General features: G+C 39.7%; 5 protein-coding genes across 6 annotated transcripts; all 5 read left to right on the forward strand.

Annotated features, from left to right (window-relative positions):
* Positions 1-8,682: 8,682 nt before the first annotated feature.
* On the forward strand, positions 8,683-9,611 carry LOC142103993 (gamma-crystallin-3-like). The gene is made up of 3 exons (XM_075188422.1): positions 8,683-8,691; positions 8,871-9,113; positions 9,336-9,611. The coding sequence occupies exons 1-3, from the start codon at positions 8,683-8,685 to the stop codon at positions 9,609-9,611; spliced, it is 528 nt and encodes a 175-aa protein (XP_075044523.1).
* An 8,286-nt stretch (positions 9,612-17,897) lies between these two features.
* Positions 17,898-18,835, forward strand: LOC142145416 (gamma-crystallin-3-like). Its single transcript, XM_075204608.1, has 3 exons — positions 17,898-17,906; positions 18,008-18,322; positions 18,560-18,835. Exons 1-3 carry the CDS (start codon positions 17,898-17,900, stop codon positions 18,833-18,835), a joined length of 600 nt encoding a protein of 199 aa, XP_075060709.1.
* A 9,930-nt stretch (positions 18,836-28,765) lies between these two features.
* On the forward strand, positions 28,766-29,564 carry LOC142146989 (gamma-crystallin-3-like). The gene is made up of 2 exons (XM_075204722.1): positions 28,766-29,065; positions 29,289-29,564. The coding sequence occupies exons 1-2, from the start codon at positions 28,766-28,768 to the stop codon at positions 29,562-29,564; spliced, it is 576 nt and encodes a 191-aa protein (XP_075060823.1).
* Positions 29,565-53,883: 24,319 nt separating this feature from the next.
* LOC142104003 (gamma-crystallin-3-like) lies at positions 53,884-54,811 on the forward strand. Of its 2 annotated transcripts, none has more exons than XM_075188428.1 (3): positions 53,884-53,902; positions 54,068-54,312; positions 54,536-54,811. In XM_075188428.1, the coding sequence occupies exons 1-3, from the start codon at positions 53,884-53,886 to the stop codon at positions 54,809-54,811; spliced, it is 540 nt and encodes a 179-aa protein (XP_075044529.1). The 2 variants fall into 2 exon arrangements, with proteins under 2 accessions (XP_075044529.1, XP_075044539.1); XM_075188438.1 differs by having other exon boundaries at positions 53,884-53,892; positions 54,070-54,312.
* An 11,992-nt stretch (positions 54,812-66,803) lies between these two features.
* On the forward strand, positions 66,804-67,746 carry LOC142104015 (gamma-crystallin-3-like). The gene is made up of 3 exons (XM_075188449.1): positions 66,804-66,812; positions 66,993-67,235; positions 67,457-67,746. Exons 1-3 carry the CDS (start codon positions 66,804-66,806, stop codon positions 67,730-67,732), a joined length of 528 nt encoding a protein of 175 aa, XP_075044550.1. The 3' UTR covers positions 67,733-67,746.
* Positions 67,747-72,089: the final 4,343 nt, after the last annotated feature.

Here is a 72,089-nt window from a genome sequence, read left to right on the forward strand (position 1 = left end):
TCCTGTATAACCTAGTTGGCTGACGCATTTTGTCTTGAGTCACTCAGAATTTTTCAAAGACATTAAAAACTTCTATATCTGTTTCCATATATAGGTTGTATATTCCACCCCAAATTAATTTAATGGCAATCAACATATGTGGAGTCAAATCTCAACATATAGGGCTAGATTTACTAAGCTGCGGGTTTGAAAAAGTGGGGATGTTGCCTATAGCAACCAATCAGATTCTAGCTTTCATTTAGTTAGTACTTTCTACAAAATGACAGCTAGAATCTGATTGGTTGCTATAGGCAACATCCCCACTTTTTCAAACCCGCAGCTTAGTAAATCTAGGCCATAGAGTCTGTTTATCCACAATTATACATATCTAAACATGTAGCCATAATATAAATTTATATCATCCCTAAATGGCATCAGGTTACTCATTTGATAGAGGAATCAATGAGACAGAAGTTCCCAACCCAAATAAAAGGTATGACATTACTAGTAGAATGCAATGTCTCTGTACGGTACTGCAGACCTTTTGTGGCATCTTTTAAATAGAAGATAAATAAATAATAATAAAACAGGTAATATGCAAATTATTTGTCTCTTCTGTTATTAAGATTTCAGACAACCACTTAATGATCAGGGGTTTAAAATACCAAGAATGAATTTCATGAAATTTCTGAACTTCCTGTGTATAAAGAAAGAAGAAGTTAATTTTACTATGCTGACATATTCCCATGTCATTTGCCCTACTATAGCATCCTGCTATGGTCATTGTCCTCTCCACCAGCGGAGTTTAAGATAAAGCTTTTTGTTACAAACCTTGTCATCAGTGACCCTGTCTGGGACTCGGAAAGCCAGAATTATTTTTTTTATTTAGGAAAAATTGTATAAGAAATTTCCAAGATGTTAACTTTCACAGACGTTTAGTAGGCTGGCAGTTGGACAGGTGTAAGGGAAGCATGAGGTCAAATACTAGACATTGAGAGCTATGGGTATAATATAATATGGAGATATTTTAGTGATATGCAAGTGGTCAGTGGAGAGCTGATGTGCTCGATGATTGAGTCTAATCCTGAGCAGTGTTCAGCATACATGTTGCCTCACATTTGTGCACCTATCCTGGCATCTGTTCTAGCCATCACTTGTCTACCAGCAGTCATACTGACCCAGCTTCTGGTGGCTAAGTGGTTAGCACTTCTGCCTTACAGCACTGGGGTCATGAGTTCAATTCCCAGCCATGGCCTTATCTGTGAGGAGTTTGTATGTTCTCCCCATGTTTGCATGGGTTTCCTCCGGGTGCTCCGGTTTCCTCCCACACTCCAAAAACATACTGGTAGATTAATTGGCTGCTAACAAATTGACCCTAGTCTGTGTGTCTGTCTCTGTCTGTATGTCTGTGTGTGTGTGTTAGGGAATTTAGACTGTAAGCCCCAATGGGGCAGGGACTGATGTGAATGAGTTCTCTGTACAGTGCTGCGGAATTAGTGGCGCTATATAAATAATAATAATAACACCATTACCGCTTTCTGCCTGTATCTTTAACCTGCACTGAGAATTGACCTGACTGAGACTATTTACTTTTTGATTGCTATGTACTACTGACTTATTATCTTGAAGCAGTTTCTGTTTCCATCACTGTGACTGTGTTGCTCCAGATTGCGCATTTGTTTGAATAGACGCTTGGAACAATTATTGCTGCTTCAGTATCATTAACTTCCTAAAGCTTTGACTCTCAGATCTTTGATGTCATATAGACATTTCTGAAGTTTGTATCACTCCAAGTGCTGTGCTTGCAAGTTGTTGTGCTGCTTCCTATCTGAATGTTCCATTATTTCTAGAAGATTACAGACTATGTACATACAAGGCTGCCAGTGTTTCAGACCAACTTCATCAATCAGGCATTCCTTTTATACTTGTTGTATATACTGTTAAATATATTATTTTAATATGCAGAAACTGAGTATTGGGCATTAGGGTTTTCCAGCCATTGGGGCTTTATCTTAGATGTGCAAATTAATGGTCCAAACACTTTTATGGCAGAACAGATGCTGTAAATTTGGCATAGTGTGGTCCATTTTATCTCTTGTGTTTTCTGTAGCGAATGTAGACATCAAGAAATATTGTTCAAGAGCAACAAGTTTAAGGTGGTGAAAAGGGATGGCCTGGTGGGGCTATAGTGCAGTGACGGAGACAATGGAAGGAGGTGATGAGATCTGTAAACAAAAAAAGAAATTTAAGACAGTATGTTAACACTTGCAGTACATGTGCTGGTACATATTTCATATCTGAAAATGGTTATTTGCTGCTATATTTTGCTCAATTAAATTGTGGGTTAAATTTGTTTGGGAGTATCAAGGATAATAATTATCCAGTTTGCAATGGGGCGTAGTCATCAGTCATATTCACTTAACAGGTGGGGATACATACTTATTTCAAAGGGATGGAGTACACCTTAAAGAGATAGATACTTGGGGTTCATATTTTCAGGATGGAGTGGAAAAAGTGGTTGGTATGTGGCGGTGGTTCAAATCAATTTACTGTGTGTGGCTCAAGAGGGCCTTTTTTTATTTGGTTTACCCAATTTTTGTTAAGAGATCCTGGTGATATGGAAAATGTACATCCTAGGCAAGGTCCTGAGATGATGATGATGTTTGGCATGGCTGACTCCTCTAGCAAACTTATAGTGGCTGTTGGGCAGTTCATGGTAGTACTTAAAGAGTTCCAGGGTCTCCACATACATGAGACAGTTAGGCTGGGTACACGCTACAAATATTTTCAACCGACTTTACCAATGACTGAAGTTTCGATCAACATGCCTATTCATGCGTAGCCACTATATATGTTTTAAATGATTTTTACAGGATTTAGTGTCCCAGCTGTGATTTTTCACTGTGGTAATATTGTCTCAAAAGATTGTTACTCCGTACACACTGTGCAGATATATGACCTCCCAGCAGCAATATGCTAAACAAATTTAAATAAAAGCATGAACAGTGCAAACAACACCCACAAACAAATATTCTGGAAAATAAAATATGTCATCAACATTCATTCTATTGGACATCTTTGTGCATACTGTACATTCTTTAACTCCATTCGTAACTGCACAATTCCAACTATTTATTTTAATATATTGGTCACAATAAATCATCAGAAAACTTGTGGTTTGTTGCTTCTCGCGATGACAAGAACACTGCAAGCACAGACCCAGAGAGAAAGAAGAAGAAAGAATAGAACTTATTGTACCAACGAGTGGTTCCAGAGGAGAGACACTTTTTCACATATGCCTCTGCTACAAGAGATACGGGACAACAATCCAGATGACGTCAGGAATTTTCTGCGAATGTCTGTTCCCACAATCCAAGAATTGGTCCAGCTTGTCACCCCACTCATCCAGAAGAAGGACACCCATTTAAGCATTTAAGGAGAGCCATATCTGCAGAACAGAGACTGGTTGCTACTCTAAGATTTTTGACATAGGAAGGACACTGACTGATCTCAAATACAGCACAAAAATTTCACCGCAAGTTCTGAGTTTGATCATACCTGAGCCCTGTGAGTCTATCGTGCAAGTTCTGCTTTGGAAAATATATGAAGGTTGATGAAAGAAATAGTCTGATGCTAAATAAACTTTTTTTTATTAAAATAGAAACTCAGCATATCAACAGATTACAAGCAGCAAGCACTTCCACTGTTTGCCAGCATTTAGTAGAAGTATAGCAGTGAGTGTTGATTTTGGCCTATAGAGAGGAGTTAAAGATGGGAAAGTTCAAATTAATATTTATGAGAATTGAGGGCAAACATGTGTCTCCCCTGTATGGCAGGAGGCAGTGGAAGCGCAGATTATGGCCTATAGGCTGTCGTGACATGCAACCCACCTCTGCGCGTCAGAGATGGGTTAAAGATGGGAAAGCTCAAGCGATTATTTTAAGTAAAATAGGGCACAAATAAAAGATATGAAAACTTAAAAACAAAACTTTAGCATTAAAAAAGTAAATCACAGTTGTTACAGCTGTTCATAATGGTAATGTTCACTGTTTTCAAGTAGTTTAGTGGTGTAGAAGTCCTGTGGGCAGGAGGGGTACTTAAATGGCTTTCATGACGGGATGTTGCCTGTGCAATGGTAGCGGATGGAATGTTTGAGATTGGACAGGCTGAGTGTGTGTGTGTGTGTGGGGGGGGGGGGTTATGTCAAAATAATGTCTTGTGAGAGATCCCACCTCTGTGCCTTATAAATCCTATCATTAGCTAAACGTTCCATATCCATTCGCATTTCAACAGGCAACTTTCTAATTTTTTTGGAATTGTTTCCCTAATCAAGTCATTAACTGGTTCGCAGACTCTATAATTTTTCTAGTAAGCACGTCTTTGTTCAAGGTCACATGCCCTTTTTATGCTCCTCCTGCCAGTTTTATCCGCTTGTGACTGAGTGGCTTTAACAGTGTCCTGTGTGGGTCTGTCTGTGGTTAGCTGTGTGGTTATGTCTGTGCTTTCCTGGATGGCAGGGAGGCAGGGAGGCTAAGCCCTCCCTGCCTTAAATAGTTTTATGGGCCAATCACAAAGGAGGAACACAGGTCTGACAATCAGCCTCAGCAGGCTGCTAGTTAATACTATTATGGCTGGCATAGTCAGCAACATGGACCTACTTAAATTAATACAAGAGCTGCTGATTTATAACTGACTTTAAGCAGTGGCAACTAAAATGTATTTATTTACTTGCATGCTCGCCCGGCTGTAGATCATGCCGGAACTCTGCGCTGTCTGCAGAGAGTGTCCCAACCATTGTCCTGTCAAAGGTCGAATGGAAGAGGATATTATGTACCTGTCATCATGGTGATGGCTGGGGCGCAGCTGGCGCTGGGGATAGAGAGTCGAAGCGGGTGACTGCACCACCGCGGCTCATGACATAAATATAGTAAAAAAGGTTAAAAAAAAACGTAACCTGTGACCTTTAACATCTTATTAAAAAATGGTTTCTATATTGCAGTTGATATGGACCAGCATGGCAGCATACCTGGCCAGTCCCAGGAGTGATATCAGCATAAAGTGATTTCAAGCAGTGTCCAAGCTGAGCAAAAGTTCCAATGTTGAAGATGATGTTGTGTTCTGTTAAACATAATTAAAGTTATTTTCTATTCTTCATATACATACCATAGTAATTTCTGTTAAAACTTTGTAAGGAGAGAAGGAGAGCACAAACACAAACATTGCTATAACGTCTGGTGATGGAAAACGTGTGCTGAGAAGATGGAAAAGCTGAACGAATATTACAAAGAATTGAGGGTCAACATCAATGATGTGAAGTAAAAGTTACCTGAACTTGTTTCACATGTATGAGAAAGTAATGTTTGAAGAGTTTAGTCAGAGTAACCATTAAAATAATCATTAGTACTAGAGATGTATTCCAATATTTTATTTAATAGATTAAGATGTTCTGCAATGTCTTCAATTTTATTTGCTTTTTTACCGTCAAAAAAAGTGAATAATGTTTACAAATTAAAGATATTGTAAACAAATTTCGGGTTTATTGGGTGCACCAAAGAAAATGTTCACTTATTTTACCTTTATTTCAGGCCTAGCTATCTATCAAGTGCACCCAATAAACCAGAAAGTTGTTTATAGTATATTTCATTTGTACCTACCTGTTTTATCCCTAGGCTGGCCCTGATTTCTGGCTATTTATTATATTGAACTGTGGATTCCTGTCATGTCTATTTAAGAGCATAGGTCATAACCTGAACCTCAGTATTAATAGTGGCTGTGCTTTGCTCTAGTTGTGTGAATAGAATCTACTATATCATTCTGAGATACGCATGTCATTCTGCAACCCTTGATCTATTGAAAAGCCATATATGGGATTATGTTATATCTGACAATTAGCCTCCTCGCAGTGTGGTATATTATTAGGATGTACATATCAATGGCAAGAATAGCCAGGCCACCACAGCCAGGCAGTTGCAATGGTTTTCTAGAATTTCCAATCCTATTGGTGTGTCTGGAGATACATCTTATATTGTGTCCTCGCAATCCTCTGCTATATTGTCTCCTGCAAAATACCCAACTGATCATGAGGTGAAACTGCAATGGATCTTACAGGCCATTGAGACCTTGGAAAAACAAGTAATGGAAAAAATAGAAGTGCAGGCTGATCACTCTTTGCTCGGACATGTTGTGCAAAAAATTAGAGAAAGAGTGCAAGAGGTGGAGTCCCGTAAATCAATGCTAGAAAAAGCTTCTGGCTAGGTGAAGGGCCAGGTTGCAATTTTGGAATCTCAAGTTTCGTTTTGTAAGCAAAAGTTTTCTGATATTGAAGAGTGACTATATCACAACAGTGTGCGTTTGGTTGGACTACCTGAAAAAAGTGGAGGGCACTGCCCCAAAGACTTTTAAGGAAAGGTGGTTAATTCAATTATTAAGGGAAGATTTATTTAAGGTTCAATTTGCGGTTGAAAGTGTTCAACATATTCCTTTCCAAGCAACTTTACCTGGGGCATCTCTCTGCACCTTCATAGCTCAAATCTTGCATTATAGAGACCAGGACACAATGTTACGAATGGCTCAGTTGAAGGACCCTTTAGAATACAATGGTCAACGAGTAGCAGTGTATTTTGATTTTTCCCCAGATTTTTTCAAAAACAGGGCACAATTAATTCAGGTTACTAAGATGTCTCCATGATTTACAGATTCCCTATGCTATGGTTTTCCCTGATCAGTTGCATGTGGCAGCGGAGGGCCGTACATTTTTCTATGATTCTCATCAGGAAGCTACTATTTGGACTTACCACCTGATTGCCAGTGCGGTATGATGGGAGATGCTGGATGAATAGCCCCTTTTCAATTCTTTGATGTTGGGTCTTTTTGCTATGTGTTTGAATATAGTCTTTCTATGTTCAGAATAATGTTAATATTTGTTTGATGGTGAATTGATGTATTGTTTTGATATTTTGCAATATGATATTATTATATTAACTGGATAGTCCATGGTTTTAAGGTCAATTTTAGCTCGCCCTCCATTTTTTTATCTTGTTTTTTTTTTTTTATATTATGCTAAGTATTCTACTCTGCTGCTTAGCGGGCAAAATCTGCCTTTGGATTTGGACTGCCTATGGCGGTGCAGTCCTTGTTCATGCTGATTGGTCATGTGCTAGCTCGCTGAGAGAATCTAGCTAAGTATAGTTAGGGGTTACAGCAGGGGTCAGCAACCCCTGGCACGCGTGTCAGATGTGGCACACCGGCCACTTTAATCTGGCACGCCAAGATTCTGATAGGCTGGTTATTCCTAGATGGGGTGCACACTCGTTTTTTTGCGGAACACCTCCTAGGGTGAATGAATAGCCTCGGATTAGTATGTCATTTTGGCAGAGGGACACATGCTGTCTGTCCCCCTGCTATAGTGCTGCTGCTACTACTGCTGGTTGCTTGAAAATCCCACGCAATTTTTTCCCCCAATTTTCATGTAACCAGCAGTAGGCTTGCAACTCTAGGGCAAATAGTGGTCGGACGGGGGGGACCCCAAGCATTTTATTTTTACAACAATTATCTAATTTTTAACTTTTGACAACCGCTGAGACCTCCGGCTGTATAGGCAGGTCAGTGTAACAGTGATGTGTTTACTAATCACGCAGCTAGATTAAGAGTTTGCTTAAAACTCCAAACATAGCTTACAAACTGAAGATGGAGCAGAAGAATAGGTAGAGAGACAGGAGGTAAGAGGGCCCTGCTTGTGAGAGCTTACATCCTAAATGGAGGGCATAAAGACAGGAGCCACAATAGTGTGTCAGAGGGGAGCGATTGCAAGAGAAGTGAGAGGCGGGACAGGGGAAGAGAGAGGTGTCGAAATCAGGCATGGAGAGCAGATTAGGTGGATGGCTGGTGTGCTTTGAGGAAGAAGTGAGTTTTATTTGTCCGTGGAGCGTGGGAGGTAATTCCAGTGGAGGGTGGTAGCCCGGGAGAAATCTTGGACTAGAGTGAGAAGAGGGGATCAAAAGAAAGGAGAGGCGGTGGTCATTGACCAATTGCAGGGAACGAGATGGGGTGTGAGTAGAGACGAGGTTGGTGATGGTGAGGAGTTTGAAAAGGATTCTGTAGGGGAAAGGAAGCCAGTGTAGGGCAAGGAAGAGAGGGGACGAAGAAGAAGAGCGGTGGGAGAGATCTATATCTATGTCACTGAAATGCAAAATATCGGAAACTGAAATATAAAACATTGACCTATGATGATTGTTATGGACATGGTGAATAATATTATTAAATTATGTAAATATACCATAATATGGAAATATGTTATTTTCTCAACTCCTGTATATTATGTATTTAGCAAAGTGTATTGTTACTTGAATAATATAAATCCTGCAGATTTTCACATATCCTAAAAGGTGAAAATTGTTTATAATGGATTGTGACCAGTGTGCACTGGAAAATGGTAGAAGCAACAAGATCAGGAGTATGTGTTTTACCTTTAACTTACCGCTTTAAATTAAAATGCTATGTCCGTGGTTGTGAAAGGTTTAGGTTAAATGCTTTTTAGCCTTCTAAACAATGCTTTGGAATAATGCCAGTGAGCATAAATAACAATAGTCACATAGAACGACAAGTCAGTATTATTCTGCTTACAGAAGAAAAATTGTGTATATAAAGCTCCCTTTCCTCATGCCCAGAATACACAGTTCACTAGAACACATTTAAACCATCAACATGGGAAAGGTAAAATATCCCTAATATCATATACATGTTTTTTCATTCAATTATTGGAAAGTGATTTATCTTAGAGAGAACTTAAAACAGTTTGACAACACAATTTGTATTCTACAGAACTTATTTTGTGCATGCAACGTAAATGTTTCCAAATAATTTTGAAATATGAATATATTTTGTATTCACAGATCATTTTCTACGAGGACAGGAACTTCCAGGGTCGCTCCTATGAGTGCAACTCTGAATGTCCAGATATGTCCTCATATTTTAGACGCTGTAACTCCATTCGTGTGGACAGTGGGAACTGGATCCTGTATGAACACCCCAACTACAGAGGACACCAGTACTTCCTCCATAGAGGAGAGTACCCTGAATTCCAGCAATGGATGGGTTACAATGACTCCATTCGGTCTTGCCGCTTAAGCCCACAGGTAACTAGCAACCATTTTTATTTAGTAAGGTCTTTTACAAAACAACATGTTAACATTTAATAAATTGTTAAACTAAACTCATAAACTTCGTGCCTTTAAAGTAGGCAAATTGTGAAAATTAAATCTGTTATAATTTTGTAATATATGTATTGTGTAGTATTTTCTGAAATGGATTACATTTGAAAATTATTTGATTTTAAATTTTTAACATTATTATGGCAGCACCAAGGTTCATTCAGAGCCAGGATCTATGAGAAAGAAGACTTCAGAGGTCAGATGATGGAATTCAATGAAGATTGTCATAATGTCAATGAGAGATTTCGTTACCATGATATCCACTCTGCTCATATACAAGATGGGTACTGGATGTTCTATGAAGAGCCCAACTACAGGGGACGTCAGTTTTACCTTAGACCTGGAGAATACAGAAGATACACTGATTGGGGAGCCACAAGCCCTAGAATTGGTTCCTTCAGACGTGTCCATCATATATATTAAAACAGCAGAAAATTCAGTCTGTTCTTTCAGTCAATAAAACATTTACATACATTTTATTTATTTGTATTTATTTATTTTAGCCTTTCAGACTATTTTTCCAACAAACCATTGGTTTTGCTGAAAAAAAGATATGAGCAATTTTAGTATGACCGTATATTTGTGAGGCTGGGGGTATATGTACTGAACTGCGGGTTTGAAAAAGTGGAGATTTTGCCTAGAGCAATCAATCAGATTCTAGCTATCATTTTTTAAAATGTACTAAATAATAATAGCTAGAATCTGATTGGTTGCACTTGGCAACATCTCCTCCTTTTCAAACATGTAATTTAGTAAATATACCTCCAGGCATCCTTGTGTCCTATGTGTGCCATACAGACTTTCCATTAGACTATAATTCAAACACATATATATACAAAGATATCAACATTTATTACTGACTTTCTCTTCTTAATATGATTTATTGTTCATATAAACTCAAGTAAATTCCAGATGGACTTTCACATATTAAATCATATAAAAACTGAGCTAAATTCTACACAATACACTATTTTTATACATATATAAATACCTCCAGCATTCTGTATGTCACATCACCCTTGATATCTGTGTGTCCATATAACTCAACATGGAGAGAATTGAAAAAGAGGAAGGAGGTTTTTGTACAGCTCTGTATCACTGTGTGAGAGGGTTACTCCGATACTGCTGACAGTAATAATCTGCTGCATTCTCTGCACTCACTCCATTCATAGTAAGAGTGAAATCAGATTCTAATCCAGATCCACCGAACCAGTCTAGGATGCCAGATTCAAGAGTGCTTGGCTTGTAGATGAGAAGGTTTGGAGGTTGCCCTGCTTTCTGCAGGAAACAACTTCAGGAGTGTCTGGAATATTTACTGCCATAGATGCTGGAACTTGATGTACATGAGATGGTGACTTAACCTCTGGTGACCGAGAGATATAATCTGGAGTCATCACAATCTGTCCACATGAACCTTGTAACGCAAAGGAAACACAACATTTGTGATGACCATATATAAATGACTTTGCAATCATCATAAAATTAGATAAAATATAACCATACTTTGAATTAAGACAACATATAATTAATGGTGACAATAGTTTCTATAAATGACATGTTATCAAGCTAATATTTCTGTAGCAATATTGTTCTGGATATATTTACTAATTTGTAATTAATAAAAAAAATTGCAGTACCCTGCATATACGGATAAAAGATAGCATAGAGAAGTCAGATAAACCATTTTTATGCTTCTGGACTGTCACATACACAGATTATTGCTTTTCAAGAAAGACTGTTTATATCTCATAAAATCTATAAGGATATAACACTAACTACTGTGTATGTAGAGCCCAGTATTTATTGCTACCATTATCAATTTCCAAAACTGATTTAATCAGAAACAAAATCTTCTTCTACCACTTCCCTCATATTCCCACAGCCTCTCTCCCCCCATTGCCCCAGCCATCATCCAATGTGCTCCTTCAGTGCCAGCTCAGGTGTGAAGTCCATTCTCTACTCGTGTTCACTCTCCCTGCAACCTATCTCATTGATCCTGATCCCTCCCACCTCCTTAGATCCCTCTCTCCTACTGCCTGCTCCCACCTTGCCCACCTCTTCAACTTTTCCCTCTCCACTGGTATCTTCTACACATCCTTAAAAACTGCTTATGTCTAGCCTATCTTAATTAAGCCTAATCTTCACCCCATCATCCAGTCCAGCTACTGCCCCATCTCTCACCACCCATTTGCTTCTAAACTGCTCAAACACCTTGTCTACAAATGTCTCACTAGTCACCTTTCTGACAACTCCCGTCTCGATCTCCTCCAATCAGTATTCTGCCAACTTCACTCCACAGAAGCTGCCCTGTCCAATGTAACTAACAATCTTCTGCCTACCAAATCCAAAGGTCACTGCTCCCTACTTATCCTCTGCCTTTGACGCAGTTAATAACCCTCTCATGCTGCGCATCCTTCACACCATTGGCCTTTCTGACAATGTCCTCTCCTGGTTCACCTCCAATCTCTATGACCGCTACTTACATATTTTTAACTCAGGCTTCTCCTCCATACCTTCCCCTCTTCTCATGGGAAGGCCTCATTGCTCTGTCCTTGGCCCTCTCCTATTTTCTCTGTATACCTCTGCAATGGGTGAACTTATCAGTTCCTTCGGCCTCTAGTGCTACCTTTTTTCTGATGACACCCAAATCTAAGTCTCATCTCCTATCCTCTCCCCATCTCTCCTCACTAAGGTGTCCTGCTCCCTCTCTGCAATCTCCTCCTGGATGTCTCATCATTGCCTTAAACTTTATATGGCCAAATCTAAACTTATAGTCATCCTTCCCTCTAGAATTTCCTACCCTCCCACTTCATAACTATTGGTAATACCAACATCTCCTCTTTTACCCAAGTCTGATGCCTGGGTGTCACCTTTGATTCCTACCTCTCCTGCACTCTCCATATACAATCCCCTGTGTCCAAGCTTGCCACTTTCTTTTCTGCCATATAGAAACTCTCAACCAATCTCTCATCTTTTCCCACCTTGACTAGTCCAAGCTCCTCCTTACTGTCCTCCGCCGCTCCTGTCACACTCCTCTCCAGTCCATACTCAGCGCTGCTGTGCAACTAATCTTCCTCTCTTGACAATATCCCTCTACCTTCCCTCTCAGCCAAACATTCCACTGGCTCCCGCTCAACCATAGAATTCCCTACAAACTCCTCTCCCTCACCTACAAAATCTTGCCTAATTCCACTGCTCTTTATGTGTCTAACCTCATCTCCATTCATACTCCCTCTCACCCTCTACAGTTAGCCAACAACTGCCACCTCACTTCTCATCTGGTTACCACATCTCACTTCTGCATTTAAGATGTCTCCTATGCTGCCCCACTTCTCTGGAATGATCTCTCTCTTTAAATCAGGATTTGTTCTTGACTGCAAATATGCAAACAATCCATCAAAACTCACCTTTACAGGATTGCCTACCCTTCCTCTGTCTAAATTTCTCTGTGCCATACTCAACCTGCCTCTTCATGGTCCTTCTTGGCTATTCATAGTCCCATCACTCTGTCTAACCTCTTTGTGGTTCCTGTGTAGCCTGCACATTCTCTTTAGATTGGAGCAGGGCCCTCTTATCCTAGTGTCCTCCTCTTCATGTCACTTCTGTTTTTGGTACCGGAGCCCAAATCTCATGCCTCAACAGAATGCTCCTGTCCTTGGTCTCCTCTTCTCCCCTGCCATTGCCTCTCCACCACAGACTCTAATCATGTTAGCTGCACCCACATTCCTGGGCACAGGTTCAGCTTGCTTTGGTGCGCTCCCCGCCCACATCCTTCCCTTTTCTAGAGTATTCTAATCTTCACTCATTCCTCTTTGCCTAGCGCACCTTTCCTCAGCTGAGTTAATAATTTATTTCCTCTTTATTTTGTTTTTGTTTTTGCTGTGTATGCCATTTACTGTTTCTTCCTTTGCTCTGTGTATGACACTGCAGACCTTTTATTAAAAGATAATAGTTTAAAAACAGGAAATATGCAAATGATCTACATTTTATCTCATCTGATATCAATTTTCTGGTATTAAAGAGTCAGACAACCCTTTTATTAGGATGTTTAGAGACAAAGTTGTGGTTAGTACACAATCAGGGGTTAAAATATCAAGAACAAATTTTGTGAAATTTCTGAACTTGCTGTGTACAAGCAAAGTAAGAGTTAACTTAATTATGCTGAGATAACCCCTTGTTATTTGCCCTACCTTAACATCCTGCTATGGCCATTGGATGTTATTAATGGATTTTTACACTAATCTAGACTGGGTGTCTCTCCCCTGGTAGAGTTTAAGGTAAAGCTTTTTGCCACAACTTTGCCAGCAGTGACCCTTTCTGGGACTCAGAAGTCCAGAATTGCATATGCTATTTAGAAAGCATTTTATAAGACACTTGAAAGATGTTCACATCATTCACATTTAGTAGTCTGGCTGTTGGACTGGGGTAAAGGAAGCATGTACTCAAATACTAGACATTGAGTGTTATAATTTTAACAAAAGATGGTGATAATATTGTGATGTACAAGCGAATACCTGCCCTTATAAATTCAGTCAGTGGCGAGTTGATGTGCCAGAGTCTAATCCTGAATAGTGTTCAGCATACATGTTACCTCACGTGTCTGGCATCTGTTCCAACCATTGTTTCTCTACTGCCAGTCATACTGTCCCGGCTTCCTGTTTGAACACTATTACTGCCTGCTGCCTGTATCTCTAACATGCACTGGGTACCTGACCTCTGTGGGTGATCTAGAGCATGAAATACTATTTATTTATTGAATGCTATGTATTCCTGACTTCTTATCCTGAAGCGGCTTCTGTTTGCATTGGTTTGGCTGTGTTGGTCCAGCGCTGTAGATTCTGCATTTATTTATATACATGCTTGGAACAGTTATTGCTGCTTCAGAATTAATAAACATGCTAAAGTGTTGACTCTCAAAACGTTAATGTTATACAGATTTTTCTAAAGTTTGTGTCACACTTTGCACAATGTTGCCCCGGAGCTGCACTCTGACTGGAGATTTTGCAATTGTTTGTACATATGCCGGGAATAATTCTTGGGCGTCCGCTGAATTTCCTCACAGAGACCTCTGGGTCCTGTGCTTGCAAGTTGCTTCTGCTGCTTCCTATCTGAATGCCTCATTATTTCTATGTAGGCTATCTACATATAATGTTGCCACTGTTTCTGACCAAGTTCACCCCTCAGGCCATGGGGTATATTTACTAAACTGCGAGTTTGTAAAAGTAGAGATGTTGCCTATAGCAACCAATCAAATTCAACTGTCATTTTGTAGAATGTACTACATAAATGATAGCTAGATCTGATCTCCACATTTTCAAACCCGCAGTATAGTAAATTGACCTCCAGGCCTGCATTTCTTTTACACTTGTGGTATACACTGTTAAATCTATTATTGTAATATGCAGAGACTGAGTATTGGGCATCAGGGTTTACCAGCCATTGGGGTTTTATCTTACACGTGCAAATTGACAGTCCAAACATATTTATGGCACAGCAGATGTTATAAGCTGACATAGTGTGGTCCCTTTTATTTCTTGTATTTTTCTATAGTGATTGTAGACATTAAAGAAATAATATTCAAGTGGAACAAGTATAGCATGGTGGAAATTTGTGGCCTGGTGGGGCTTTGGTGCAATGAAGGAGACAAAGGAAGGAGGTGATGAGATCTGCCCAAAAAAACGTTTAAGTAGGTATGTTAACATTTGCAATATATATGGTGATACAATTCTCATATACAAAAGTGGTTATTTACTACTATATTTTGTGCTAGTAACTAGTGGGAGACATTTATTTGGGAGTAATCAGGATAATAAATAACCAGCTTGCAATGTGGCATACTCATCAGTCATAAACTTTTAAAAGGTAGGGATGCATACTTTTTTCAAAGGGATAGATTACATCTTAAAGAGATTGTCCAGGATACATGGGGTTCACACATTGAGGATGGAGTGGAAAAAGTGGTTATTATGTGGCAGTGGGTCAAATCGATTTGCTGTGTGGAGGCCCAAGAGGGTCTTGGTTTATGTTTGTTACACCTTTTTTGGTAAGAAATCTTGGTAATATGGTAAAGGTACCTCCAAGAAAAACATATAGTGGCTGGGGGCTGGTTTACGATGGGAAATAAAGGATCCGTGGCCTCCACATAATTGAGACAGATGGTGATAGCGGTGGAGGAAACTATTTGGATTAGTTAAAAATCAAGTGATAAGGGGGTTGTGTAATAGATCAAGTAGACCCCTGCACTATTTTACAATACAGTGCCTTGAAAACTTATTAAGACCCTTGACCAACTCTCTCATCTTACTCAATAACAAATCCTAAACCCAAAGTTTGTTCTCTGTGAAATTTGTATTTCATACTAATTTAATGGATTTATTTTTTAAATGTGACATAGTTTTATGTTACAAAAACATGTTAAGAAAAATAACTGAAATATGTTGTTTACATAAGCATGTAATCCATGTGTTGTGGAATCTCCTCGCTTTGACTGCTGAAATATATACTGCCAAGTACAGACATAATGGTGGCTTAGTGGTTAGCACTTTTGCCTCACAGCACTGGGGTCATGAATTCAATTTCCAACGATGGCCTTATCTGTGTGTAGTTTTTATGTTATCCATAAGTTTGCATTGGTTTCCTCCGGGTGCTCTGGTTTTATCCCATACTCCAAAAACATACTTGTAAGTTAATTGACTGCTATTAAATTGACCTTAGTCTCTCTCAGTCTCTCTGTGTTTGTGCATGTTAGGGAGTTTAAGGGTGAGGGTTTGAAAAAGCTGAGATGTTGCCTATAGCAACCAATCAGATTCTAGCTTTCATTTATTTATTGCATTCTACAAAATGACAGCTAGAATCTGATTGGTTGCTATAGGCAACATCTCCACTTTTTCATATCCACAAGTTAGTAAATATACCCCTTAGAATGTAACCTCCATTGGGGCAGGGACTGATGTAAGTGTGTTCTCTTTACAGCACTGCAAGATTTTTGCGCTATATATAAATAGCTGATGATGATGATGATTGCCTTACAATTGTCCTCCAACAGTGAATCATGAAACAACTGCCACATTCTCTGTACTTTGAGGGATTTATTAAAAAAAGGATTATTATTGACATGCGGCTATCAGAGTAAATGGCAAAGAAATGCCAAGACCAACAATTTACATCTACCAGTCCTGTTGTCAGATGTCAACTTGTTTCTCCTTCTAAAACATAACCCAAACTGTCTAATCTAAATGAACAATAAACTATACAAATATGGGATATTTGGGGTCTTATGTCCAATAAAGAGAATAACCAACAGCACGAAAATATATCCCACCACGTTATTCAAATGGATCGAGCTAAAACCACAGTTATTGATCAGTGGCACATACCCAACACTGTTAAGACCAGTTACTATAGACAGCTCATACTAAACTTTTGCAACCATTGTGACTCCCATAACCGTTCTAACACATAATAACACAGCTTTTCAATTGACCTCAGCTGCCCAGGAGACCTTCATTAAACTAAAAATGCTTTCATTGCAGCATTCATCCTGATACACCTGTATCTTGAAGGTTGAAGAATCTGGTACAACTATGGAATCTGTCCTATCCCAGCAGAAGGGAACAAACTTTTCCTCCGAAATTGTGACTTTTTTTCAAAATGCTTTCTAATGCATATGCCACTATAGTAATAGAGCCAAAGAACTATTGCCCATCAAGATTAATTTATTCGATTGGTGATATTTACATGAGGGATCACACATTCTGATAACCATTTATACAGATAACCAAAACCTTAAATATTTGAAAACCACGTGGCATCTAATCTGGTGATAAACTACACCATTGATCTTTGATTGCTTCAACTTCCATGTTACTTATCTACCTGGTTCTAAAAATGGAAAGGCTTCAAGACAATTGAAAGCTACTTCAACATAACAAACCTCTAAAGATCCCATTTTACCAGCACAGACATTCCTCATAGAAATTTGTTCCACAATGTTTTGCACAAGAATGGCAATGTCCCCACAGCAAGGATGAGAAATGTCCACTCTCTTAATACAATAAATATTACATAACGTCAGAGCTATATTATTAACACATATAGAGACACTCCACAGGATATTAATATCACTCCCACATTGTAGAAGTTCTATATCTATGTCACTGAAATACAAAATATCTGATAGTGAAATATAAAACTTTGACTGATAATGATTATGATGCAGATGATGATTAATACTACTACATTATGTAAATGTACCATGAGACGGAAATAAGTCATTTTCTCACCTCCTGTATATTAGGTATTTAGCAAAAAAATCTGTTACTTGAAAAATAAAAATCCTGAAGATTTTCATATATCCTAAAAGGTGAAAATAGTTTCACATGGATTGTGACCATTGTGTACTGGAAAATGGTAGAAGCAACAAAGTCAGGCTTATGTGTTTCAGTTTAAATTACCCCTTGAAATGAAAATGTTCTGTTCATAATACACAATAATCGGGACCATTCATGTGGTTGTTAAAGGTTCAGGTTAAATGCTTTTTAGCATTCTAAGCAAAGCTTTGGAATAATGCCAGTGAGCATAAAAGAACAATAGTCACATAGAACTACAAGTCAGTATACTTCTGCTTACAAAAGAGAAATTGTGTATATAAACCTACCTTCCCTCATGCCCTGAATACACAGTTCACTAGAACACATTTAAATCAGCAACATGGGAAAGGTAAAATGTCATATATATATATTTTTCCATTTGATTATTAAAAAGTTATTTATCTTAGACAGAACTGACAACAGTCTGACTTCATAATATTTGTTTTACAGAATTTGTTTTATGCATGTAATGTAAATGTTATCAAAAAAATATTGAAATATGAATATATTTTGTTTTCACAGATCGTTTTCTACGAGGACAGGAACTTCCAAGGTCGCTCCTATGAGTGCAACTCTGAATGTCCAGACTTGTCCTTATATTTTAGACGCTGTAACTCCATTCGTGTGGACAGTGGAAACTGGATCCTGTATGAACACCCCAACTACAGAGGACACCAGTACTTCCTCCATAGAGGAGAGTACCCTGAATTCCAGCAATGGATGGGTTACAATGACTCCATTCGGTCTTGTCGCCTAAGCCCACAGGTAACTAGCAGATATTTTTATTTAGTAAGGTCTCTTAAAATACAACATGTTAACATTTAAGAAATTGTTGAACAAAACTCATCTAATGAATGCCTTAATATTAGACAGTGTGAACATTAAAATCAATTATAGTTGTGTCATATATATATATATATACATACATACTGTGTATTATATTCTGAAATGGATTACAATTAAAAATTATTTTAATTTTAATTTTTTATATTATTATCTTAGCACCAAGGTTCATTCAGAGTCAGGATCTATGAGAAAGAAGACTTCAGAGGTCAGATGATGGAATTCAATGAAGATTGTCATAATGTCAATGATAGATTCCGTTACAATGATATCCACTCTGCTCATATACAAGATGGGTACTGGATGTTCTATGAAGAGCCCAACTACAGGGGACGTCAGTTTTATCTAAAACCTGGAGAGTACAGAAGATACACTGATTGGGGAGCCACAAGCCCCAGAATTGGTTCCTTCAGACGTGTCCATCATATGTATTAAAACAGAATACAAATCAGTCTGTTTTTTTTATTTAATAAAACATTAATGAAGCATTTTGGATATTCTGATTTTTAAAAATATATTTATTTATGGCTCTAATTATTTTTGCCCATCAGCCTAATTCTCCAACTAACAAATGAATGGCTGAAAAAAGATGAGTGCAATTTTAGTGTGAGTGCATCATTGTGAGTCTATGGGCTAGATTTACTAAGCTGCGGGTTTGAAAAAGTGGGGATGTTGCCTATAGCAACCAATCAGATTCTAGCTTTCATTTATTTAGTGCCTTCTACAAGCTGTCATCTCGCCGATTTCCGGCGACTTGTACAAACCGCACTATGGTACATTTACCCCCTGGTGTCAAATTATAGGCCTCTTACTTTGTTAAATCTAGACTTGCTAAATTTATCGCTAATAGGTTACAGTCCATCTTGCCAAAATTGTTGACTTCCCATAATTTGTGTTTTACCCATAATAGACATTCCGTTAAAGGGGTCTGGTCTGTTATTGCAGCCATTGTGGCGGTGAGGACTGCAAAAACAATAAAAACTTACCCAATATTGCATTGAGCCTTTAAGATGAAAAGGCATTTGATACTGTTTCCTGTAACCACCTCCAACTTATCTTTGAGCATTTGGGCAGGATTTTCTCAATTTATTAAATTCATCTACACTAATCTGACCATCTCCCTCTTCAGTAATGGCCAATTTAGTTCCACGTTAATCATGTCTCGGGGCATGAGACAGGAATGCCCTATTTCACCACTCTTATTTAATCTAGTATTGGATCCCCTTCTTTGATTTTGCAATCTCATCCTAATCTGACAGGGATGTCAATAACTCATCAGAGAATCGGAATGGTTGCCTATTAACATATCAAAATATTTGGGCATCCAATTGACAAAAAATATACATGATCTATACACCCTAAATATGAGAAGGGCGGTCAAGCAAGTTGTTGACAAATGGCTAGATGGAAACATCTATGACTCTCCTCTCTGGGCTGCATTATATCCGTTACAAATATTTTCAGATGAAATAATTGATAACCCACTTCTAATGTTGGTGTGGAAGTCTTGGCATTTCATCTGCCATAAATTTAATCTTAACTGTCATCACATGTTCAATTTACCTTTTAAAAACAGCCCTCATTTTAAAGATGGACATGCCTCGCATCCCTTTATTCATTGGCATTCCAGGGGCCTTATTTGGGTCAAGTCATTGGTCATTGTTCCCTCACAGTCATCTTTGTCAATAGATTAGTGTCAGGAATAGTCACCTCTAGTCACTCCCTGGCTTTATATCTAATCCTATCTTCACACAGTCAAACAATATATCACCTCTATTTTTGTCAGGAAACCTCTCCTGATTATCTTTACCAGTCCCAAACTGCACTCTGCGTGCTTGTGACTTGGAAGCTTACTGTAAAGAAACACACATGATTCCAGACTAAACCTCACACTCACCTTTCGCTCTGGCTACAGATTTAGCTGGTCCCTGTCCCAACACAGTCCCCCACATAACTGCCCTCCTTCCTGTCTCCCGCCCATCCCCCCCTAACTCTCCTGCCCCCACCTTCTGTCCCCTCCTACCTCCATCCTCATCGTTTTCTCTCCATCCCTGCCTCCCCTCTCCCCCTTTCTTCCTCCGTCCCTTGCGTCTCTGTTAGTCCCACCCTCCCCTTAGATTGTATGCTCCTTCGAGCAGAACCTCCTCTCCTCCTTTTCTCCACCACCTTAACTCTGCTCTCCAGCTCCTTGTCTCTTCCGTGAGGTCCTTCTGCCCCTCTTCCCCTCTCGCTACCCGATGGGGGCCCTCACCTTTCATCTAGCTGTACCTTGAGCTTCTGAGTTACTGTGCTTCTTGTTAACTGTACCGTGCTGTCTCACTCTGTACTGTACTTCTGTCTGTCCCTGTACGGCGCTACGGATACCTAGTGGCGCCTTATAAAAATTGATAATAACAATAATAATAATAACACAGACACACGCTTCCACACTTCCCAACAAATGCCACCAGCTACGTATGAGGCCCTTAGCAAACCTATGACTAGTAGCTAAACAGTGAATGCATCCAAGCAATTTCTTTTTTCTAAATATGCAGTGAATTTATTTAGAGTAATAAGGACATCACTAATTAAATTTTAGATTTAATATACACAAAAAACAATGCTTACAGGTTATAAAAAAATCAATTAAGAAACAATTGACATGACATACATAGGCAAAAGAGATTTAAAATAAAGGGATTAAATTCTGGGTATAATTTACAGACAAGTGGTATATTCTGCGCCAAGGGAAATTAGCTTGTAGATGGACAGATTATCAACGATGATTGATTTCCCAAAAGACTGACAATTTCTTGTAACTGTCTCATCTTTTTTAAATACACTTTTACACCTCTCAGCACCTTCAGGGGCTTGTGTTCTGTGACACTTTTTGCGACCATGATTTGCATGTTCCATGATTTAATACTCAATTCTACTATGTGACCTAACTTTCCTGTGGAGTGTAACACAGACCCAATTTTATTATTAATAAATTTAACAAAAGTTTACAAATTTATAGATACCTAACTCTAAAGGTCCAGTGTATCCGTTGAAATGAAACTGATTTATTCACCTTCTCTGCCTGGCAGACAACTTTATTTGATGTAGATACTGCCCTCTTTTATGCTATTTATGAAAATGGGGTTGATCACTAGTTATATTGATTGTAAGTTGCTTCTTGGAAACTGAATTATATTTGTCTATATAAAATGCAGCAAGCCATCTTCCTTGTGTAAGACCACTAGCTGTGAACGGCTTCCTAGAGTTTCTCTCTGTGTCCAAAAACTCTCCTATGTTAGGATGAAGCTGTTGAGCTTTCCCTGAAAGTGGTGCTATTATATTTTAAAATAGAAGTGGGCAGTGCCAACAGTTAAACACACACCACACCCACTGACTTCACATTTTACATCATAGTAGCTCAATTTATCAATGGATTCATTTAATATACCATATTTACACTGCAGTTATGTCACTTTCCAAAGACTGGATAGAAGCCCTGCGGCAGGGAGGAAGGCTGACCACCAGGAGATCAGATGATAAGAATGGTCAAACATAGCCGGGTACGGTACACAGAGAGGCAATGAAGTCCAACGATTAAGGAAGAAGCAAAGCCGAGGGCAAGCCGAGGTCGGTACATGACTAGTAGATGTCTGCAGGTAGGAAAAGCAACAGGAAGAGGCTCTAGATCACAGGCAAGGAGCACAATAATCAGGCACTGCAGACAAGAACTGGCCAGGCTTTTATAGGAAGACAGGGGGTGGAGCTAAAGCATGCTCGAACATCAGGAGACCACTGGGACTGATTTGGAACACAGGGTAAAGGCAAGGAACTGTCCAGCAGCCAGAATAGCTCAGTCAGTAGAGCAGCAGTCCACAGAGACAGAAACCCAGGGTTTGAATACTGACAAATTATGATTAAATGTTGTTCACCACAATTATGTTATGAGTTAATCCTTATAACTGTAATAGATAGTGCATAAATTTGACCATCCGCATACCCATACGTTTGCAATTTTTCAATTCAGACATTATGTTATTATGGTTTTGGGATATTTGTCCCCTGTTGAGTAGAGCAATGACCTTGATTTTCTATTGGATAAACCCCTTTCTGGGAGTAATGTTATCTCAATTCATAATAGACTTCTAAAGGGGCTCTTGTGACTTTGCTAGAACACGTTTGGGATTATCCCATTTGTTAACTATTTTTCCTCATATTTCTATGGATACCATGCTTAAGAGATTTGCATAGTCTATTACACCATTTCATCCAGTACTTATAAAGAAATGTTTTATAACATCATTCATAGGGGTTACCTAGCTCCACCCCACAGGTTCCCCATAGCCTTCACTGATTCCAGTAAATGCCTCATATGTCATGATTTTATGCTTCCTTTGATCACTGTTTTTTTTTATTACCTGTATATTAAATGATTCTGGAACATGGTACACCAGTATGCCAGTGATACTTTACTGATTTATGTACCTCCTCTGATGCCAGAATGGGCAGTTTTGGGCTTTACCCCAGGATCCTTTAGAATGACCAAGGGTAGCAGGAAATTATTGCTAATTATTTTGGCGGCCATTACGAAAAGTGCAGGTATGGATTCAGGAGTCTCCACCCACTTTATCTATATTCAAAACTAACATTTTTTGGATGGATAGGATTCAATCATCCCTGCTTTTAAAAAAGAAGAATCAAAAGGTTCTTTCAAATTTGGGAGAGATTTATTGATTTTCTGATTTTATTAAATCCTAGATTCAGTGTTGTTTTCAGTCTACTCCCTGGTATGAAACCCAGCTTTTAATGGATGATCCTCAGATTACCATTTATGACGAATAGTTTGTGTCTTAACTTTACCTTTCTGCCTGATTCTTCATTTAGTACTGAGCTTTGATCGTCAATCAGGGGGTAAGTGTGTTATGCTTCGATTTTTGGAAGCAAAACAACAATGTGTATATAGGCAAAACTTGCCTTTAAACACATTGCCATTTAAAATTTTGCTGTCAAAGGAGCCAAATATCGAAGATTTGCATTTAACCCCAGGTCTAATATTATTGATTATCAGGTTTGACAAGAAAGCGTAGCTGTGTTTTCTTGGTGGCCCTTATTTATCTATAATTGCATATGTACTATGCCTGGACACACCAGTGACTTAAGACTTTCATGCCATATAACGTTTTGTTTTCTGGACAATGTCGAAGTCAGCAAATTGGATAAAGTCATTTCAATTAAAGTCTAGCAAACTTGGTTGTCTTTGTCTGAAAAGATGCGTACGGTACGCTACGACGTACAAGGGCACGCTACGGCGTGAAAGGGCGTACGGATCCACTACACGTGGCAGCAACAGTAATCGGTCTTTTACCATACATTCGCACAAACACGCATACTTATAAAATAGCACACATTAATGGTAGTTGCAACACATAGTCAGTTATGTCGAAATATAGTAGTATTTATATGTTATATCAGAGTTACATGTATATTAATGAAATACACTGAACAGGTTGAAGGAATCACATCATGAGTGGTATCATAATGAACCTCGTTACATATCCTACTGTTTGGTTCACTCTGCGAGGGAATCGCAGAGTGCATACACAAGTTATGAATGATAGGGAATTATGAACTACTTAAGACTAAGGAATCTTGGCGGGAAGAGCAGAGCATACCCCCTGCAGAGATGACCCCCTCCTTTAGATTCCTTTGTATGAACTGGCCAATGATGATGACCCCTTGGACCTTCCTGAGACCTGGACCAATAGATGCAAGCTATTCCATCTTCATTGTATTACTGTAATTGATTGTGTATATAAGCAGCAGCTTGTGATCCAGAGTGCAGACATCTTGTCCCCAGACTTCAGGATTGAATGACTGCACTGGATCCAGAGCGCCTGCGATAAGTAACGGCTGTATTTACTATTACTTCGCTTGAGTATATATATTCTATTATTTGCGAATAAATCTTTGTGCGTTGGAAACACAACTCGAGGTTCGACAATCGTTATTGGTTAGCGACAATACGCACATAACAACAATGACGTTTTTTTCTGCGTCTGCTATAGCTACGGCTTTGCCTCATTATTTTGGTTGTCTTTAATTAATATGTTTTGAGATCATTTTTCATGTAACCATTGAGATTGTTCACTAATGCAATGATATGTGAATCTTAATGTTTGTAATTTTCCATATTTGCTTCATAGAAAAGTTAAACAAAAAAATTGAATACATTTTGTGAAATTTCTAGATTAAGCAGGAGTTAATCTAACTATGCTGACATATCCCCTTTATCATTTGCCATATCCTAACATCCTGTCATGGCCATTGTCCTCTCCACCAGCAGAGTTTAAGATAAAGCTTTTTGCCAGAAATCTTTTCAGCAGTGGCCCTTTCTGGGATTCAGAAAGACAGAAATAAATACAGTATGTTATTTAGAAAGCATTGTATAAGAAACTTGCAAGATGGACATTTAGAAGGTTGACATTTGGACTAGTATAAAGGAAGCTTAAGATCAAATATTAGTCATTGCGTGCTCTGTGTATAACATAATATGGAGACAGATTTGTGATGTGCCAAGCGCATGCCTGCAGCTGGAAATCTGGTCAGTGGAGAGGTGCCAGATCATTAAGTTCTAATTCTGAACTGCGCCCAGCATACCTGTTACCTCACATTTGTGCACCTGTCTTTGCATCTGTACCAGCCATCGATTGTCTACCACGAGTCATACTGAGCCAACTTCCTGTTTGGACACCGTTACTGCTTGCTGTCTCGATTTTTCATCTGCACTGTGTACTTGACCTCTGTGTGTGATCTTGTTCATGAAAGACTATTTAGTTATTGATTGCTATTTACTCCTGACTTCATATCCGGTAGCAGATTCTATTTGCATCACTTTGGCTGTTCACAGCTTGCGCTGTGTTGCTCCGGCGCTCTAGTATGGATGGAGATTCTGCATTTGTGTGTACACATGCTTGGAACAATTATTGATACTTCAGAATCAGTAAACTTGCTAAAAAAATTGACTCTCAGATCTTTGATGTTATATAGAAATTTCTGAAGTTTGTATCAGGCGATTACATATGCCTGGAATAATTATTGGGCCTCAGCTGAGGTTTCTCACAGAGTCCTCCAAGTGCTGTGCTTGCAAGTTACTGTACTGCTTCCTATTTAAATGTTCCATTACTTCTAGAAGATTATGTTGCAGACTATCTGGATACAAGACTGCCAATATTTCAGACCATGTATTTTACACTTGCTGTAGATACTGTTTAAAATGTTCTAAACTCTAATATGCAGAGACTGAGCGTTGCGCATAAGGGTTTACCAGCCAATGGAGTTTTATCTTAGATGTGCAAATTGATGGTTTAAACACTTTTATGGCACAACAGATGCTGTAAAGCTGACATAGTTTGGTCACTTTTATTTATTGTCTTTCTATGGCGAATGTAAACATCAATGAAATATTGATCAAGAGTAACAAGTATAGCGTGATGAAAAGGATGGCCCGGTGGAACTATGGTGCAATAAAGGAGACAATGGAAGGAGTTGATGAGATCTGTAGAGAAAAATAAATTTAAGTCATTAGCACATGTGGTGGTACATTTCTCATATTTGAAAGTGTTTTTTGCTGCTATATTTTATACCAGCATCTCATGTGGGGGAAATATATTTAGGACTATCCAGGATAATAATTAACCAGCTTCAATGGGGCATAGTCATCAGTTATATTCATTTAAAAAGTGGGGATGCATACTTTTTCCAAAGAAATGTAATACAAAGAGATTGTCCTGCATATATGGGGTTCACATGTTCAGGATGGAGTGGAAAAAGTGGTTGCAATGTGGCAGGGGGGGCAAATCTATTAGCTGTGTGGGGATCTTGGTTTCTGTGGTTTTTTTGGATAGAGATCCTGGTGATATGGTAACGGTACCTCCAAGCCATGATCCCAAGGTGATGGTGTTTGGTGTGACTGACTCCATATATGGCCTGATTCAGTAAGGCAAGTTAAGCAACAATAAGTAAGGCAAAATCATGTTGCATTGGAGGGGGAGGATAATTTAAATTGTGATGACAAATTTATATTTGGGGTAGGGCATGTCCTAGATCCACTTTAAATTTCAGTGTACAAATAAGCTATCAAGAATTTGTATGCTACATGAAAAAACAGACAGTATTTTTCTTATGTGCAAAATAATAAACTATTTTAAACCTCTTGCACTGCAAAATGGCAGTTCATTGTGGTTCTTTAATGGGTTCCAGGGCTTCAACATAATTGAGACAGTTAGATGGTGTTATATGGAGGAGAAAATTTTTTGACCTAAATAAAAATCAAGTGATAATGGGGTTGCGGAAGTGATGTAGATTGGGTAGACTCCTGCACTGTTTTATTATACAGTACATTGAAAAGTATTAAGACTCTTGACTAACTCTCTCATCTTACTCAACCACAAACCTTACACCTAAAGTTTGTTCTTTGAGAAATTTTTATTTCAAACTTATGAAACAGAAAATAATTTTTCTTTAAATGTGACATAGCGTTATGTTAATAGAACTTCTTAAGAAAAATAACTAAAATATGTTGTTTACATAAGCATTGGATCCATGTGTTGTGGAAGATCCTCGCTTAGACTAGTAAAATATAAACTGCCAAGTAAAGACATGATTGCCTTACAATTGGCTTCCACCAGAGAATCATTAAAACAACTGCCACATTTTTTGGACTTTGAGGGATTTATTTACAGATATATAACTATTGATATGCATCTATCAGAGTAAAAAGCAGAGAAATGCCACGGCCGACACAACACATCCACCAGTCCTGTTGTCAGATGTCATCTTGATTCTCCCTGTAATTCATAACCTAAACTGACTTCTCTGAATGAAAAAGAACCTAAGCAAGCATGGGGTGTCCTGTGTCTTACGCACAATAAAGAGAGGCGCCAACAGCATAAAAAGATATCCCCCCCTAAGGTAAGACCAATTACAATAGGCAGCTCATACTAAATTTTTTCAACCATTGGGACTCCTACAACCGTTCTAACACATAAGAACAAACATTTTCAATGGACCTCAGCTGCTCAGGAGGCCTTCATTAAACTAAAAATGCTTGTACTTCAGCCTCCACCCTGATACAATTATATCTTGTAGGTTGATGTATCTGATACAACTATGAGAGCTGTCCTCTCCCAGCACAGAGAGGACAAAATGATCCTCCAAATATGTGGCATTTTTCCAAATGCTTCCTACTCGCTAAAGCCATTACCGTAATGGTCCAAAGACCTATTGCCAATCAAAATGGTTTTCTTCGAATGTCACATTCTGAAAACCATATACAAAGATCACAAAAACCACGTGGTGTTTAACATTGTGACAATCTACATGAGCATTGTTTGTTGCTCACTTCTACCTACATATTATTACCTATCGACCTGGTTTTAAAAATGGAAAGGCGTCAAGACAATTTGAAGCTACTTCAACATCACATTCCTCCAAGTATCCCATTTTACCAGCACAGACATTAAATTCAGCAATTGATTCCACAATGCTTCACACAAGAATGGCAATGTCCACACACCAGAGATGAGAAATGTCCACAGTTTTAATACAACACATTTTATATCGTTTTGCAGCTGTATTTTTTTACACATGCAGAGACAATCCACAGGGTATTATTATCACTCCTACATTGAAGAAGTTTTATTTCTATGTCACTGAAATGCAAAATATTTGAAACTGAAATATAACACTTTGACCGATGATCAAGATGCAGATGATGATTAATATTATTAAATTTTATAAATGTACCTTGAGATGGAAAGAAGACATCATCTCAACCCCTAAATACTAGGTATTTGGGAAAAAATATTTTTACTTGAATAACAGAAATATATCCTAAAAGGTGAAAATAGTTTACCATGGATTGTGAATGGTGCGTACTGGAAAATGGTAGAAACGATAAAATGAGGAGTATGTGTTTCAGTTTTAAACTACCTCTTTAAATGAAAATGCTCTGTTCATAAAATCTGTTCATAAAACACAATAATCGGGACCATTCATATGGTTGTGAAAGGTTTAGGTTAAATGCTTTTTAGCATTCTAAGCAATGCTTTGAAACAATGCCAGTGAGCATAAAAGAACAATAGTCACATAGAACGACAAGTCAGTATTCTTCTGCTTACAGAAGAAAAAATGTGTATATAAAGCTCCCTTTCCTCATGCCCTGAATACACAGTTCACTAGAGCACATTTAAACCAAAAACATGGGAAAGGTGAGATAACCCTAATATCATATACATGTTTTTCCATTCAATTATTAAAAAGTTATTTATCTTAGACAGAACTGACAACAGTCTGACTTCATAATTTGTGTTCTACAGATTTGCTATATCCATGCAATGTAAATGTTTCGAGAAAAGTATTGAATATCAGTATATTTTGTTTTCACAGATTGTTTTCTACGAGGACAGGAACTTCCAGGGTCGCTCCTATGAGTGCAACTCTGAATGTCCAGACTTGTCCTCATATTTTAGACGCTGTAACTCCATTCGTGTGGACAGTGGAAACTGGATCCTGTATGAACACCCCAACTACAAAGGACACCAGTACTTCCTCCATAGAGGAGAGTACCCTGAATTCCAGAATTGGATGGGTTACAATGATTCCATTCGATCTTTGCGCCTAAGCCCCCAGGTAACTAGCAGACATTTTTATTAAATAAGGTCTCTTAAAATAAAATATGCAAACATTTAATAAACTGTTGTGCAAAACTCATATAAATAATGTCTTGAAATTAGAAAAAGTGTGAAAGTTAAAATCACTTATAATTGTGTTATATATTTACTGAGTACTATATTCTGAAATGGATTACATTTGAAAATTATTAGAATTGTAATTTTTAATATTATTATGGCAGCACCAAGGTTCATTCAGAGTCAGGATCTATGAGAAAGAAGACTTCAGAGGTCAGATGATGGAATTCACTGAAGATTGTCATAATGTCAGCGAGAGATTCCGTTACCATGATATCCACTCTGCTCATATACAAGATGGGTACTGGATGTTCTATGAAGAGCCCAACTACAGGGGACGTCAGTTTTACCTGAGACCTGGAGAATACAGAAGATACACTGATTGGGGAGCCCAAAGCCCTAGAATTGGTTCCTTCAGACGTGTCCATCATATCTATTAAAAAAACAGACAGATAAGTCTGTGTTTTCACTCAATAAAACATTTTGATTACCCTGCCTATTACATTTTATTTATTTATGCCTTTATTTAATTTATCCCTTTGGCCTAATTCTCCATCTAGTCATTGGTTTGCTGAAAAAAGATGCAATTTTAGTGTGAGCATATATTTGTGAGTTTCTATCTCTTTGCATGTGGGTGGAATCCCCTGTGCTTCATCTAGACCTTCCATTAGGACTGGGTAGGAAGGTGTCATTAGCTCCACTTATTTTGCGTGTGCTGAAAATGCCCTAATGCAAACACATATGTATACAAAAATGAAAAACAGTTATTACTGACTTTCTCTTCTTGAGTTTTACTCTTCGTGTAAATTCAAGCAAATGCCACATGGATTTTCACATACTAAATTATAAAAAACTGAGCTAAATCCTATGCAATACAGTATTTTTCTACATATATGACTACCTCCAGCATGCTGTCTGCCACATCACTTGGCACATAGCTGATATGTCTAAGGCTGGGTAACAATACAGTGTTTTTGATAAACGACTGATTGACCCGATATCACAGTAGTGTATATCCATGCAACGAGGAACGATTATCGTTCCAAAGCACATAATATCGTTAAACAAGATTGTTAAACTAAACTTAAAATCTTTTTCAACAATGCAACAATGTTGTTCCAATTCTGCAATGTGTATGTACTCTGCAGAAATAAAATGCCAGTTTATCTGTAAGACGCTATATTGACAAATACTGTCTCCTACCATGATACAGGACCTGGTGCCCGGAGGTCAGTCTGTACCCTAATATATCCTCTTCCTGATATTATGGTTGGGTCATGACCTTACACTATTGCACACTGGGTGTGTATTACGTGTATTATTATTTCATGTTATTAGGTACATTTTGCCCTTGCTATTACCTGTAATATGGTATGTATTAGAAATAGAAAGAATATTGTCATATCGTATGAAAATAACTGGATAGCAGAAGTCATTTACCCAGCTAAGGTAATTACCATTTGTCTCAAATGTCCATTGTTATGAGGGATGGCTTAGATCTAGTTTGTAATGAGAACAATGTTTGAGTGACTTGACATAGCTTGCTGGCAGCCCATGTTAATTAGCTAGGTCGACTGGTAATCTGAGAGGTAATTAGGTTAGAACTTCTAGATGATATGTAATGTGCCTCCACTGAAATAGCATTGGGAAATGTATTAACATGTATCAATATAAATTTTATTGTATCAAAATGTATCACAGACTCAGATTGTGTAATGTGGCAGATACTATGTGTCAAATGTTCTGTTGTTTCCCACAAGCGTGAAATGTCATTCCTTGATGTTATATTGTAACCCTTTGTTTAGTGTATTCAGCAAATAGATAATTGAATCAAGTCACCCCATTGCATAATCATGGCAACAGAGACAGTATGTTTAACAGTTTAAGTATCCACTGATAGACCCCTGCTGTAAAGGGAGAATTGAGACATTTGACCCTACTCCCTGTGTATACAGTCAAGAATATAGGAACAGAAAGATTGCTAAGAGAGCTATTCTAGCTTGGAGAATCCTAGTGTACAAGACATCAGCGAAAATAACTTTGGTGAGGCATTGTGGTACCGCTGGAGGAAACCCTACCAGTACAGGATCTGTGTGAGCTAGTAACCCAGGCTGGGCGACATTGTAACTGTCTAGCTAGTCGGTAGTCATAATATTGCGGGAGGATAAGACTCTGAAAGAGACTGAGATTATTATTTTGAAGTGCTGACTGCTAGGGGCTGCTGGAGGATACATGCTGCCATTTACCCTGTATATTGTGAACGTCTTGTGGTGTTGTGCTGTCATAGCCTTATTTTGGATATATTCTGGTCTACCCGAGTGAGTTGAATCCCACAGGGGGTAACTACCATTCCAGCTAAGGGTGGTATCCACACAGTAGCATAGAAAGTATATTAAGGCTTAGTGCATAGAAGCTTCAATCAAGTCTCAGTGATAGACTTCCAGTCTTGGAGGCTTTGTGCAAATTCACACACGAAGATGAGACTGAAGAGTTTGTACTGTAGCTAATGTTTGATGAGTGTTGGCATTATAGATCAGAATTTTATATACGTAATTAGAATTTTTCATTTAACTAATCCACAATAATTACATCATCACTAGTATTTCTACTTTTATTTATAATTACACTTGCTTTGAAAACAACATGTGTTCTCTATGAAAGCAGAGATTATGCAAATAAAATTTTGGTAAAACCTATGTCAGTATAGTTATACTGTATATCTGAAAATGGTATGTAAATAAGGATAAAATACAACTCCATGTTTAAAAAAGTGGACCAGTACAAAGTCTATTTTCTCTTAGCATGGAGAGAATAGAGAAACTTTGTGAGAGAGTTGTTTCTATACTGCATACAGTAATCATCTGCTGCATCTTCTGCACTCACTCCATTCACTGTAACAGTGCAATCAGATTCAGATACAGATACACTGAACCGGTCTGGGATACCAGATTCAAGAGTGTTTGCCTTGTAGATAAGAAGATTGGGAGGTTGTCCTGTTTTCTGTTAGAACCGGGCTAAGGAGTGTCTGGAATATCTACTGCTAGACAGAGGCTGGAATTGGATTTACATGAGGTGATGACTTGAGTCATCACAATCTGTCCACATGAAGCTAATAACACATCACAAAAATAATGGTAACAATATATAAAGGAAATTGCTAGCATCATAATCATCATCATCAACATTTATTTATATAGCGCCAGCAAATTCCGTAGCGCTTTACAATTGGGAACAAACATTGATAAAACAATACTGGGTAATACATACAGACAGAGAGGTAAGAGAACCCTGCTCACACGCTTACAATCTATAGGACAATGGGAGTTAGAAGCACAAGGGCATGTGCTACATCATATTGCACACTGGACCAGCTAGAATGCAAAGGTAAAAGTATTGAGTGGGCTGTGTGTGTTGCAATGTTGGTCAGAGGGTTGTTGTCTTGCGTTGGCTGTGTAGAGGATGTTAATAGTGTAATCTAGGGAAATTAAGATGGTGGTTGAGGAATATCATAACCTTGTCTGAAGAGGTGGGTTTTCAGTGAACGCTTGAAGGTTTGAAGACTAGAGGAAAGTCTTATTGTGCGTGGGAGGGAATTCCACAAAGTAGGTGCAGCCCGGAAAAAATCCTGTAACCGAGAATGGGAGGATGTGATGAGAGTGGAGGAGAGACGTAGATCTTGTGCAGAATGGAGGTGTTGAGTGGGGAGATATTTCGAGACCAGTGAGGAAATGTATGTCGGTGCAATTTTGTTGATGGCCTTGTATGTTAGTAGAAGAATTTTATATTGGATTCGTTGAAATACAGGCAGCCAATGTAGAGACTGACAGAGTGGCTCAGCAGAGGAAAAACGGTTAGTAAGGAAATTCAATCTAGCCGCTGCATGCAAAATAGATTGTAGAGGTTCAAGTCTGACTTTGGGAAGACCAGTAAGGAGGGAATTGCAATAGTCGATGCGGGAGATGATGAGTGCATGAATTAATGTTTTTGCGTTGTCTTGTGTCAGATATGTGCGTATTCTGGAAATGTTGTTTAGGTGTATGTAACATGATTTAGATATAGAGTTGATGTGGGGAATAAATGACAGTTGTGAATCAAGGATTACACCTAGGCAACGAGTTTGCGGGGTGGGATTTATGGTCATGTTATCAACAGAAATTGAAATGTCAGGCAGGAAGCTTATGTTTTTGGGTGGGAATATTATTAATTCAGTTTTTGAAAGATTGAGTTTGAGTTGGCGAGAAGACATCCAAGATGAAATGGCAAAAAGACAGTCAGTAACGTGAGCATCATAAAATTATTTCAAAATATCACCATACTTTGAATGTAGACAACTTATATAATTAATGGTGATAATAGTTTCTATGAATTATATGTTGTTAAGCTAATATTTATGCATCAGTATTGTGATGTACATATTTTCTACTATATCCAATTAATATAAAATATTATACTTTGAATATAAAGGTAAAATACATAGCATAGATATGTCAGAGGAACCATCTTTATGCTTCTGGACAGTTACAGACACAGACTATTGGGTTTCAAGACAGACTTTGTATATTATAAATTTTGTAAAATCTATATTGAAATAGCATTAAATACTGTGTGTGCGTGCGTGTGTGTGTGTGTGTGTGTAAAACAGGAAATATGCAAATGATCCGCATTGTACCTCATCTGATATAAAATTTCTATTATTACGAAATCAGACAACCAGAGGGGGAGACGTCCGTGTGAGTGGTGTGCTAGAGCAGCTGCATCTTACAGAGCTTTCCGCTTCACTGACCTGATCCATGGCCATCTGTGTACCCATACTAGCGGTTCTGTGGGTAAATTCATCCGTGCCATATAGTGGCAAGAGTGCCAGATGGGTGCCAGCTCCCTCTCTTCACTTAGCACCTGGAGTCCGGTCCTGTGCACCGGGTAGGCCATGTCCGCCATATTGTCCACTTGGAAGTTTGCAGTTGGGGGATACTCTCTGTGCACAATGCAGTGCATTTTGGTGAAGTGTCTCTGCAATTGCTCAACTGCTGCTCATAGAGGTGTGTCATGCAGGCAGGGCCGGATTAACCCGAGGTCTAACTGGGCTATAGCCCAGGGGCCTCGGGCATCCAGGGGGCCCTTCAAACTCCTCAGCAGCATTATTGATCGGTCAGGGGCGGGGGCGCCCCCGGCCCGATCGATGCTGCTGAGTACTGTCAGTGCAGTCCTCCGTCCCGGCGCGCTGTAGTCTGCTTACTGAGGATATCTCGCGAGAGTTCATGAACTCTCGCGAGATCTCCTCAGTAAGGAGCTTACAGCGCGCCGGGACGGAGGACTGCACTGACAGGTAAGTGCTTGGGGGGGTCCTCGCGGGGGGTGGGGGGCGGCGGACGGCTCACATTGGGGGCCTCGCGGGGAATGGAGGGCCCCTTAGCCCAGGGGCCTCCATTCCCTTAATCCGGCCCTGCATGCAGGTTTCCTCCTGACTGATTTTCTGCATGAAATGGATGGAGAGTTGGAGGCTGCTCCTTACATGCACGTTTACTCACCCCCAGTGTAGTCTTTACTCACCTGACAAGCACCAATTTCTCTCGGCCCGCATTTGAAGGGGTATTATATTCAGTGATATCAATTTGTGTCTCACCAGCATAATCAACACTGGCCTCCTGTATTGCATTTCTCTGGAGGCATTCTCTCTGAGTGGGAATGGAGGCAGAACAACACCAATAACACAGCACTGCTGATTTATGTGAGGACTGTTCTAAGTGGTGTATGGCAATTACCATCAACCTAGAGCAGGAGCATTTTTTCACCATCTGCATCCCCCCCAGTAACATCTCATTGAGGTATAGTACTGTTGAAGTTTTCACCTAGTTGGGGTTGCAAGGCATTACTTTCAATCCTTGGGCCTCTAGTGTATGCAATCTGGGATTTTGGCAGCTTGGGCTGCTTTTTATTTCAGCCTATTTACAGGGTGCATAGTCCCATGTATATTTTCTATAGCCTGGTTTATCTGTGATACAGGCTTGCTTTGGCCTTTACTTTCTCCTAAGTGCACCGGAGTGCCAATATATGGTTGATTTGACTTGTGCTCTCATTCATCTCTCCTAAACCTTCAGACATCTCAAAAAGCACTGAACAATTTCCCATGCTGACTAAGTTTGGATTATAATACTTGGGGGTAAATGTATCATACTTCGGTTTCTTCAACTCGCAGGAGTTCGGCGAGATGACAGCTAAAATTTAAATCGGCGCTGCCTTGTAAAGGGAAACTTGCCTTTACAAGGCAGCGCCGCTTTAAATTTTAGCTGTCATCTCGCCGAACTCCCGCGAGTTGAAGAAACCGGAGTATGATACATTTATCCCTTGGTGTGGTTTATAAAGTTTCTGCTGTTTGGGGTCTTGGGTGTCTGAGTATATGTAGGTTATCCATACTGTTGACACTTATTGATCTAAGACTACACCCAGATATTTCTTTACCAAACTTTGGCTGATAGGCAACAGAACGTCCACTCCAGGTATTCAGTGTTTAAACTGTTACAGGTTACTCTGTCTTCAAATATTTTGTATTGTGTCAGTGTAAAATTGTCACAAATTTACAACATTTCCAGTGGGTTATATTGTTTCAAGTTTATATATAGCATTATTTCAGTGGACTAATGTTTTATATTTAATGTATACTTTTTAGCCTAGGTCATCTCCTATCTTTGTATTTATGGTTTAATTATGTATAAGTACATTGACAAATCATCTGTTGGTAAAATGGGTAAAACAAAGGCCCTCTCTACTATATCCCAACCTGCCCTGAATATCCCATCTTCACCTGAACTCCTATATTTTTCAGGGTCAAGCTCTGCTGCCCAGGCCAACTCTGTCCCCAAATCTACTAACTCGGTTTTTTAAACAGTCCATGAAATGCTCACAGTCATCATTCCTGTCATAGAGCAAAAACTTGACAGTGTACAATCAGCTATTACAGCTGATGTGACCCAACTTGAACATAATGTAAAACAAATTGCCTCTTTGAAAACTCTTGTATGTGATGTAGAGGAAAATATGGCCTCCCTTCAAAACACTATAACTGCTCATTCTAAAACTATCCTGTCCCTGATAGGGAAACTAGATAACCTTGAAAATTGCCACCAGTGGAATTATTTGCTCTTTGTAGGTATACCGAAATTTGTAAAAGGTCTGAAACTCATTACCTTTTCCAAATATATATTGTTTATGCCCTTGGGATATCGACTGATGGTGTCCAAGTAATTATTGAACGGGCACCTAGGTTGGATCCGGACAGAGGTACTGGTAATAGTGAAAATCGGTCTCCAGCAGTTATTGCTAAATTTCAGAATTTTAAATATAAGGAGGTTATATTGTCTTCCTATAGGAGCACGGTTCGGGGGCTGTTAGAGGCCTTAAATCTTGGTGTTTCGACACTTTCTATCCACAGTCTCCCATAGGAGGAGAGAGCTTACTCCTATGTGTAAATGTCAATTTGATCATCACATTAGAGTTGCCCTGATGTATCCGACAAGATTACGTATCATTGAAAATGAGCAAACTCCAATCTTTAGTGACTCAGAGAGTGCCATAGCATTTATCTAGCATAAGAAAATACCAGATGACCTGAAGTAGAGGTCACTGTTCAAGGATTATTTTTTTAGTCACATTACACATAGATTTGTTACTTTAATACTGGTATTTAGTTTTATCATTACCCTGTCTTTGCCAAATAGGGGTTTGAGTACATTTCGGGTGGAATATGGAACAACTAAGTCATCTGGAGGTATTTAAGGTTTGCCACTGATTAGGATTTCTATTTTACATAATTTTCTATTTTTCTCATCCGTTCGGTTCACAAACTAGTACGCACTTATTTTATTGGATTTAATATATGTTAATGTTTAGTACCTTTATTCTTGAAACTCATTGTTTTATACGCTTTTATGTGTGAACACTGCTTAGGGGCAACTAATTATTCTCCTATTCCAAATTTTTAACATCAATTCCCTATTCCTCTCATGGCTACAAGTAATGTCCTTGAATGACGGATGATGCTCTTGTCTCACAAGGTTTCCGTGAGATTTCCTGGAATGTGGCGTGTTTGACTATGCAGATAAAGTAGAGAAAGGTGGAGACTCATTTGAAGTCCTTATCTCCAGACATTGCCTTACTCAAGGAAATTCACTGAAATCATGCTCAGAGGATATCGTTAAAGGCTACATGGAAAAATAATGTTACTCTGCACCCTATGTTACTAAAAAAGAGGGGTGGCGATAGTGTTTCATAGAAAGTTGGATTATAAAATTAAGAATTACATGCCATATACAGATAGATATCTAATTTTACAGTTTTCCATAGATGGGGAAACATATATGCCCTAAATCCACCGAATAATCAATTATTTTCACATATTTCTCAGTTGATAACACATACAGGCATTCCAAATTTATTCATGGGCTGGGATTTTAATATGATCGACAATCCGACATTAGATAAATCCAATCCTTCCCCCACCATTTTGGCTTCACCATTAAACAGCCTACATTTATTGAGAACACAACATGATTTATATGACCCTTGGAGGCTGCATAACTTCTTAGATAAATATTATTCTTGCCATTCTCGAGTGCATAACACCTTTTCATTGACTGTTTTGTATTTTTTAGTCACTAACCACATTTTTAATGGGTATCATCCATTCAAGTCCATAGTGTTGTCATATCTGACCACTTTTGTTTCCATCCAAATTGATTTTCTTACTCCACATGTTTCGCATAGGATCTGTCAATTTCCCAAATATCTTAGCCATTTGGCGCATTTTACTGAATACATTAATAGAAAATGGATGGAATCAACTGATGATAACATAGAACATTGGGAGGATTCAATCCTCTTTTGGGAAACCTTGAAAGCTGTAGTGAGAGGACATATCATTGCTTATCAAGCTAAAAAAAAAAAAGATTCCCACTCTAAATATCTTTCTTTGTTTTATGCTATGCAACATGCCTTTAAATATTATACTTCTAAACCCCCAACTTAGATTAATATTTTTCAGCTAAACAACATCTTGAAAGTTTCCTTTTAGCGACTGCCAAGAGTAGTGTTGTTTACACCAGACACAAATTTTATAGATGTGGCAATAAGGTGGGGAAAAGGCGACAAAGGGGCATAATCATGTCCTCCTTATTAATGATCTGATCTCTGGCCCTCATTCTTTATCTAATGCTGATATATTGTCTCAATTTTTAGCCAATTATGAGGCACTTTAAACAAACCACCACAGAGATCCATCCTCACATCAGAGTCTCTTGCGGGAGGATAATCTTCCCAAACTTATGAGTGATCAATGATTAATGTTGAATTCGGATAACAGAACGTGCGATAAAAGTTGTAATTAAATCCCTGCCTCTAATAAATCTTCTGCCCCTGTCGGCTATAGTGGGAAATATTATAAGAAGCTGCAACCGAATGTTGTCCCTTTCTTGACTTTTCTGTCTCAAAAATTACATAAGGATAATTTGCCTTTCTCTAAATTCAATAAGGCACACACTATTTTTATCCCGAAACAAAGAAAGTCTCTGGATCTGGTGTCAAATTATAGGCCTATTACTTTGTTTAATCAAGAATTTAGAATATTAGCTAAAGTTTTTATTGAGACTTGATGTCGAAAAGGCATGTTTGTTTGAAAATAAGGCGTTTTGGTGGGAATTCGCTCAATTATTAAATTCATCTAAACTAATCCGACCACCTTCCTCTTCATTAATGGCCAACTTATTTCCCCCGTTAATCATATCTCGAGGCACGCACCTCACCTTACTATCATTGTTTAGGATCATGGAGGAGTATGGACAAGTATTGTAATATACAGTTAATCAATTAAAATCTGTAGCATTGCACCTAGGCCCTGAAAGCAGGCCGACCTGTAGTAGACAATACGCTCTGTCTTGGGCCAATAAATCATTAACATATTTGCGCATCATGTTGCAAAAAATATACATGATCTCCACATCCTGAATATGAGAAGGGTGGTCAACAAGTTGTTGATGAATGGCTATTTGGAAACACCTATTACTTTCCTATCTGGGCCATGCAAATTTAATCAAGACAATAATATTTCCTAAGATATTCTTTACAAATTTTGTCCATTCTATTATCAACTTAAGATGAAAAGCTTCTTAACAAATATGTCAGGAATTGTATTTGGCAGTATAAACGGCCCAGAATTGGATTGTTTATGCTTCTGCAGAGTCAGCCGGGTGGGGGTATCAATTTTCAAAATAAGCGACTGTATGGTCATGCAGGTACCATCCATTATGTTAGTTTACATGCTGGTAATACTTATGTTGATTTTGCTTTAGAACAGTGGTTTCTGTTGAATATGGACTTGAGCGCTTTACTTCATATGCACAAACAGGATATTTCAGATTAAATAATGAATAACCTACTTTTAATGTCGGTGTCACGGGCACTAGGAGTCTTTACCCAGGGATCACCAGATGATGGACTTACCAGAGCAGTATAGGTGGTAATATGGTACTCTGGTAGCGGGGTGATCACGGAACAGAAGACAGCAGATAGTAGAGAATGCTCGTGGAAAGTCTATGACTAGCAGCACTGGTAATATGTAATAATAGTACACGAGGAACTGAATGGACAAGGGAAACGTGAGGGAAGTCAGTGGTCTGCGGATAGCAAGTTGTACCACTGCTGTAGTGAGGAGGAATGTCCAGAAGTAACGAGGAGGTGATGAGAGTCAGCGGTCTGCGTTAGCAAGTTGTACCGCTGTCTAGGTGAAGGAATGGAATCCGGGTGGAGGTATCCGGGAAGTCAGTGGTCTGCGTTAGCAAGTTGTACCACTGCTATGTGAAAGAATATGGAAACAGGTGACTCAGGAAACAGGGAACAGTGGTCTGCCTCTAGCAAGTTGTACCACTGAATATATATGTGAGGAGGAGCACGGGGAGAGAAATGCAATGCAGAGTATACACAGGCACACTGAACTTGATCCCATGATGATATGCACAATATAGTAATGACTGAACAGCACTGCACAATAATACAAAGTCACAAGAACTATCCAGGCAAAAGGTAACACAGTCAAATGATGGCAATAGTCTCAGCGGAGAACAACTCAGTCCGGCAAGATATGCAATACACCAGCACAGTCAATGAGAAGTATGCATACCGTGGTTCAGGAGAGCAGGCTGTCAGACAGAAGTGCAGAGATACCTGGATGGCAGGAGGCCGGCAGGATACGAAGTCCCAGGAGGGTAAAAGCGGTAATCTAGTAGGTGCAGCGCACAGGTAGGTGAACCAGCAGGTATAGAAACAAATACTCAGGAAGCAGTAGTATATAGAACTGGACACCTGGAGAACACGGAAGAGTAGAGATGATCTAGACGAGATGAAAGCAGCGGGGCGTTGATCCAATGCAGACAGGCGAGTTGACACAAGCGGAGACACTGTAGAAGCACGGAGCTGGCTGCAGACGCGAGGAGTACTGGAGGGTAGCGATGAGCAGGGAACTGCAGATACACGGAGGCAGCGGATAGGAATCAGCTGGGGCAGTCACGATGAAACACGGGAGAGTTGAGATGAGCAGGATACTGTAGATACACGGAGGCAGCGGATAGGAATCAGCTGGTGCAGTCACGATGAAACACGGGAGAGTTGAAGTGAGCAGGATACTGTAGATACACGGAGGCAGCAGATAGGAATCAGCTGGTGCAGTCACGATGAAACACAGGAGAGTTGAAGTGAACAGAATACTGTAGATACACGGAGGCAGCGGATAGGAATCAGCTGGTGCAGTCACGATGAAACACGGGAGAGTTGAAGTGAGCAGGATACTGTAGATACACGGAGGCAGCGGATAGGAATCAGCTGGTGTAGTCACGATGAAACACAGGAGAGTTGAAGTGGACTGCAAACTGAAGTAGCACAGAGGCAGCGGATAGGAATCAGCTGGTGCAGTCACGATGAAACACAGTGAGTTGAAGTGGACTGCAAACTAAAGTAACACAGAGGCAGCGGATAGGAATCAGCTGGTGCAGTCACGATGAAACACAGGGAAGATGAAGTGGTCTGGAAACCACAAACGAACAACAGGAATCAGCAGGAGCTGAACACACGAGGAAACACAGGAATACCTTCAGAGGCTCATGGGGAATGAGACTCCAAGATCAGGCCACGAGGTATTGACCTCAGGTGCTTTAAATAGGGAGTGTTGCCTGATCAGCCAATTAACTAAAAGGAACATGAACTGAAGGTTGAAAAGGGCTGCACATGCGCAGACCCTCAGGATGGTGGACGGCCACAGTTCCTAAACACACGAGAAGTAGCACTCACAGTCCGGTGAGTAACAGTACCCCCCCTTTTAAAGGTGGGCACAGAACACCTGGAACCGGGTTTGTCCGGAAACTTGGAATAAAACTTCTTAAGAAGAGCTGGAGCGTTGAGATCTTCAGCTTTGATCCAAGAACGCTCCTCAGGACCAAAGCCCTTCCAATGAACGAGGAAACGAAGAACTCCTCGCGAAATTTTTGCATCCAATATATGAGTAATCTCAAAGTCCTCCTCCTGATGAATTTGAACTGGCCGAGGTGCTGAAGGAGGGACCGAGAAACGGTTGATGATGAGAGGTTTGAGCAAGGACACATGGAAGGCGTTGGAAATACGAAGATTCTTAGGAAGTAGAAGTTTGAAACAAACTGGATTGATCACTTGAATGATCCTATACGGACCAATAAAACGAGGAGCGAATTTCATAGATGGAACCTTCAAACGGATATTTTTGGTAGATAACCAGACACGATCTCCAATTTTCAGTGGTGGAATAGCCCGCCTCTTCTTATCTGCAAAAGACTTATATCTGGCAGATGTCTTCTTTAAACAGGTTTTGACCTGAGACCAAATATTTTTGAAAGTTTGACAAACAGTCTCTACAGCAGGAACTTGGGTGGGAGGGAGGGCAGGAAATTCCGGAAAAGACGGATGGTGACCGTAAACCACAAGCACTTGACTTTTTGAAGATGACTCCTGAGATCCATCTTCAACGTCCGAGGACGTCACGAACGCCCGATGAGGAGGAAGGCGTTCAGACTGAACCTTATCGCACAGATCCGTAGATGAAGGATCCTGTGGAGGGAGACCTGGTGGACCCGGTGAAATAGACGACTGCTGTATTTTGAATGGAACAACTTGAGAGAGACAACGATGATGACATTCAGCTCCCCAAGACGTAACTTGAGAAGTGTGCCAGTCAATCTGGGGAGAGTGACGTTGAAGCCATGGAAGGCCTAATACAATCGGACTTGTAGTAACAGGAAGAATTAGAAATGAAATTTCTTCTTGGTGTAGTACCACAATTTGAAGGGTTACTGGAGACGTTCTCTGGGAGATGAGACCATTGACAATGCGTGATCCATCGATAGCAGTCACAGTAATAGGTGTCTTTAAAGTAATCACTGGTAGGGACCATTGATTCACGAGGGATTCAGAAATAAAGTTTCCCGCAGCTCCAGAGTCAATAAGTGCTTGGGACTTAAAGGATTTGGTAGCAAAGGAAACTGAAACATCAAAAGCACAGACTTTTAATTTCGTAGAACAAGGAGAGGACTCCAGGAACCCTAACCTTATCTCCCCAGTATTGGTTAGAGCCCGGCATTTCCTGGGACAAGAATTGAGCATATGCGTGGAATCAGCACAATAGATACAAAGTCTATTTTTTACTCTTCGGTCCCTCTCCTCTGAAGTTAATTTGGAGCGACCTATCTCCATGGGTATCACCGGAGATGAAGCTAGACGAAATTGAGGTACCGAGCGAAGAGGCGCTTTGAAGGAAGTTACTTTTTCGGAATTATTCTCACGAAACCTCGTGTCTACACGAAGGCAAAGGGAAATCAAATCATCCAAAGAGGAGGGTAATTCTTGTGAGGTCAGTGCATTTTTAATTTTATCGGAAAGCCCCTGCCAGAAGGCGGCGATCAGTGCCTCAGCGTTCCACTGAAGTTCAGAGGCTAGTATCCGAAATTGAATGACGTACTGAGCTACAGTGCGAGATCCCTGGCGAAGTTGGAGAATGCTGGATGCAGCGGAAATAACACGACCTGGCTCATCGAATACACTTCGGAACGTGGAAATAAATTTGGCACTATCCTGTAATAATGGGTCATTTCTTTCCCACAGAGGGGATGCCCATGCGAGCGCTTGTCCGGAAAACAAGGAAATGAGATAGGCCACTCTGGAACGATGAGTAGAGAAATTTTGAGGTTGGAGCTCAAAATGAACTGAGCATTGAGTAAGAAAGCCCCTACAGGTTTTGGGGTCTCCATCATATTTTGACGGAGTAGGCAGGTGTAGCGCGGAAGCAGTAGACACCTGGGATGGCACAGGGGAAGAAGATGACGACACGGGAGGATCAACAGTGGCTGCTACATTTTGCACAGAAGTTACTTGGGCAACTAAAGTCTGATAACATTGCAGCAACTGTTGTTGACGAACATCTTGTTCTTCCATACGGGTAACCAGATACCGCAGCATCTCTATAGCTGTTGGTTCCGATCCTGGGTTTGTCATGGCCTGATCTTACTGTCACGGGCACTAGGAGTCTTTACCCAGGGATCACCAGATGATGGACTTACCAGAGCAGTATAGGTGGTAATATGGTACTCTGGTAGCGGGGTGATCACGGAACAGAAGACAGCAGATGGTAGAGAATGCTTGTGGAAAGTCTATGACTAGCAGCACTGGTAATATGTAATAATAGTACACGAGGAACTGAATGGACAAGGGAAACGTGAGGGTAGTCAGTGGTCTGCGGATAGCAAGTTGTACCACTGCTATAGTGAGGAGGAATGTCCAGAAGTAACGAGGAGGTGATGAGAGTCAGCGGTCTGCGTTAGCAAGTTGTACCGCTGTCTAGGTGAAGGAATGGAATCCGGGTGGAGGTATCCGGGAAGTCAGTGGTCTGCGTTAGCAAGTTGTACCACTGCTATGTTAAAGGATACGGAAACAGGTGACTCAGGAAACAGGGAACAGTGGTCTGCCTCTAGCAAGTTGTACCACTGAATATATATGTGAGGAGGAGCACGGGGAGAGAAATGCAATGCAGAGTATACACGGGCACACTGAACTTGATCCCATGATGATATGCACAATATAGTAATGACTGAACAGCACTGCACAATAATACAAAGTCACAAGAACTATCCAGGCAAAAGGTAACACAGTCAAATGATGGCAATAGTCTCAGCGGATAGTAAACTCCAGAGGAGAACAACTCAGTCCAGCAAGATATGCAATACACCAGCACAGTCAATGAGAAGTATGCATACCGTGGTTCAGGAGAGCAGGCTGTCAGACAGAAGTGCAGAGATACCTGGACGGCGGGAGGCCGGCAGGATACGAAGTCCCAGGAGGGTAAAAGCGGTAATCTAGTAGGTGCAGCGCACAGGTAGGTGAAAAAGCAGGGATAGAAACAAATACTCAGGAAGCAGTAGTATATAGAACTGGACACCTGGAAAACACGGAAGAGTAGAGATGATCTAGACGAGATGAAAGCAGCGGGGCGTTGATCCAATGCAGACCGGCGAGTTGACACAAGCGGAGACACTGTAGAAGCACGGAGAGCGGATCAGCTGGCTGCAGACGCGAGGAGTACTGGAGGGTAGCGATGAGCAGGGAACTGCAGATACACGGAGGCAGCGGATAGGAATCAGCTGGGGCAGTCACGATGAAACACGGGAGAGTTGAGATGAGCAGCATACTGTAGATACACGGAGGCAGCGGATAGGAATCAGCTGGTGCAGTCACGATGAAACACGGGAGAGTTGAAGTGAGCAGGATACTGTAGATACACGGAGGCAGCGGATAGGAATCAGCTGGTGCAGTCACGATGCAACACAGGAGAGTTGAAGTGAGCAGGATACTGTAGATACACGGAGGCAGCGGATAGGAATCAGCTGGTGTAGTCACGATGAAACACAGGAGAGTTGAAGTGGACTGCAAACTGAAGTAGCACAGAGTCAGCGGATAGGAATCAGCTGGTGCAGTCACGATGAAACACAGGGAGTTGAAGTGGACTGCAAACTAAAGTAACACAGAGGCAGCGGATAGGAATCAGCTGGTGGAGTCACGATGAAACACAGGGAAGATGAAGTGGTCTGGAAACCACAAACGAACAACAGGAATCAGCAGGAGCTGAACACACGAGGACACACAGGAACACCTTCAGAGGCTCATGGGGAATGAGACTCCAAGATCAGGCCACGAGGTATTGACCTCAGGTGCTTTAAATAGGGAGTGTTGCCTGATCAGCCAATTAACTAAAAGGAACATGAACTGAAGGTTGAAAAGGGCTGCACATGCGCAGACCCTCAGGATGGTGGACGGCCACGGTTCCTAAACACACGAGAAGTAGCACTCACAGTCCGGTGAGTGACAGTACCCCCCCTTTTAAAGGTGGGCACAGAACACCTGGAAACGGGTTTGTCCGGAAACTTGGAATAAAACTTCTTAAGAAGAGCTGGAGCGTTGAGATCTTCAGCTTTGATCCAAGAACGCTCCTCAGGACCAAAGCCCTTCCAATGAACGAGGAAACGAAGAACTCCTCGCGAAATTTTTGCATCCAATATATGAGTAATCTCAAAGTCCTCCTCCTGATGAATTTGAACTGGCCGAGGTGCTGAAGGAGGGACCGATAAACGGTTGATGATGAGAGGTTTGAGCAAGGACACATGGAAGGCGTTGGAAATACGAAGATTCTTAGGAAGTAGAAGTTTGAAACAAACTGGATTGATCACTTGAATGATCCTATACGGACCAATAAAACGAGGAGCGAATTTCATAGATGGAACCTTCAAACGGATATTTTTGGTAGATAACCAGACACGATCTCCAATTTTCAGCGGTGGAATAGCCCGCCTCTTCTTATCTGCAAAAGACTTATATCTGGCAGATGTCTTCTTTAAACAGGTTTTGACCTGAGACCAAATATTTTTGAAAGTTTGACAAACAGTCTCTACAGCAGGAACTTGGGTGGGAGGGAGGGCAGGAAATTCCGGAAAAGACGGATGGTGACCGTAAACCACAAGCACTTGACTTTTTGAAGATGACTCCTGAGATCCATCTTTTAACGTCCGAGGACGTCAGGAACGCCCGATGAGGAGGAAGGCGTTCAGACTGAACCTTATCGCACAGATCCGTAGATGAAGGATCCTGTGGAGGGAGACCTGGTGGACCCGGTGAAATAGACGACTGCTGTATTTTGAATGGAACAACTTGAGAGAGACAACGATGATGACATTCAGCTCCCCAAGACGTAACTTGAGAAGTGTGCTAGTCAATCTGGGGAGAGTGACGTTGAAGCCATGGAAGGCCTTATATAATCGGACTTGTAGTAACAGGAAGAATTAGAAATGAAATTTCTTCTTGGTGTAGTACCGCAATTTGAAGGGTTACTGGAGACGTTCTCTGGGTGATGAGACCATTGACAATGCGTGATCCATCGATAGCAGTCACAGTAATAGGTGTCTTTAAAGTAATCACTGGTAGGGACCATTGATTCACGAGGGATTCAGAAATAAAGTTTCCCGCAGCTCCAGAGTCAATAAGTGCTTGGGACTTAAAGGATTTGGTAGCAAAGGAAACTGAAACATCAAAAGCACAGACTTTTAATTTCGTAGAACAAGGAGAGGACTCCAGGAACCCTAACCTTATCTCCCCAGTATTGGGTAGAGCCCGGCATTTCCTGGGACAAGAATTGAGCATATGCATGGAATCAGCACAATAGATACAAAGTCTATTTTTTACTCTTCGGTCCCTCTCCTCTGAAGTTAATTTGGAGCGACCTATCTCCATGGGTATCGCCGGAGATGAAGCTGGACGAAATTGAGGTACCGAGCGAAGAGGCGCTTTGAAGGAAGTTACTTTTTCGGAATCATTCTCACAAAACCTCGTGTCTAAACGAAGGCAAAGGGAAATCAAATCATCCAAAGAGGAGGGTAATTCTTTTGAGGTCAGTGCGTTTTTAATTTTATCGGAAAGCCCCTGCCAGAAGGCGGCGATCAGTGCCTCAGTGTTCCACTGAAGTTCAGAGGCTAGTATCCGAAATTGAATGACGTACTGAGCTACAGTGCGAGATCCCTGGCGAAGACGGAGAATGCTGGATGCAGCGGAAATAACACGACCTGGCTCATCGAATACACTTCGGAACGTGGAAATAAATTTGGCACTATCCTGTAATAATGGGTCATTTCTTTCCCACAGAGGGGATGCCCATGCGAGCGCTTGTCCGGAAAACAAGGAAATGAGATAGGCCACTCTGGAACGATGAGTAGAGAAATTTTGAGGTTGGAGCTCAAAATGAACTGAGCATTGAGTAAGAAAGCCCCTACAGGTTTTGGGGTCTCCATCATATTTTGACGGAGTAGGCAGGTGTAGCGCGGAAGCAGTAGACACCTGGGATGGCACAGGGGAAGAAGATGACGACACGGGAGGTTCAACAGTGGCTGCTACTTTTTGCACAGAAGGTACTTGGGCGACTAAAGTCTGATAACATTGCAGCAACTGTTGTTGACGAACATCTTGTTCCTCCATACGGGTAACCAGATACCGCAGCATCTCTATAGCTGTTGGTTCCGATCCTGGGTTTGTCATGGCCTGATCTTACTGTCACAGGCACTAGGAGTCTTTACCCAGGGATCACCAGATGATGGACTTACCAGAGCAGTATAGGTGGTAATATGGTACTCTGGTAGCGGGGTGATCACGGAACAGAAGACAGCAGATGGTAGAGAATGCTTGTGGAAAGTCTATGACTAGCAGCACTGGTAATATGTAATAATAGTACACGAGGAACTGAATGGACAAGGGAAACGTGAGGGTAGTCAGTGGTCTGTGGATAGCAAGTTGTACCACTGCTATAGTGAGGAGGAATGTCCAGAAGTAACGAGGAGGTGATGAGAGTCAGCGGTCTGCGTTAGCAAGTTGTACCGCTGTCTAGGTGAAGGAATGGAATCCGGGTGGAGGTATCCGGGAAGTCAGTGGTCTGCGTTAGCAAGTTGTACCACTGCTATGTGAAAGGATACCGAAACAGGTGACTCAGGAAACAGGGAACAGTGGTCTGCCTCTAGCAAGTTGTCCCACTGAATATATATATGTGAGGAGGAGCACGGGGAGAGAAATGCAATGCAGAGTATACACGGGCACACTGAACTTGATCCCATGATGATATGCACAATATAGTAATGACTGAACAGCACTGCACAATAATACAAAGTCACAGGAACTATCCAGGCAAAAAGTAACACAGTCAAATGATGGCAATAGTCTCAGCGGATAGTAAACTCCAGAGTAGAACAACTCAGTCCAGCAAGATATGCAATACACCAGCACAGTCAATGAGAAGTATGCATACCGTGGTTCAGGAGAGCAGGCTGTCAGACAGAAGTGCAGAGATACCTGGACGGCGGGAGGCCGGCAGGATACGAAGTCCCAGGAGGGTAGAAGCGGTAATCTAGTAGGTGCAGCGCACAGGTAGGTGAACCAGCAGGGATAGAAACAAATAATCAGGAAGCAGTAGTATATAGAACTGGACACCTGGAGAACACGGAAGAGTAGAGATGATCTAGACGAGATGAAAGCAGCGGGGCGTTGATCTAATGCAGACAGGCGAGTTGACACAAGCGGAGACACTGTAGAAGCACGGAGAGCGGATCAGCTGGCTGCAGACGCGAGGAGTACTGGAGGGTAGCGATGAGCAGGGAACTGCAGATACACGGAGGCAGCGGATAGGAATCAGCTGGGGCAGTCACGATGAAACACGGGAGAGTTGAGATGAGCAGGATACTGTAGATACACGGAGGCAGCTGATAGGAATCAGCTGGTGCAGTCACGATGAAACACGGGAGAGTTGAAGTGAGCAGGATACTGTAGATACACGGAGGCAGCGGATAGGAATCAGCTGGTGCAGTCACGATGAAACACAGGAGAGTTGAAGTGAACAGGATACTGTAGATACACGGAGGCAGCGGATAGGAATCAGCTGGTGCAGTCACGTTGAACAGTTAACAGTTAACAGTCATCACGCATTGTATTTACCTTTTATTAACAGCCCTTATTTTAAAGATGGACATGCCTCTTATCTTATTTTGGTCATGTCATTGGCCATTGCTTCCTCACAGACATCTTTGTCAATAGATCAGATATTGGATAAATTTGACCTTCAGAATATTATATTAACATGGCTTTGGGATATTTGTCCTCTGTGGATTGAAGCAATGATCTTTATTTGCTATTGGATGAACCCTTATTTGGGAGGAATGCTATATGAAATCATTATAGACTTCTGAGGGGCTCTTTTGACTTTGCTAAAACATGTTCCTGATTTTCAAATTGGTTAACAATTTTTTCTCATATTTCTATAGATACCATGCTTAAGATATTGATTTATTCTATATAGTACTTAAAGAGAAATGTTTTAAAATATCTTTCATAAGGGTTACATATCTCCACATGCACCATATGCCTCACTGATTCCTGTAGATGCCCCAAATGTCATGTATCTGATGCTCCCTTTTATCACTGTTTATGGGAGTGCATGTATATAATAAATGATTCTGGAGGCAGTTACATTGGAATGCCTCTGATACTTTACTGGTTTATGAACCTCCTCTGATGTCAGACTGAGCAATTTTAGGCTTTACCCCAGCATCCTTTAGAATGAGCAAAGGTAGCAGGAAATTATTCCTGATTATTTTGTCAGCCATTACAGAAAGCGTACTGCAGGTGTGGATTCAGAATTCCTCACCCAATTTATCTATATTTAAGACTTAAAGCTAAAGAAAGACGAATCAAGGGGTTGTTACAAATTTGGGAGAGTTTTATTGATTCTATGTCTGATTCTATCAAATCCTAGATTCTATCTACTTTTCAGTCTACTTCCTGGAAAGAAACCCGACTTTTAGTGGATGATCCTTCGATTACCATTGATGGGGAATAGTTTAGGTCTCAACTTTATATTTCTGTCTGACTCTTCATTTAGTTCCAAGCTTTAATCATAGATCAGATCTTATATTGTCGATTTCCAAGAGAGCTGTGATTTCTTGGTGACTCTTATTTCTCTATGATTGCATATGCACTAGCCCTAGACGCACCTAAGACTTAAAGGTACTTGCCATGTAACGTTTTTGGTTTTAGCACAGTGATTTTTTGGTGTTGTCTGTTATTGCTACAGCTTTGTGTCATTATTTCAGTTGCATTTAATTATGACGTTTTGAGATCATAATTCATGTAACTATTGAGATTGTGCTGTGTTCACTAATGCAATGATATGTGAATTATATTGTTTCTGATTTTTAAATTTGCTTCAATAAAGAAGTAAAAAAAAAAACAACAAGTCAGGCAACCATTTAATAGGATGTTGAGAGACTGTGCAGTGATTATGATATGGTTAGTGATTAAAATATCAAAAATGAATTCTGTGGAATTTCTGAACTTCCTGTGTATAGGGAAAGCAGGAGTTAATTTAACTATGCTGACATATACCCTTGTCATTTGCCCTACCCTAACATCCTACTATGGCCATTGTCCTCTCCACTAGCAGAGTTTAAGATAAAGCTTTTGGTCACAAATCTTTTCAGCAGTGACCCTTTCTGGGACTCAGAAGTACAGAATTAAATATGTTATTTAGAACTTGCAAGATGTTATCATTAACAGACATTTAGTGGGCTCGCAGTTTGAGTGGGATGAGGGCAAATACTAGTCATTGAGTGCTTTGTGTATAATATAATATGGAGATAGATTTGTGATGGGCCAAGCGCATAACTGCAGCTATAAATCTAGTCAGTGGAGAGGTGTTTTGTATGAGATCATTGACTCTAACCCTGAACAGTGTCCAGCATACTTCTTATCTCACATTTATCATTTGTGCACCTGTCTTGGTATCTGTTCCAAACATCGCTTGTCTACCGCCAGTCTCACTGACTCCGCTCCGTTACTACTTGCTACCACTAGTTTTAAACTACACTGTGCACTTGACCTTGTGGGTTATCTTGATCATTAAAGGTTATTTACTTATTGATTGCTATTTACTCTACATTTTCTGGACTTTGAGGAATTTATTCAAAGATTTATTTCTATTCAAATCTCTTTGCCTATTGAGTAATAGGTAAAGAGATGCCAAGACCGACGTTACACATCCACCAGGCCTGTTGTCAGATGTCATCCTGCTTCTCCCTCCAAAACATAACCCAAACTGACTACTCTGAATAAACAGGTACCTATGCAAGCATTGGTTGTTCAGGGACTTATGTCCAACAAAGAGAGGCACCGACAGCATGAAAATATATCCCTCCAAGGTATTCAAAGGATCCAGCTAAAACCAAGGCTATTGATCAGTGGACCATATCCAACAATGCTAAGGCTAATTACTATAGGCAGCTCATGTTAAACTTTTTCACTTTTTCAACCATTGTGACTAACATAACCATTCTAACACACAAGAACACAATGGACCTCAGCTGCCGCGGAGGCCTTCATTACACTAAACATGCTTTCACTTCAGCATCCATCCTCCTGCATATGTATCTTAAAGGTTGATGCATCTGATATCCCTATGGGAGCTGTCCTATCCCAGAAGAGACGAGAAAAAATTATCCTCCAAAATTGTGATTTATTTTTTTTCCAAATGCATTGTGACTGGATCCCTGATAAATAACTTCTGATATAAATTTATTTAAAGGAAATAGTGCAGGGCGCTTATTTATATAATTGCACATGCACTTATTTTTTATATTGTGTATGTTTTGGTAAGGGAAATCTTTAATTTATGAGACCAGGGGAAGAAATCTGTTTCTTGTTTAACCTTGCTAGAGGAGATGCATTATTTCTTAAGGTTTATATCTGACACAATAAGCCTGTGTGGATAAAAGTATTTTGTGTGTTGTGATGTGGGCAAGTGGCTTGTTTGGGGTTTGTACCTTTCTTTGGGAATGTGTATTATGGACTGTCAGAAGAGAGGACCCATGCTAATCAGATTGTTTATTGTGTGATGGTCCAACATTGAAGGCAGGAACTTTTAATTAAGACTGGCTCCTAGATTCTCTGCATCTGAACACCAGATGCAGGACATCACAGCATATCTAGAATTTAATAGATATGTGTAAATATTGCTGGCTTCGCCATGCATGTAAATCTATGTTTGTGTAAACACATTGCATCCTGATTTTAAAAACAGCCTGTGTCCAAATCAATATAAAAAAGCACTCTCTTGTTCTACACTGAAATGTTCTTATTGTTTCATCTGACCTGATCACTGGTAACTTCAACCAGTGTGAGAGCAAATAAACATCACTTGCTTCAAAGACATGTTTGAAAACCTCTTCAATATTGCTGTATTTCTGTGACCTGCAGATTAGACCCAAAATCTAATCTGTTCTCCGGCCGTTACTGAGGTTGGACCCAGTTTTTCCGATACCACCGCTCTGCCTGCTAAAGTGCAGCTCTGGTCAGTGTGATAGGCCAGGGGGGTAACATCCACAGCACCATTGATCCATAGTAAGAGGTCAGGAATACCAGCCCAGGTACTTCAGTAACGTGGTACACTTGCAGCATCAGTTACCCAGAAGAAACCCGGTACTGGATGCCAGTAAGGAGTCCAGTGGTGGCAACATTTATAAGCCCCTCCTACTGTGGCAAGAGGGCGCATTTGAGATAATGAAAGCAAATGGTGGCAAAGTAAGCCCAGTCGGTTCCCAGCAGCAACAGACAGGGTGGCATAGGTGGTCCATCCCGTCACATGCTTCCTACATGCAAATGCTACTTTACTGTATTGGAGTTAAAGAACTATTAACCCTCAAGATGGTTTTCTGTGAATGGCAACATTGACTCGAGGGATCACACATTCTGATAACCATTTATACAGAGCACAAAAACCCTCGTGACAAGCTACATGGGCAATTTTCTTTGCTCGTTTCAACTCCAATGTTACCTATTGGCCTGGTTCTTAAAATGGAAAGTCTTCAAGACATTTTGAAGCAACTTCAACATCACATTCTCTAAAGATCCCATTTTACCAGCACATGTCCCCATACCAAGGATGGCAAATGTCCACTCTCTTAATGCAATACATTTTAAATACTGATTGATCTGCATTATTAGCACATACAGAAACATTCCACAGGGTATTAACATCAGTCCTACATCACAGAAGTTCTATGTCTATGTCAATGAAATGCAAATATCTGAAAGTGAAGTATAGACTTAGACCGATAATTTTGATGCAGACGATGATTAATATTTTTAAATTATGTAAATGTACCATGAGATAGAAATAATTCGTTTTCTCAACTTCCGCATATTCGGTATGTAGCAAAAAATATTGTTACTTGAATAAAAGAAATACTGAAGATTTTCATATATCCTAAAAGGAGAAAATAGTTTATCATGGATTGTGACCAGTGTGTACTGGAAAATGGTAGAAGCATCAAGATTAGGACTATGTGTTTCAGTTTTAAATTACCCCTTTTAAATGAAAATGCTCTGTTCATAAAACACAATAATCAGGACCATTCATGTGGTTGTGAAAGGTTTAGGTTAAATGCTTTTTAGCCTTCTAAGCAATGCTTTGGAATAATGCCAGTGAGCATAAAAAAACAATAGTCACATAGAATGACAAGTCAGTATTCTTCTGCTTACAGAAGAAAAATTGTGTATATAAACCTCCCTTTCCTCATGCCCCCAATACACAGTTCACTAGAACTCATTTAAACCAACAATATGGGAAAGGTAAATATAAATAAGCATATACATGTTTTTCCATTCAATTCTTAAAAAGTGATTTATCTTAGATAGAACTGACAACAGTCTGACTGCACAATTTGTGTTCTACAGATTTTGTTTTATGCATGTAATGTAAATGTTTACAAAAACATATTGAAATTTGAATATATTTTGTTTTTACAGATCATTTTCTTCGAGGACAGGAACTTCCAGGGTCGCTCCTATGAGTGCAACTCTGAATGTCCAGACTTGTCCTCATATTTTAGACGCTGTAACTCCATTCGTGTGGACAGTGGAAACTGGATCCTGTATGAACACCCCAACTACAGAGGACACCAGTACTTCCTCCATAGAGGCGAGTACCCTGAATTCCAGCAATGGATGGGTTACAATGACTCCATTCGGTCTTGTCGCCTAAGCCCACAGGTAACTTGCAGACATTATTATTTAGTAAGGTCTCTTAAAATAAAACACATTGACATTTCATAAATTGTTAAACAAAGCTTATAAATGTAATGCCTTAACATTAAACAAAGTGTGAAAATAAAAATCAATTATAATTGTGTTATATATATACTGTTTATTACATTCTGAAATGGATTATATTTGAAATTTATAAGAATTGTAATTTTTAATATTATTATGGCAGCACCAAGGTTCATTCAGAGTCAGGATCTATGAGAAAGAAGACTTCAGAGGTCAGATGATGGAATTCAATGAAGATTGTCAAAATGTCAATGAGAGATTCCGTTACAATGATATCCACTCTGCTCAGATACAAGATGGGTACTGGATGTTCTATGAAGAGCCCAACTACAGGGGACGTCAGTTTTATCTGAGACCTGGAGAGTACAGAAGATACACTGATTGGGGAGCTACAAGCCCAAGAATTGGTTCCTTCAGACGTGTCCATCATATGTATTAAAACAGCAGAAAAATCTGTTTTTGCATTCAATAAACCATTTTGAATTCCCTGTTTATTACATTTTATTTATTTATGACTTTATTTGTTTTAACTCTTCAGTCTAATTCTCCAACTAATCTTTGCTGAAAAAAGATATGTGCAATTTTAGTGTGAGCATGTTTTGTTAGTTTATGTCTGTATGTGTGGAATCTTATGTGTTTCATTCAGACTTTCAATTAGGACAGGGTAAGGAAGGTGTCATTAACTCAACCTACCTTGCATGTGCTGACACGAGTAATTTAATGCCCTAATTCAGAAACATATGTATACAAAGTTGAAAACATTTAGTATTGACTTTCTATTCTTACTGGGTTTTATTCTTCATGTAAACTCTAGCTAAATCCACAAGGTCATTCACATTTCAAATCATCTAAAAAACCAAGCTAAACTCTATGCAATACATAATTTTTCTATATATATATACATACCTCCAGCATGCTGTCTGCCAAATCACCTTGCATTTAGCTGGCATGTCTAATGTAGTGAGGTCTACCTATCTTACCTTATGGTACCACAGAAAGTACATTTAGGCAAGGTATACACTACAGACAATTTCAAACAATACAATATCATTTGGAATTTTACCAACAACTGCAGTCTCAATTAGTCTGCAGATCCATGCATACACACTGTACCCAATTACCTTCACATCTGTGCTCTTCACCTGTCATAACCATGGGCTACAAGTGACAGCTGTGCTAATTGTGAAAATGGTGAATGTGGCTCAACAGGAATTTAATGAGGGATGTTACCATATAGGTGATTATTTTAATAAAATAATGAGGTAGATAGTAGTTTAAATAGTTTTTTTATAGATAATGTTATTTAGATATAGCTTATAGTAAGAAGTAGATATGTCAATATATAGTTTTATGCATAAATGTATCAAATAGGTAATTAGTTAAATATTACAAGTCTGTATGTCTGAATCACAATAAATGTAAAGTTGTTAGAAAATGATAGTACCAGATCAGGCCATAAAACATGGGTAGATGCAACTTACATTTAGTTAGAAACTAAACAACTCTGTAAATAAAGCAAAAGCAGGTTTACCAATTGCACCCATCTAACAAGAGGCAAAAGGACTATTTACACATCATAGGACTATCAGTGAAGAAAAGAGATATCCTACGTTTATAGCCTCCGTCCTTGTCAGCTGGAGATTAAATTGCTTGGAGAATAATTTGTACAAATATTTAGACCAAATTATATTGAGCTGATATCAGGGCCGGATTAACCGCAGGGCTTTATGGGCTATAGCCCAGGGGCCTCAAGCCGCTGGGGGCCCCTAAGATCTGCCGGCAGTGTGATATATATATATATATATATATATATATATATCTTTCATACTGCCGGCGATCGCTGTCAGTGAAGTCACCTCTCCTCCACGGACCAAAACTTTGGCATACTGCAGCCTGCTGTACTGTACGTGTGTACATTACGGACATGGCAGTATCAATGTAGAGACTGCATCTCCTCTCTTTTTTTTGGGAGGGTATAGGGGTCAGCGTGGGCACCAGCTCCGTTGGTGCTTGGGCACTCCAGAAGATGTACAGCTTATTGCAGAAACTTTTTTTTCCTCTGTCTCCCTGGTACCCGGAAAAGCAACCAATTAGGGAGTCACTGATGTCACTGTGCAACTCCCTAATTGGTTTCTGCTGCTGCCAATCACCGCCCCCTGGTAGGAACAGTGTGTAGTCCCCCCCACCCCTCCCGGCACTTGAAGCAGCATCTCCCTGTGCAGCCGTTGAGGCAGACAGCAGACAGAATGTGACACAGGAAGTAGCCAGACCTGTTCCTGTTGAAATGTCTGAAAAGTAAGTTGTATATGTTAAGGAGAAACACATTGGTACAAAGAAGGGTCCCAGAGCACTCTAATATAGAAGAAAAAACATCATAAAGTACAGTCATGTGTGTGTGCCCTGCATGTATGTTATTCCTAACCAAAATCCCTTAATATACAATTAATGTAATGAAAATTGTGTTTTTATTTCTTAAAAAGTACTAATTAATGTTTTATAATATAAAAAAAAATAATATAATAAAAATTGAGAGTGCTAACAATATCATGTTTATATTATAAAGACTAAATGTTGTCTTTGATTACATTAATATATTAAATGATATTCTTTACTATGCAATATTAATTTAATCAAAATTGTATTTTATAAAAAATACAAAGATACAGGCCAGGTTCCTACTGGTGTTGTGTTAGTGTTTTTTTAATGGGAGTGAAAACAAATGACAAATTCTACTAGGAGACTAACAGTGTCTGGATGTGGTGGGAACTAGTTCCAAAGAGGCCACTCTCTAAGGCGTGAGCTGTGCATGGTCCTGGCTGGTCTCTTAGTGCTTATTGCCCACACGCTGTGCAATAGTGCAACAGTTTGAAAACAAATAGTGGTTTATTAAGGTTAAAACAATGCTAACTGGTTATAATTGTAACAACCATTTATTATTTACCTATGCTAAAACCAGTTAGCATTGTTTTAACCTTAATAAAATCATTTGCTTTCAAACTATTGCACTCCTACAAATTGTTGAACATACATAAGGTACATTAATCCATAGGTATCCTTTTTGTTTTTTGAAAATACAGAGTGGGTATATTAAAATAAACATTTGTCAAGTGACGTATGCCCAAACAGATATTACTGGGGGGCCCCCAGTAATATTGCATTGGGCATACGTCGCTTGACAAATGGGGGCCTCACAGTACCCCTAGCCCAGGGGCTTACAGTGTCTTAATCCGGCCCTGGCTGATATAGACATCTCGGACCTGATTCATTAAGGAAAGATAAGCAACAAATTGAGTAAGTTTTCTTACTCATGTTGCAATTAAAGGGGTGCAAATTAGTTTATTATTTTGAACATTAGGAAAATACTGTCTGTTTTTTCATGTAACACACAAATACTTGATAGCTTATTTGAACACTGAAATTTAAAGTTGATCTAGGACAAATATACCCCAAATATAAATTTACTATCACATTTTAAATTTCCTTCCCCCTTCAATGCAACATGGTTTTGCCTTACTTACTTTTGCTTAACTTTCCTTAATGAAAAACATCCATCATGTTTATTCCTCTTTGTCACAAGGGGTCAAATTATTCCAAGGACAGCTGAACTATCATTATACTGAACTTAGTTACATCAAATACACATTTTACGACTCACTCTTCCCTTCCTTGGGCAGGATTGTTTAACACTCTACAAACATAGCAGAGAAGATTGTATTATGTGAAAGACAAAGAATATAGGAGATAAATGATGGAAATAGTTTCAGTGATTTAGGGTGGTAGTAGGGGTAGGTATGATGTATAAATATGTGACGGTATGAAGTTAGTTCATTGGAGTAAGGAGTACAATAAGTGAAGTGCAGGAAGAGATGGAGTTGGAAAAGTGGGAACAGAACAAAGGACATCCTTAGACATTTAAAAGGAAAAAGGTGTATATATATATATATATATATATATATATATATATATATATATCAATTTCACCCTCATATTATTCTTCATGCAATATGTATATTAAAGTTTAGAGTTTTGTTACATAGTTTTGTTTTGTTATATAGCTAAGGAAGCATAAGTAATTAGATGACTTCTTTTTCTTGTGCTTTATTATTTTGTAATTTGTATAGCGGTAATTAAATATTAGTAAAATAAAGCTGAGTTCAATGTCAAATTACTGGAATCATTAAATATATATATATATATATATATATATATATATATATATATATATATATATATATAAACTGCATAAAAGCATATTTATGTGAGATTGCAAAGATTTGGAGACATAAATTCCGCATAGTCAATGAGCCAAGGTAATATATCTGTGTATATTATATATTTATTATTGCATGGATATTTTTCTTGGACCGTAGTGATAAGAATATTTTTCCCGTTTAAAACGCATGAGCAAGTCAGATGCACATGCGTGATAAATGTGTTTATATAATGTATGACTGGACAAGTTAATAATTTCACCCTTTAAGTTTCTGAGCACTCCAATTGGAAGCCTGATATAATATATTTGCAGACATATAGGTGAGACGTATAAGATATATCTATACAGAGCTTTTTATATTGATATTCTTAAGTGCCATTCTATTGGGCTAAACATATTGACCCAATTATTTTTGTTTTAATCCACCTGATTGGACACATCGGTATCATATGACGACATTTTCTTTTGCATTCATCTGATTGGATATATTAGAGTCACATGACTGCATCTTCTTGTGTATAAATACTACTGGATACGAGACGTGATTACCTGCCTCTAATGAATCAGCCTATCACAGCTGAGAAACACATCAGGTAACTTCGTACTGGGCTCTATTCAATTCATCTCAAACTCCGAACTCCGGGGTTTGTTAACACGTTAGCATTTATGGTTATTTTCCTCCAAAAGATTTCCATTCCTTCTAAAATCTCCTAAAGGATTGAAGGACTTGACAACACATGAAGGATAAGTGATCTTACCATCTCTTTAAGACCGTTGCTGTGAATTGTTCCCATACTTTGAAAGGGTTCTAACTACACAGCTTATATTACAAACGGACTGATATTGTCTTTTATCCTATGAGTCCTATTTATCTTGTTTTCATTCATTGAGAAGTTGTTTGAGGAATTTTTCATCTATATCCAATAATAAGTTACATCTGATGCACTTTAAGCCATACATATACCTTGTTTGTCTGTGATGATATATGATAAATTATACTATTATTGTGAGCGCTTTAAAATGGAAATTTTAAATTGATATTTCTGTTATAGGAATTTGTATAATTGTATCTGATTCCAGCGCTCTACCATTTTTTATACTTATATCAAAACTGCATACAAACATATTTATGTCAGATTGCAAAGATTTGGAGACATAAATTCCGCATAGTCAATGAGCCAAGCTAATATATCTGTGTATATTGTATATTTATTATTGCATGGATATATTTCTTGGACCGTAGTGATATAGAGTATTTTTCCCTTTTAAAAACACATCAGCCAGTCATAAGCACATACGTGATAAAAGTATTTATGTAATGTATGATGGGACTAGTTAGTAATTTCACCCTTTAGGTTTATGAGCCAACCAATTTCAAGCCTGATATAATATATTTGCAGACATATAGGGGAGACATGCAAGAAATATCTGCACAGATATATATATATATATATATATATATATATTAATCCTGACATGTTAAATAGAATAAAGATAAATATCTAACGATTCAGCAACAGGGACCTGATTCCGAATTTTTTCCAAAAACGTATAATGGAGCTGTCCATGTTCTCCGTGGGGCGGATAAAATTTCCCTAGCCCTGTGTAACTGCATCACTTTTATAAATGACTAATGGTATAAATATATTTAAAGGAAAAAGAGCAGGATGCTTATTTATATTATTGCCAATGCACTTATTTTTGATATTGTATGTTTTGATATAGGAAATCTTTATTTCTGACACCAGGGCAGAGAATTAGTTTTCTCAGTTTTAACCTTGCTTGGGGAAATGCATTATTTCTGGTGTATATGTGTGATACAATAGGCCTTTGCTTAGAAAGTCATTTCTATATCTTGATGTAAGGAAATGCCTTGTTTGGGGTTTGCAACTGTTCTTTGGGAATTCTTTTATTTGGAGAAAATGTGTATTCTAGAACTGTTTGAAAAAATGATCCATGCTCATTTGACCTTTTGATGTGTGAGAGTCTAGCACCTGAAGGCAAAGGAAGGGGTAATTAGACTTGCTGTCAGATGTCCACTGTAAAATGCAGGAAATCACAGCAAGATTTTAGGATATCACAGATAAGCGGAAATATTGTTAGCTTTGCCTTGCATGTAAATCCATGTTTGGATAAACAAATTGCATCCTGATTTTAAAAATAGCCTGTGAGACTGTGTCTAAAACTGTATAAAAAGAGATCCCTTGTAAACCGAAATGTATCATTCTGATGATCTATCTGACCTGACCACTGATAACTTTAATCAGTGTAACTGTCCTTGTCAGGACACTTGAGCGAAATAAACATCACTCTTTGCTTCAAAACACTGCTTGACAACTTCTTCAATACTGCTGTAATCCTGTGACCTACAGATTAGATCCTAAATCTAATCCATCCTACGGCTGTTTCTGAGGTTTGGACTCAGCTCTCCAGTATCACCGCTTTGCCACTACCCAGCAGCTCTGGCCAGTGTGATAGGCCAGGAGGGATCCATCCACAGCACCCTGATCCATAGAAAGAAGTCAGGGGTACCAGCCCAAGTGTGCCTGCACGGCAGTACACTGGCAGTGACAGTTACTCAGAAGAAACATAGTTCTGGATGCTATAAAGGAGTCCAGTGGTGGCAGCAGGCTACTCCTACTGCGGCAGGAGGAGCGTATACAGTATAGCGAAGTAAGCCTAGCCAGTTCCCAGCAACAACAGACACGGTGGCATAGGCAGTCCATCCTCTCACAGATTTCTGATGGCAAGCGGTGGGTTAACTGCAGATGGCTTTTCGTGCACCAGTCGGGAGAGCCAAGTTATTCAGGAGAGGAATAACTGCAGCCAGGAGAAGGCACAGGATGTCTGATTACACCAATGTGTCCAGGGTGGACCTCGACACTCTGTGCAATGCCAAGGGCATTGACATCAGCCATTCGCCAAACAGGGTAGAGATGAGATAGGCACTGAGAGAATGGTACCGATAGCATGGTACCCAGATGGAGGAAACTGATGGCGACAGTGGTCAAGGAGGCGGCCCAGTTGATGACCGAGAGCTAGGTACCCCAAATGCCCAGACAGCAGAGATCCCTGCTCAACAGCGTGCAGCGACCTCTACCCAGCAGAATGCACCCGCACAACCAGCCCCTCAGACCTATGATGAGCGCAGGTCTGCCGGGCTAAAGATCCATCTGGCGGACTTAGGGGAAAATGCATTTGCAGCTGAGTGAGAACAGGTCATCGAGGCATGGTGCCATGAGGGAAGGCACCAGCAATTCAGTCCAGGTCAGATGCGCCGCCTAGAGGATCAGGACTTCCTTATTGAAAAGGGTACTCCTTAAACGGTACCCTATTACCACAGAGACCTATTGTCTGAAGTTCCGGGACCTTACCAAGAACTTCCACGCCACCCTTGAGGAGTTTACCAACCTGCTATGGGAGTTTGCCAGGAAGTGGTTGCACGGAGCAGGTGCCCAGACTGTGGAAGAGGTAATAGACTTAATGTGCTAAGAACAGTTTCACCACCAGTACACACTGGAGGTGACTGAATGGGTGCTGGATCGGAAGCCATGCACCCTGGAAGCAGCCGCAAAGTTGGCGGGTCAGTAAGTGGCAAAGAGGCCACACTGGCAGAAGCGCCAGGCTCACAGTCAACACCAAAGGACTGTACAATCAAGGGGACACCCCTCTTCTATTCACCCGAAAATGCAAGTACCTAACCTTTTGGGTACCATTCGCCAGCCACGGCCCCGTCCTGTCCCGTCCTGAGAGTCATCAGAGACCATCGAAGCCCAAGCTGGAGAAGAAGTGCTACAACTGCGGGAAAACCGGTCAGACTCATGCCCCTAATCCGAGTCCTGGGGCCCGGCTTACTTGTCTAACTGGTGAAGGTGAGCCAGTAGACACTGTTTTCACCCCTGTAAGCCCAATGGAGTATAGCGTGTCTAAAGGTGACTCAGTGGAGAGAGTCACCTGTGCGTCAAAATGACCCCCCAAAAGCATGTGGAGAAACTTGCAGCCTGTCCAAGTTGGACCTCTGCAGGGTGAAGGACTTAGAGACACATGGACCTCAATTACTGTTATGAGTTCCCTTCCTAATGATTCTGCTGCAGTATTGGTTGGTCGCACTGCCAAAGTTACTGTGGCAGATGGACTGGAGAAAGAAGAGCCTGTATCAAGGTGGTATCTGGACTGAGGAGATGGCCAGGAGTTGCGAGATATTGCCGTTATGGATGGCCTCCTAACTGACGTGATCTTAGGCAACGATGTTGTGGGTGGAACTGTGACTGCATTTCTCAACTCTATTACCCGGAGCCAAGCTGCTAAACAACAGTCTTCAGGATCTACACTTGTACAACCCAGCCCAGAGGAAAAGACTACAGCTGCTGGACAACAGCCATCACCAGCAACCACTGCTTCAGCTAGCCCAGAGAAAAGGACCACATCTACTATTTCTTCAGGAAACAGACAGCTCTTTATCTCTGGAAATACTACATCTCCTAGCACCACAGAAGATGTTGTCTCTTGCCAACCTGATCTTGTGGGGGTGTCCACGGTGATGCTCCTGTCCTTAGCAGTATGCCAGCTCCAGTGGTGAGTATAGCTGACAACAGTGACCTCCCTTTGACTGACCCTAGTAACCTCAACATAGACCCCCCTGCAGCATATCCTGACTTAGACGATAGTGAGGGTAACAGGGAAGTGTTCAGGGAAGAGCAGCTCTCTGATCCCTCACTGGAAGGCATGAAGTGCCAGGATTCTGGCAGCCTTAAAGCAATGGAGGTGGGGAGTGTGACCTGGCATAAAGGGTTGTTGTACCGTGTAGTTAGGAAAGTAGATGGGGATAGACCAATCCGGAATCAAGTTCAACTGGTGGTACCACTGGGCTTATGCGCACAACTAATGTCAGTTGCCCATGAAATCCCAATGGCTCTACACCAGAAAAGAGACCGAACACTGAAGATCCTGACAAGGAACTTTTTCTGGCCTGGAATGTCGGATGACGTACGGGCCTACTTTAAGTTCTGTGATATGTGGCAGCATCTCAGGCGCCCCAGTGCTCGTGCTCCCCTCAGGTCCTTGCCAAAAATAAGGTAACCTTTTCAGAGAGTGGCTGTGGACATAGTAGCCTTAGCTCAGTAGTTCGGGGAAGAGATATACCCTCACCGTGGTTGACTACGCTACCCAGTATCCGGAGGCTGTAGCTCTGTCCTCCATAACTGTGAAATATGTAGCAGACCCACTGCTAGGAGAGTTTAGCAGAGTAGGGTTCCCTAGTGAAATCCTAACCGATCCAGTGTCTCTGGGCAAAATGCAGAGTGCGGCAACTCTGTACTGCCCCCTACCATCCCCAGACTAACGGACTGTGCGAGCGGTTCAATGGCACACTGAAGCACATGCTACGGGCATTTGTAACTTCAGAGGGGGGGCTAGAAACACTGCCTGTCGCACCTCCTGCTTGCTTATTGGGAGATGCAGCAGGAGTTTACTAGTTTCTCCCCCTTTGAACTACTATATGGCCGCAGAGTCCGTGGACCTCTTGACCTGTTCCAGGAGTCTTGGGAAGGGGACCTACCTACCCAAGATGTCTCTATAGTGGAGTATGTGTTGAAGTTCAGAGAGAATCTCATTTGACCAGTGCATGCTAACCAAGCGGAAGCGCAAGCAAAACAGAAGACTTGGTATGATCAGTGCACGCGTGCCAGATTGTTTGAAGTAGGGTAGACGGTCATTGTTCTGATGCCCACACGCCAGAACAAGCTCCAGGTTGCCAGGGCTGGACCTTCCACAGTCTCAAAATGCGTGAATTACATCACTTATATGGTATCATTAGATAGGTACGATAGGCGGCAGAGGACCTACCACATATGTTGAAGGCATATCACGAACGTGTGGAGTCAGGAGCAGGGATTTGCTGCTTACCGACTGAGGAACCATTAAGAAACTCACTACCTCATCTCTTTGCAGAAGCCAGAGTGGAAGATGGTGTATAGGAAGTAGGCTGGGATGAGCAGTTGAGTTCCCGCTAGAGGGAGCAGCTTGAGGTAGTGCTGTGGCCCTTTGCGACTCAGTTCAGTATGAAGCCCATTCAGACTTCCTTGGTAATGCACCGTATGGACACTGGTGAGCATAGTCCAGTTAGGCAACCCGCTTATTGGGTTTTACCAGAGGCCAAGGAAAGTATATACAAGGAGGTACAGAAAATGCTTAAGTTAGGGGTGATCCAACCATCGCATAGTCCGTGAGCATCAACCGTTGCATTGGTTATCAAGAAGGACAAGACAATGTGGTTTTGCACGTTGAACAAGTTGACCGTGTCTAATGCTTATCCCCTGCCCCAAATTGGCGCTCTGTTAGATGAGTTAGCTGGAGCAAAGTATATTTCCACCTTTGACTTGAGCAAGGGGTATTGGCAGATACCGCTGACCCCCGAGGCTCAGGAATGATCGGCATTCATCACCCCATTTGGCCTGTTCGAGTTTAAGTCCATGCCATTTGGAATGAAGAATGCGCCAGCCACCTTCCAGTGTGTGGTTGATTGCCTGCTGGAAGGGTGTAAAGGCTTTGCTCATGACTACTTGGATGACATTGCCATTTTCAGTAAATCCTGGGAGGATCATCTGTAAACATGTAGGGCCAGTGTTAGAGAAAATTAAGTGGGCAGGTCTGACCATCAGAGCAGACAAGTGTCCAATAGGGATGTCAGATGTGCAGTACCTGTGTCATGGTTTGGGAAGGTAGGGTTGAGCCATAACCAGCCAAGGTAGAGGCATTCGAGACTGGCCACGGCCCACAACCCAAAGATATATACTGGCTTTCTTAGGGACCTGAGGGTACTACCGAAGTTTCGTCCCAAACATTTGCACTGCAGCGAAGCCCCTGACAGATTTCACTACGAAGAAACTCCCCAAAGTAGTTGACTGGACACCCGCTTGTGAGCTGGCATTTCAGTCGTTAAAGGAAGCCCTGGTTCGTGCTCCAGTACTGTTGGCACCAAACTATGACAAGGACTTTATTGTGCAAACTGACGAGTCACTGTATGGACTGGGAGCAGTACTTAGCCAGGTGGGGATAGATGGGCATGAGCACCCTGTGGCCTATTTGAGCAGAAAACTGCTAAACCGAGAGGAAGGTTATGCAACAATTGAGAATAAATGTTTGGTAATTGTGTGGGCAGTGAAAAAACTTCAACCTTATTTATATGGACGACATTTTACTGTGGTGACTGATCATAATCATTTAAAGTGGCTACAACACACCTCAGGAGAAAATGGCCATGTGTTGTGCTGGAGCCTTGCACTTCAAATTTATGACTTTGATATAATTTACAAGCAAGGAAAGGCTCACAGCAATGGACTGTCTCGGCAGGAAGAGCCGGATCCTCTGGTAACCCTTGTTGTCTGCGGACCAGGAGCCAAATCGTTTGAACATGGCACACTGGTTGCCGCATGGACAAGTAGGGGAGAAGTGTGACTGGATCACTGATAAATAACTTCTGGTATAATTTTATTTAAAGGAAATACTGCACTTATTTTTCATATTGTGTATATTTTGGTAAGGGAAATCTCTAATTTCTGAGACCAGGGGAAGAAATTTGTTCCTTTTTTAACCTTGCTATAGGAGATACATTAATTCTTAAGGTTTATATCTGATACAATAAGCCTTTGTGGATGGAAGTGTTTTGTGTGTTGTGATGTTGAGAAGTATCGTGTTTGTGGTTTGTACCTTTCATTGAGAATGTGTATTCTGGACTGTCTAAAGAGAGGCCACATGCTAATTAAATCTTTTGATATCTGAAGTTCCAACATTTAAGGTATTTAGCAAAAAATATTGTTACTTGAATAACAGAAATACTGAAGATTTTCATATATCCTAAAAGGTGAAAATAGTTTATCATGGATTGTGAGCAGTGTAAGCAGTGTGTACTGGTAAATGGTAGAAGCAACAAGATCAGGTGTATGTGTTTCAAATTTAAATGGCCCTTTTAAATGAAAATGCTCTGTTGATAAAACACAATAATTGGGACCATTCATGTCGTTGTGAAAGGTTCAGGTTAAATACTTTTTAGCATTCTAAGCAATGCTTTGGAATAATGCCAGTGAGCATAAAAGAACAATAGTCACATAGAATGACCAGTCAGTATTCTTCTGCTTACAGAAGAAAAATTGTGTATATAAACCTCCCTTTCCTCATGCCCTGAATACACAGTTCACTAGAACCCATTTATACCAAAAACATGGGAAAGGTAAGATAACCTTAATATCATATACATGTTTTTCCATTCAATTATTAAAAAGTGATTTATCTTAGACAGAACTGACAACATTTTGACTGAACAATTTGTGTTCTACAGAATTAGTTTCATGCATGTAATGTAAATGTTTACAAAAACATATTGAAATATGAATATATTTTGTTTTTACAGATCATTTTCTACGAGGACAGGAACTTCCAGGGTCGCTCCTATGAGTGCAACTCTGAATGTCCAGACATGTCCTCATATTTTAGACGCTGTAACTCCATTCGTGTGGACAGTGGGAATTGGATCCTGTATGAACACCCCAACTACAGAGGACACCAGTACTTCCTCCATAGAGGCGAGTACCCTGAATTCCAGCAATGGATGGGTTACAATGACTCCATTCGGTCTTGTCGCCTAAGCCCACAGGTAACTAGCAGACACTTTTATTTAGTAAGGTCTCTTAAAATACAACATGTTAACATGTCATACATTTTTGAACAAAGCTCATCTATTGAATGCCTTAATATTAGACAGTGTGAACATTAAAATCATTTAAAGTTCAGTTTTATATTTACTGTATATTACATTCTGAAATGGATTATATTTGAAATTTATAAGAATTGTAATTTTTTATATTATTATGGCAGCACCAAGGTTCATTCAGAGCCAGGATCTATGAGAAAGATGACTTCAGAGGTCAGATGATGGAATTCAATGAAGATTGTCATAATGTCAATGAAAGATTCCGTTACAATGATATCCACTCTGCTCAGATACAAGATGGGTACTGGATGTTCTATGAAGAGCCCAACTACAGGGGACGTCAGTTTTATCTGAGACCTGGAGAGTACAGAAGATACACTGATTGGGGAGCCACAAGCCCCAGAATTGGTTCCTTCAGACGTGTCCATCATATGTATTAAAACAGCAGAAAAATCTGTTTTTGCATTCAATAAACCATTTTGAATTCCATATTTATTACATTTTATTTATTTATGCCTTTATTTGTTTTAGCTATCCGGCCTTGTTCTCCAACTAATCTTTGCTTTGCTGAAAAAAGATATGTGCAATTTTAGTGTGAGCATGTATTTGTGAGTCTATGTCTGTATGTGTGGAATCTCAACCCACCTTGCATGTGCTGACCCAAGTAATTTAATGCACTAATTCAAACACATATATATATAAAAAGATGAAACCATTTATTATTGACTTTCTGTTCTTACTGGGTTTTATTCTTCATGCAAACTCAAGCTAAATCCTCACGGTCATTCACATTTCAAATCATCTAAAAAACCAAGCTAAACTCTATGCAATAAACTATTTTTCTATATATGTAAATACCTCCAGCATTTAGCTGGCATGTCTAATGTAGTGAGGTCTACCTATCTTACCTTATGGTACAACAGAAAGTACATTTAGGCAAGGTATACACTACAGAAAATTTCAAACAATACAATATCATTTGAATATTTACCAACAACTGAAGTCTCAATCAGTCTGCAGATTCATGCATACACACTGTACCCAATAACCCTCACCTGTGCTCTTCAACTGTCATAACCATGGGCTGTAAGTGACAGTTGTCCTGAGTGTGAAAATGATGTGTGTGGCTCAACAGGAATTTAATGAGAGATGTAAACATATAGGTAATTGTTTTAATAAAATAATGTAGCAGATAGTTGAAGTAAGGGTAAATGTTGAAATAGAATAGTATAGATAATGTTATATAGATATAGCTTTTAGTATGAAGTACAGGTGTTAAGATATAGTTTTATGCACAAATGTATCAAATAGGTAATTAGTTAAATAATACAAGTCTGTATGTCTGATTCACAATAAATGCAATCTTGTTAGAAAATGGTAGTACCAGATCAGGCCATTAAAGATGGATAGATGCAACTTGCATTCCGTTAGAAACTCAACAGCTCTGTATATAAAACAAAAGCAGGTTTATCAATTGCACTCATCTAACAAGAGGCAAAAGGGCTATTTACACATCATAGGACTATCAGTGAAGAAAATAGATATCCTATGTTTATAGCCTCCGTCCTTGTCAGCTGGAGAATAAATTGCTTGAAGAATAATTTGTACAAATATTTAGGCCAAATTATATTGAACTGATATAGACATATCGGACCTGATTCATTAAGGAAAGTTAAGCAAAAAATTGAGTACATTTTCTTACTCAAGTTGCAATTGAAGGGGAGCAAATTAGTTTATTATTTTGAACATTAGGAAAATACTGTCTTTTTGTACATGTAACACACAAATACTTCATAGCTTAATTGTACACTGAAATTTACAGTTGATCTAGGACAAATATTCCCCAAATGTAAATCTACTATCACATTTTAAATTTACTTCTCCCTTCAATGCAACATGGTTTTGCCTTACTTACTAACTTTTGCTTAACTTTCCTTAATAAATCAGGCCCCTCATGTTTATTCCTCTTTGTCACATCGGGTGAAATTATTTCAAGGACAGCTGAACTATCATTATGCTGAACTTAGTTACATCAAATACACCTTTTACGTCTCACTCTTCCCTTCTTTGGGCAGGATTGTTTTATGACACTCTAAAAAAAAAAGCTCAAGAAGATTGTATTGTGGGAAAGACAGAAAATATAGGAGATAAACGATGGAAAAAGTTTCAGTGATTTAGGGTGGTAGTAGGGGTAGGTATGATGTATAAATATGTGACAGTATGAAGTTAGTTCATTGAGTAAGGAGTACAATAAGTGAAGTCCAGGAAGAGATGGAGGAGGAAAAAATGGACCAGAATGAAGGACTCTATCATCCTATGACATCTAAAAGGAATATGGAATATATATATATACCGGTATATATATATATATATATATATATATATATATATATATATATATATATATATATATATATATATTTATTTCACCCTCATATTATTCTTGCCTCATACAATATATGTATTAATGTTTAGTGTTTTATTACATAGTCCTTTTTTGTTATGTAGTTGAGGAAGCATAAGTAATTAGAAGACTTATTACCTTTGTGCTTTATTATTTTGTCATTTCTATAGTGGTGAATAAGTATTAGTAAAATAAAGCTGAGTTTCAATGTCAAATTGCTTTTGCAATTATGAAAAATATAGATATATAGCAAAACTGCATACAAATATATTTATGTCAGATTGCAAAGATTTGGAGACATAAATTCTGCATAGTCAATAAGCCAAGGTAATATATCTGTGTATATTGTATATTTATTATTGCATGGATATTTTTCTTGGACCGTAGTGATAAGAGTATTTTTCCTGTTTAAAACACATGAGCAAGTCATATGCACATGCGTGATAAATGTGTTTATATAATGTATGACTGGACTAGTTAATAACTTCACCCTTTAAGTTTCTGAGCACACCAATTGGAAGCCTAATATAATATATTTGCAGACATATAGGTGAGACGTATAAGATATACCTATACGGAGCTTTGTATATTGATATTCTTAAGTGCCGTTCTATTGGGCTAAACATATTGACACACTCGTTTTTGTTTTAATCTACCTGATTGGACACATCGGTATCACATGACCGCATTTTCTTTTGCATTCATCTGATTGGATATATTAGAGTCACATGACTGCATCTTCTTGTGTATAAATACTACTGGATACGAGACGTGATTACCTGCCTCTAATGAATCAGCCTATCGTGGCTGAGAAACGCATCAGGTAACGTCGTACTGGGCTCTATTCAATTCATCTCATACTCCAAACCATGGGGTTTGTTAACACGCTAGCGTTTATGGTTGTTTTCATCCAAAAGATTTCCATTTCTTCTAAAATCTCCTAAAGGATTGAAGGACTTGACAACACATGAAGGATAAGTTATCTTACCATCTCTTTAAGACCATTGCTGTGAATTGCTCCCATATTTTGAAAGGGTTCTAGCTACACAGCTTATATTAGAAACGGACTAAATTGTCTTTTATCCTATGAGTCCTATTTATCCTGTTTTCATTCATGGAGAAGTTGTTTGAGGAATTCTTCATCTCTATCCAATTATAAGTTACATCTGATGCACTTTAAGCCATACATATATCTTTTTTGTCTGTGATGATATATGTTAAATTATACTATTATTGTGAGCTCTTTAAAATTGAAATTTTAAATTGATATTTCTGTTATAGGAATTTCTATAATGGTATCTGATTCCACCGCTCTACCATTTTTTATACTTATATCAAAACTGCATACAAATATATTTATGTCAGATTGCAAAGATTTGGAGACATAAATTCTGCATAGTCAATGAGCCAAGCTAATATAGCTGTGTATATTGTATATTTATTATTGCATGGATATATTTCTTGGACCGTAGTGATATATAGTATTTTTCCCTTTTAAAAGCACATGAGCCAGTCATAAGCACATACGTGATAAAAGTGTTTACATAATATATGATTGGACTAGTTAGTAATTTCACCCTTTAAGTTTATGAGCCAACTAATTGCAAGCCTGATATAATATATTTGCAGACATATAGGGGAGACATGCAAGATATATCTACACACATATATATATATATATATATATATATATATATATATATATATATACAAGTTAACCCGTGCATGATACTCATGCATTCTAGTCAAATCAAGCTACTTAAGGTGTTAAAAAGGTTCTTGTCATGCATTTGGGTCTAGGCCAGGCCTCCTCAGGGGAAGAGCGTTACTTCCCGACGTAAGCGCCCTTTTTTAACGTGGTTTTGTCCACATGTCACCACCTCATCATTCTTCTCCATCACCTCATCCTTCATCTTCATCGCCACATCCTTAATCTACATCGTCTTACTGTTCTAAAACCTCTCGATACACAACGTTTCTGCTAAACACCTTATCACTGTGCTCAATCAGTCTTTCTTGAAGGGCAGTATTCATAACCTGCACTGTCACATCACTGCTTCTCCGTACTCATGAAAATGCGACATACAATTGTCCATGACCAAACACAGGCTCTGGTAAATAAATACCCACACGGTCAAGAGTTTGAGCCCTCAACTGGTAAATTTAGCATTTACTACCCCTCCCACGGGGGGAAGGGGGGATGATGGAAGTTAACTGACTTCACTATTATCATTTTTTTGTCAAATAATTTCAGTATACCAAATTTCAGGTCAATTGGATGAGCCCTTTCTGAGAAAATAGTTTTTTCCACACACACACACACACACACACTAACACACGCCGCTAGGGTTATATATATTAGATATATAATCCTGACATGTTAAATAGAATAA

Source organism: Mixophyes fleayi, chromosome 1 (assembly GCF_038048845.1).
Source record: "Mixophyes fleayi isolate aMixFle1 chromosome 1, aMixFle1.hap1, whole genome shotgun sequence".
In the NCBI taxonomy this organism is placed as follows: Eukaryota; Metazoa; Chordata; class Amphibia; order Anura; family Limnodynastidae; genus Mixophyes; species Mixophyes fleayi.

Excerpts from the sequence above, each read along its gene's own strand:
- LOC142103993 (XM_075188422.1), top strand. Across the intron at positions 9,114-9,335 it reads CTTGCCGCTTAAGCCCACAG|CACCAAGGTTCATTCAGAGC; the intron begins GTAACTAGCAAC and ends TTATTATGGCAG.
- LOC142145416 (XM_075204608.1), top strand. Across the intron at positions 18,323-18,559 it reads CTTGTCGCCTAAGCCCACAG|CACCAAGGTTCATTCAGAGT; the intron begins GTAACTAGCAGA and ends TTATTATCTTAG.
- LOC142146989 (XM_075204722.1), top strand. The coding sequence starts at position 28,766 with ATGCAATGTAAATGTTTCGAGAAAAGTATTGAATATCAGTATATTTTG. Across the intron at positions 29,066-29,288 it reads CTTTGCGCCTAAGCCCCCAG|CACCAAGGTTCATTCAGAGT; the intron begins GTAACTAGCAGA and ends TTATTATGGCAG.
- LOC142104003 (XM_075188428.1), top strand. Across the intron at positions 54,313-54,535 it reads CTTGTCGCCTAAGCCCACAG|CACCAAGGTTCATTCAGAGT; the intron begins GTAACTTGCAGA and ends TTATTATGGCAG.
- LOC142104015 (XM_075188449.1), top strand. Across the intron at positions 67,236-67,456 it reads CTTGTCGCCTAAGCCCACAG|CACCAAGGTTCATTCAGAGC; the intron begins GTAACTAGCAGA and ends TTATTATGGCAG.